Source organism: Populus nigra, chromosome 1 (genome assembly GCF_951802175.1).
Source record: "Populus nigra chromosome 1, ddPopNigr1.1, whole genome shotgun sequence".
NCBI classification, from domain to species: Eukaryota; Viridiplantae; Streptophyta; class Magnoliopsida; order Malpighiales; family Salicaceae; genus Populus; species Populus nigra.
In genome coordinates, this window is record NC_084852.1 from 11,970,405 (window position 1) to 12,040,817 (window position 70,413).

The window sequence follows — 70,413 nt, forward strand, 5'->3', positions numbered from 1 at the left end:
ATATTTGAAATATTTATTTTTTTTAGCATGGTTGAGTTTAATTTTTGACAACCAAGTCGAGGGTGAGTTTTTCGCAATTAAAAAGGATTAACATAAGGCATTTTCTTCATTAATTTTTGTATAATTATTTTTATTGTATTATTTATTTAATTGTTAAGATTTTCTAAGTTTTAAAAAGTTTAAGAACAGTTGAAGATGCAATTTAATAAATCAAACATAACTTTTAATTTGATTATTGGATTAATATAAGATTTTAACAAAAGATTTTAAGGTCTTATTTTCTATTGGATTAAAATTTCATGATGACCAAAGATCGGAAAGGCCTTCAAATAAGAAACGGAAGTTATTATGTGAAAATGTTTTTATTTGCCTTGTATTTGTGTTCTTTTTTCTATTTAGCTTAAAATTTTAAATTTAATTAATATTTTACTAGTTAAAAACCTAATGCTAAATGAATTTTATTAGTTAAATAAGTTTTAATTAGTAATCATATCATGTAGAACTAATATAAATAGAAATGTAAAATTTATTTTGAGAACATTTACATTAAAACTTTTATAAAATACCAAAGATTTTTCTCTAATTCTTCTACATATTAGGGCTGTAAATCTAAGACTTAAAAATCTTAATTTTTATTCACGTCAGTAGGGAAATATATCATCATTGTAATGAAATTTAATTCACTATTTTATATAACATACTTATATACAATATTAAATATTTTGTTTTTGAAGAAGTATATTTGAGAACCACCCCTCATGAGCTTTAGGGCGGTTCGTCGACTAGTATTGTTATAATCTCGTTTATAAATAATTATTATATGTATTTGTATACTTCCTATTTATTATACAAGAATATCGATGGATCTCATACCGTCTAAAATAATTACCCCAATTTTTTTATAGCTTCATAGCAATTTCTTTTATTTTCTTTTCTTTTATTCATAAATTTTTGAAAAACATAAAAAAACCTTACAAGAATTAATCTAGTGTGTGTGTGTGTGTGTGTGTGTATTAAAAGATATTCAATATGCATCTTAAATTGAACTTAAAATGGGTTTTTAATTGATATAAATAAAAATAATTATTATATCACTAAATTTCATAATTGTATTAAAAAAAGAGCTTAATTAAAAAATAATGAGAGTACAAATAATACAAAATTCAATTTTTATACTACCATACATTTTTGAAAAACATAAAAAAACCTTACAATTATTAATCTAGTATTCATTATATATATATATATATATAAAAGATATTCAATATGCATTTTTAATTGATATAAATAAAAATAATTAACAGCATGTGTTCTAGTCAAGACTTTTCTCATTTCCTCTCTTTCTTGAGCTTGTTATCAAATACCTAATCTTTACCTTGGAACAAACAGAGTTGCTCCCATTTTACTATTGCATACAGACAAATAGAATAGATAGAAGATTGTTATATGGACCTTTCTGTCAAGAGAGTTTTCCCGCAATTGAACAAAGGCACTCCAGGTACGTTATGTGAACTGATAAAATAGAAATCAAGAGAAAGACATTTCATAACATCGACAGCAAATGGCTACCATGTCTTAATGGGTGTTCAATTTCTGAAAAAAAACAAAATTAATAACAGAATAGCTAGATTTTTGAAAGCCTAGATTGGCAATAGGACTGCAATTATTTCAGTGCTAGAAAATCAGTGGCATACATCCCAAGTGTTGCTACAGGGAAGAAGAAAAACTCAATGAATCTCAATCTCTTCAGTAATCTCGATAGTTTTGTAAGAAATATGACTCCAAAAGCAGGGGATCAAAAATCACAAATTCTCATGTCAGACATTGAAGTTATGCAGGGAAGTGAATTTCAACAATCCTTATCTCATTAAGAGGGAAACCGGTTTTTAATGGAATGTGCTTTCAATATCTCCAATAGCAATCTTCACTTTCATCTCCTTGTCTACCAAAAATTCATTTACTGTATTGTACACTAACCCCGAGCCTCAACGATGCCAGATGCGACCTTGCTGCCTCTGTTCTTGCATTCGCCTGTATCATCATTTGAGCAACTCAAAATGCCGTTCAAATACAATATTATTTCATGTACTCAATTTACTTCTCACATTGGTGTCTCAGCTTTCTCATCACAGAATTTCACAAATTCAACAAAAATAAAAGGACAAGAATGTAAAATACCTCTGATAATCTTTAGAACGCTCAAGGAACTCTTTTCCTACATCTTTTCTTTCATAAGATGCCAACACCTTTCTGATATCAGATGGACTGTTGCGAGCAACATCTGTGTGCAACCAAAATGGGAATACATTTTATATAATATTAACAATAATAAAGAATTGTGATGATGATTGAAATAAGGTAATCGCCTGGGTATTTACTCCAGGCTCAGTGTATAGAGATCGATAGATAAGAAAGTTCTATAAAGGGAAGAACTGAAAGTATACTAGAGTCTCGGCGCTTCATAAAATAAACCAAATCCCATCAGTAACAGCAAGGGTTATAATATTTTGGCCTTCTTTAAGGCTGTGCCTCTTCAAGACAAATGTTTATAACTAGTGCGCAATGAAATCTAAGAACACAACTGTTTCAATTCCATGAGGACAGTCAAATGAACTGTTATATACTCATGCAAAAAGGAAATTCAACTTTACTTACACTCGAGAAAGGGAATGAGATCCAAAAGTGCTGTATCCAGTGGTACTTCACCCATTTCGTCGGTCTTAAATGGCTTAATTGGGACACAGTTTTCTGGCTGAAGGCTATTTTCAAATGCATGGCCACTCACATAGAGAATTTTACCTGGATCCCTATTAAGTTTTGAAAGATCCTGCAAACAATAACTAACATCAAATACAGCTTTTCCATTTCACAAAAACACAGTAAAAATAACGTTAGGTGAAATAGAAAATAGTGAAAAGCTTTAGAGGCATTGCCACCATTACCACATCACATTAAATGGTGCTAGCATTTTGAGAGGTAGCAGCACACAGCAATACGAATAGTATAATGCAAAATGGTAGAAATGGCTGATATGGTCTATGAGAATTATAAAGCTTCACTAAACCTTTCCAGACATGACAGTGCTACACTAGCTTTCCAAAACCCACAATGGTAGAGACTGTTTTGCAAAAAATTAAAGCTAATGAGTTGAACCCCAGTCCAAATATCAGGCCCTAACTTCAGAGTGTTTCAGCTCTTATCCTCAAATTCAAAGACCACTTAACGGCACCTCATATGTAGATATATATCAGTTTCATTTATGATTCCAGCCCACCTGTAAACTTTTGCCAAGGCCTAGAGCTTCACTTTTTTTCATCGCCTTTGTTTGAGGCTTCAGTTTATATCTAAATCTTATGAACCTAAGATAGAATTTCTAACTTCGATTTCCAATTTCATCCTTAGGGTGTGTTTTGGCATTGCAGTTCAAGAAATGCAGTTATAGGAGTAGTTAGCCAAAGATCCCCATTAATGCTTTGGCCAACAATAATTATAAACCCCATGAAATGTATTTGCATTCCAAATCACCATTTCAGGCACTCTTTATAACATCCACAGACTTAGCAGCTTCACATCTAGGACATGAGAGTTTAATCAGAAATGGAAACTAACATCCCTGATTTGGAATGCTTCGTGTATAGAATGAATATGCCCTTATTTTAGATTGTAGACATGAGACTTTCTGGTTTACAGAAAGGCAAGCAGCATAACAGTACCAATTTTAACCAAGTAAACAAATCCAAATTACAGACTTTTTGGTGAAGTTTAATCGTTACCATAACTCACAAATCAAGCAAACTTGAAATGAACGTGAAGAAAATCCTGTATGTAAAACCCTTACATGTGCCCAACCAAATCACGTTGATGAAGAATAATGCAGAACTAAGAAATACATGCCAAGGCGAATAGAATGCCAAAAGCCCCAAAACATACTGACAAACAAAATTTGAAATTCTGAGAAATGACTTCATAGGCTTGGTTACAGAATTTTATCAAACTGACTCAGTTTTGCAGATAAGCATCTTCAATTAATTTAACAGAACATTCTAAAGAACGGTTATCAACTCCACTATAACAAAATCAAACCTAGATGCTTAAATGTAATTCAGTAAGCAAAAACACACTGAGAACCATGCAATGTTTCCAGCTGGATAAACATTAGAAGGACCTCTAATGCCATCATCAGGGCACATGCAGAGGACAAATTTTAACTTCCAAACAGAGGGAGAAACAACCATGGAAACAATCTTGTACAAGCTGCAAATGTCAAAGTAAAAACAAGAATAATGGCAAAAACTGAAAAACAAACCATCACCCTTAAAGGAAAACTCTAAAAGGCACATAAAAGAAAAGAAACGGTGAAAATAAATGGCATGTTGAAAGCAATCAAATATAACAGATTACTCTATAATGCTTGCCATCCTGATACTTGGTAGCACTCCTTGATAGTCTATATCGTATAAAGTGGTTTGTATCCAACCTTTCAACAACAGGATCAACATACTGCAGAAGCCAGAAAAGGAAAATTCATAATGAGCGACTTCATGGATTATAAAGATTACCCAAAACTGGGAGACAGGGAAAGGGGAATTTTGTTACCATACTCAGCTGGTCAGAATACACAACAATTTCATAGAACCGTCCAACATGTTGCAAGAAGTCATCTACTCCAGGTCGTTTGAATGTTCGCCAGCCTCTATCACGCTTCACACGGAGGCACAGAGAATATTATCATTACAAATTCACCAGATACAAATGTTATGTGCATATACAAGTAAGAAGTCGACAGCAAGCACATATAATTTTATACACTAAACATACAGAGACAGAAAGGCTAAAGGAACATCTCATTCTAAATTGGTTACTTACCCGAATAGAAGTATCAAACGACTTGCATAATCATGCCAAAACTATCATACAAGATTTAAGTTATCATGCAAACTCTGGAGACATGTTTGACACTACATACTTCCAGTAGAGGCCTTACCTTCCAATCACTATAAATTATTGTCTCATTAAGATCTAAAACTAGCGTAAAAACATGCTGCTCCGCAGGATGCAAATCAGGAAGAAGCTTTTCTGCAGCTGGTTCAGTAAAACCCTGCATGAAGCAAACAGAGTTCATTGTTTATAAAGGAAATGAAATGAAGATGTAATGGAAATTATGAACTCATAACAATATTTGCACTCACTTTGACATGTTCTTCCAGCAGCCTCCTCATATCCAAGTAAAGTTCCACTGCTTTAGCAGGAACTGAAATATAATAGGCAGAAAATGATATTATTCTAATGCCAGCAATTATCAACAGAGAACATATCTGCCACGTAGCAGCAAAGGATCACTTAATTACAGTTGAACAGCCTGTAAACATGCAAACCTAACTACCAAAAAAACATCATCACTTCCATAGCTAGATTTGACGTGTATTTCAACATTCTAGAGGTGTGATATGTTTCTGCAATTGGCACGCGTTGATAACAGGAAGAAAAAAAAATCCAAGAATCAATCTTGAGATTTCAAACTATAAACTGGGGGGCAAAAATTAATAGCTTTGATGAAAAGCAATTTGGTATTAGGTGGGGCTATGAGCACACCAAATTTATAGAGAGAGAGAATGAGATGGAGAGAAAAGTGGAGTGTCATTAACACTTAGAGGGGTGCTTATAGCCCCATCCCTTGGCAGTCAACAGACAGTTGAGGATGGCAGAGAAAAGATCAAGCAAAGCATTACTGGCAACAGAATTCAGTAAAAACGCTTTTAATGGTAATACACTATGATTACCGATATAGATAGAAAATAATTCAGAGGACCACACCTGTCATTGCAGCGGAGTACAGCAAACCTTGATATTTCTGCGAAAGGGAATGATAAAGAAATCTCAATCATCTCTTTATGTCTCATTTGTTCAAGTATTTTATATAACAGCGGCACCCCAACATAAAATCAACTCAACTATGCCTAAAATCAATAACGCCGAACCTATCTCATAACACAGATGACATCAATTCAAAACAATCAAATTGAAAATAAAGTTACGAATCAGAGAGAGTTACCTCAACATTGGACGCATCATTAGCAGCAGTATAGTTCACTGATTCTCGCAACGCTTTCGTCTTTTCCTCCACTTCATCCAAGCTGTATGCTGAAAGCAAGGGAGAAAAATAGAAATGAAAATCCCAACTAGACTCCTCCTTTTTCCTCCGCATTTAAGTTTTAAGATTAAGCAAGAAACTGAACAAAACCGACAAATTAATATACATAGATATATAATAAAACAAACCGTAAGAAGCGTAGCCAGCAAAAGCAGTGGCTCCAGTGAGAGCGCCAACAATTCCGTACTTAAAGAAATTCCACGCCTTATTCTCCGAACTCCCAACAGCCTGCGCCGGTGCTTCCCCCGCCGCCGCAGATTGATCGGATATAATTGATTGAGAAGAGATGGTGGATTCCTTGTTTGAACAAAAGAATCGGCGATTAGGTTTATTGGTTCTGGATGCCATAGATAAAATGCGAGATCGAAGCATTGTTGAAGCCATTCTTTCTTCTTCTTTTGATTATTGTGTTTTTGGGTTTTCGGGGTTTAAATAGGGTTTTGGGTCTGCGTGGATTTTCCGAGAAGGAAAGATATACGGGGAGGCAGAGAGAGAGAGAGAGCCAAAAGCAGTGTTTGGTTGCTTGCTTTCAAGGCTTCGAAGTATGTAAGAAGGGGTGTGTTTGGAAGCCGATGCATTATGTAACTAGTCCTGTTTAAACAAATTTTCTTTCGGTTTAGGAAGAACAATTAGGGGTTTTACTTTTACCCGTGATTCTTCTTTGTACTCTTTTTATTTGTTTTAGTTAAGCCCTGCTTTTATTTTTTGGTTTGACCGGTTATATTTATGATATGCAACGTCTCTATTATTATTATTATTATTATTATTATTATAGATTATGTTTATTTTCTGGAAAGTGGTTTTTAGAAAATTATTTTCCAAACTTTCTTGTGTTTGTTTGCCATTAGAAAAGTTGGTCAACGAAAAAAACTTTCCAGTTAAAGGAAAATTTGGCTTAGTTTGCAGGAAAGTGTTTTCCTGAAAAATTTAGACGGAAAACACTTTCCGGAAGTTGTGAAAAAATTAGAAATGTCATATTATTTGCTGATTATATCAAATTTGATCTTCAAACTTTTGAGTGCTATATATATTTTGTTTTGAATATTTATTTTTCAATTTCATATCTTAAAATTTAATTTTTATATTAACTTTGGTCCTTATTTTTATAATTTTTATTTGCTTTTTCCTTATCATTTTTTTATTGAAATTTTTTATCTATCAAATTTGATACTCATTTTTTTTATTGTTAATTATTTTATTTGAAATAATTTATGAAATGTTAATTATTATTATTTTAATTTCTTCATCTTTTATTTTTTTTATTTTTTAGATTTGATCTCTATTATTTTGATTAATATTTATTTTATTTGAGATAATTTATGAAATTATTTTTTTTTTCAATTTCATTCTCATTCAACTTTTTAATTTGTAAGATTTGTTCCTTATTATTTTAATAAACGTGGAAAAAATAAAACATTAATAAGTTATTTTCCAACTCATTTTTTATGACATAACCAAACATTGAAAAATATTTTCCAACTTTTTTTTCATTACACTACCAAACATCAGAAAATAATTCATTATTCCGGAATTCACTTTTAAAAAAAAACAACTTTCCAGCAAACAAACGAGGCCTAATAATTAAAAGAACTTTAAACCCCAAAAGGAAAATAGTTTTGATTAATTGTGGATTATAATAGTGGAATTATATTTTTACCCTTTAAAAAAACTACTGTTCATTTTTCATTTTATCTTTGCTCGGGGTATCTCAGTCTTTCCATAATTTTTTGCACAATTCAATTACTTTGTGACACTTAAAAGCAAAATATATATATATATATATTGCCCTTGGAATTAAAAAGTCTTAGGTTTTTCTTTAAGGGCATGTTGGTATATTTATATTTGGTTTTTTTTTTTGTAATTAACGTTTGGTCCTAAAGGTGATTTGGTGATTTTTTAATTAAAAAATATTAAAAAAAAAAAGTCGATGGCACGTACATGGAACGCACCAGCGAGTACGCCACTCTACCGTCTTTAAATGGTGTGTGTTGTGGCTCAAGATAGGTAAAAACTAGTTTCCCTGGTGTTTTGTCGATTCACAGCGACAAGGGCTACCTCTTCTTACAGCAGATGAGACTTAATTCTTGACATTTTGGTGGTGATTGACTTTTTTTCTCTTATTTTGTTTATTTTCTTTTTCTTTCTCGATTTTTATGTATGCCCTCGCAACATTTCACAATAAACCTTCAAGTTTTTTTCCAATAGGATTTGGTCCCTGCTTTTTTAATTGCTATTTCTTTTATTTGAATTAGTTTAATGAATTGAATTTTTTTTCGATTTCATCCTCCACCAATTTTTTTCATTTTAAATTTGGTTCTCATTTTTTTATTGTTATTTAATTTATTTTTGATGGTTTTTGGAATTGATTTTTTTTTTTTACAATTTCATCCTCCTTCATTGTATTTACATATTAAATTTTATTCTCATTCTTTTGATTGCTATTTTTTAACTTTAAAATTTAATTTTTTTTATTTCATCCTTCAACCTTTAAATGAGCTTTTTGATTGACTTCATGTCTAAGATTTAACGGGTTATGAATTTGAAAAGTTAACTCAAGTTTAGGAGAATCGCTCGAGTTCATTTGTTGTTTTTTTTAAGCTCATGTATTTTATATTTTTTAAAATAAATTGCTTGATATTTATTTTAAAAAATATATCATCCAGTATATCACCATCTCCATTCATTTTATTATTTTTTAAGGTTAGAAAAAATAAATTAACCCACAAACATAGTGTAAGGTATTAAATCATTTGTTTTTTTTATTTTTTCTTAAACTCATGTTTTTTTTCGGTTTTATCCTTCGACACTTGATTTATTTGAGGATTGACCTCCTTTTTTTGTTTCTATATGATTTCTCACTAATTTTAAAAAATAGCATGGGTTATCTCGGGTCTTTTTATTTATTGTTCATTGTTATTTTTTTAATCATATTATTAGATTAACTCAACTTAATGCATCAAATTAAATCAAATTTTTCTTTCTTCTTTAAAAACACTAGTTTGAGCCTCTTTATAGCGTAAGACACTATTCTAGGTTTGCTTGAGTCATTTTTTTAATCTTTTTTTAATTAAATATTTTTGTTTTTATTTCACACCCTCAATATTTGGTTGATTTTAATTAGAGTTTTTAATTTGTTTTAATTTAAATTTCATGGTATTATCACGAGCTCATGTCCCATATCAAGAGTTTCACAGATTAAACATGGTTGGCTCTGATCGATCTAATATATTAACATCTCGATATATATATTTTTTAAATGTCATACGGTGTGTCATGATCTTAATATTTAAAAAATTAGTCATCCATTATACATCGGACTTCAGACTTCTGACTTCATAGTGTTTTTATATTTTTTATAAGGTTATAAAAAAAAAAAATCAAACTCGCAGCATAACACGAGTTAAAAATTAGACAGTACTAAATAAGTAGATCATGCAAGTCAGTCTATTAGAATCTCAACCATTTCTGAATATATATATTTGTTTTTGACCATGCTCTTCTTAAAATAATAACATGTGACTATGTTTATTTTAGGTGTGTAATACATATAAAATTTTGTAATTATATTTCAAAATAGAAAAATTATACTCTAGTCACAAAAATAGCAACAAAAGAATATCAGGAATGACAAATTAAATACTAAATATGATAAGGAAGTGATGAAGAGGGAGAGAGTTCTGGTCATTAATCATGTGAGTATTTTAAAAAAATAAACTTCTATTGCTTGCCACATGCTTTATATATAGAACTTATAGTCTTTTTAAATCAAATCATGTGCATGATTGACTAGATTAATTTTTAGACTAATAAATTGGAAACTTAATTATTTTATAAAGATAAAATTGACTAAATTAAAAATATAAAGATATATTAGAAACATATATCATGATATAAGGATAATAAGTCCTAATTAGATTCTTGAATCAAAAGTTATGGTTTAATGAAGCTATAGTGCTCATTTGCTCTTTCAAGCTTATTTTTTTGACTTACAAGCGCCAATAACTTTTTTTTCTAGTGAGGAACTTAATAGATACCAAGATACACTTAAAATAAATCCAAAACATGTGCATAACCGGCTCACCGAGATTATTTTTTCTTTTTAACTTTTAATGATTGATTTATTAAAAAATAATCTTTATAATTTGTTTTAATTTATTTTTGTATGGTTATTACAGTCTTGTGATTTTGGTCTTGAATTTGGCAAATTAATCCAGATTGACTTAATTATTTTGTTTTTTACTTTTGATAAGTTTATTTTGATCTCATGACCTGGGTCATAAGTTTAGCAGGTCAAATTTTCTTGTTAATTGTTTTTCAATTTCATTATTTAACATTGAGTTGATTGGAAATTAAACTTCATAATTAGTTTTGATTTGTTTTATATGAGTTGTAATGGTCTTATAATCCGGATAATGGATTTGGTAAATTAACCCAAGTTGATCCGGATCGATTCCATATGTTTTTATTGCAATATCATTATTTTTTTAAAATATAGTCTTGATTTTTTATGAAACAAATTATGTTTTTACTTGTTGTTTGTATTATTTTTGAACCCATCAAATTAATCAAATCATAACAAATTAACTCTATGATTCAGTTCTATATATTTTTAAATGTTCAGAAAAAAATTGATCATGCAATTGTAGTATAAATCAATGGTATAGTTATGAGTAGTAAACAAAAGTCAACCATTAGTCAGCACAATCAAACAAAAAAAGAAAAGGAAATTAATACCAAATGGCTCTTTTTTCTTTAATCTAGTTTCTCTCTGACCCGGGTCAAGCTTTCTAAACTATAACCCAAGTCATGCCTTGATTATTTTGATAACTTTATTTTTTGAAATTTATTTTATTATTTAATTAAATGTTTTAATTAATGTAATTTTTTGTTACCACACAATGGTTTTTTCATCCGCCATAATTTATTAAATCAAAATCAAAATAAATCATAATTAGAAAAAATATTCTAAAAATCTATAACAATTTAAACTAAAAAGGAAAGAATGTGTATTTTTAATCAAAAATATAATTTCCTTGTTTATGTTTTTTTGGTAAAATCATGTTAAATATCTATTAAAAAATAATAGGAACAGAAATTTTATTTTCATCAATTTCATGAGTTTTTTTTTTAACATATTAGGTATATAATAATTGAAAAAGAGATTATCGAAAATTTTCATAAAAACCTATGACATTATATAAGAACTATGCCAAATTTGAAAATAATAATTTAAATATCATTTAACTATTTTATTTATAATGCATTCCAATCAAATTAAAAAACAACGGAAAAAAAGACCATAGAAAAAGGCAAAGCTTCTAGGTCTAAAAGATTAAGCATGTGTTTTAGGCCCAACAAAGAAAAAGCCTAGCACACATACTAGCCTTCTTGTTTTTTTTTTAATTATTATTATTATGTTTAAAGATAAATAACATGTTATCCATCCTTTTATTTAAAAATAAAAAATAAAGCACACGATATTTCATCTACTAAATTGGTTTTCAGTCACTGAAGAGATAGTTAGAAAGTCAAGCCAAGGGTTTTTCAAACCCAAAGATCTATTTTCAATTTATTTTCATCTAAAATATCTAATAAACACCCTAAGAATCTTTATAAACCAATTACTTACCTCAAAAACCTTATTTTGGTTTCAAAATACAAAATTAAATTGAATAAAAAAATCTTTCTTAACTTTGATCTACTTTTTCTGGTGATATAAAAGTTTAAAACACCTTAATAACATACTTCTCTTTAAAAGAAATTTATCAACACCAAAATCAACATTTTTCATCGATGGAATATGGATAACCGACTACTCTCTCCCTTTTTCTCTATTTTCCATCAACTATTTCCATCTCCTCTCAAACTTCAGATACTAAAATATAAGATAAATAAAGCTTAGGATTGAAAAGTAAAATTCTTAAACTAAAATCTTAAAACTCAACAAGCATGTTTTGACAAATTTTAAACTAGATTGTTAAGAACACTTGTTAAAGTGCTTAGAATTTGATTTAGATGAAAAAATTTTGTTTTTAATGACTAATTATTTATCTTCAATGCTTTATTACTTCTTTTATTGCAATCTAAATCATTACAATTAGTCCTTCAAAATTTCAATAACACCACATTGATTAGTTACACTACTAAATAAGATCCACAAATTTTAAAACATATGACTCAAAATCCCTCTATAATATAATAGAACATAAGCTTTATAGTGGAATGGAAAAAATAAAAGAAAAAATCATAGCATAAACTTAAATAAAAGTATTAGGTGAAGAAAAGTCCAAATATATATAAAAAACCTTTCCTTCCGCCATTATTTATAGTGAATTTTAGAACCAAAACTAATGTAGAATATAATTTTGGTAATTATTAGAATTAATTTTATCTATCTTTTTTCTTAAGAGTTTTTATTGATTTCTTTTATTTACAACTTTCTTTATTTTCCTACACTTTAGATTTTTATAATCCCTCTTTCTCTCTAAACTCATGTATTTCTTTATTTGATGGTGTTTCTTAGAATAGATAACCCTTTCTGAGTGTTCAAAATTTAAAGTCCTCACTTCTCGTTCAATAAAAGTAGTTATTATCTCGTTACAAGTTTAATCTTAGATAGATTTAATTGGTAACATATATGTGCCACATATTCAAGATGAGGTTTTGATAATAACATGTCACATTAAAAAAACAACTAAAAGGCCTTAGTATTTTCCTATAGCATATGATTAGAAACATTGTGGATTTAGATAATGTATTGACTATTTTGACCTTTACTGCACTTAACAATTGCCTTGGCAACATGGGTAAATTCATCTTTTTTAGGGGATCTAAATGTCATTTATCAATTGATTGAGTAAAATTTAGTCGTTCATTGTTTTTTATGTACAATAAAATTAATTTGTTGCCCTTAAAAGCTAAAAAAATTGGCCTTTCATCCAGGGGTATTTTTGTCTTTTTCTATTTATTTGCATAGTAAAATGATGTTGAAACTTAATAGCTAAAAAATATTGACCTTGGAAAGAGAGGTTCTCTTGTCTTTACATATTTTTTATACAGTAAAATGACATATTTAACCTTTGACTTAAAAAAATCTAAGGCTAGGTAGGGAAGGCGTTTTTGGTCTTTTCAACATGGTTTTTTATATAATATTCATACGCCTTTAAGGCCTATTTAGTGATTTGCATTGTTAAAATATTAATAAATCAATTAAAAAAGCTGACACGTGCTACGCAACGTCTGTGCATCATCGTCCCAGCTCTGTTTTGGAGGCATGTGGGGAGTATTCTGGTGGTCAAAAACTACCAATTGTCATCTCATCTAACGCGTAAGGTGGTTGTGCAACTGCTAGAGTGGCGTGTTTGGTCAAGTTGACAGCGATTCGATGACGATAAACTTTTTTCTTCCTCCCCTTTTTCTCTCTCTCTCCTGGGACTTGGTATTTGTGTCGAGCCTTAAAAATTCAATTGTGTTCTCCATTTTTTATTTATTTTGAATTTAGTCCTTATTCTTTTGATTTCTATTTGTTTTGATTTTAGTACTTCTTGAAGTTTTTTTTCAATTTCATCCCTCAATATTTAATTTCATTTAATTTTTGTATCCAATCTGATTCTCATTCTTTTGATTGCTATTTTTTTTATCTTTTGCATTTTTTTATTTTGTCCTTTAGGATTTCTTTTTTCATTTTATTTTGTTTTCAATTTTGGTCCTCATTTTTTAATTGTTATTTTTTTAATCTTTTTCTTCACTTATTTTATTTTTCAATTTAATCCCTAATTAGTTTATTTCAATTACTTTTTGTGCAAGGTTTAGTCCTTATTGTTTTAATTTTTGTATCATTGAGAATTTTGTTTTGTAATTTCTTCATGTCTACCTATTACAGGTAATTTCAGTCTCATAACCCGCTCCACTAGTTTCCACTAGTTTGGTCTTTTTTAAAATCTTTTTTAATTTTTTTTTTCATTTTCAACATTTGACATTGACTTATTAGGTCTTAAATTTCATGATTTGTTTTGCTTTTCTTTTAGTGAGGTTATCCATGTCTCATATCTTACGTCGTAAGTTAGTCGAGTTAAACTTGGCTGACTCGTTTTTTTTTAAATTGATTTTTAAATTTTTTTTTTATCATTTGCCATTAAATTATTGACCCTTGAGTGTTGTCATTTTTTTTCACTTTCCTTTATTCGGGGTGGTCAAGTTAACAAGTGTTCGCTTGTGTTTTTTTTTTTTTTTCATTTTCTTATTTTACTTCAGTCTTTTTTTTCTAAGTCTTTTTTTTCTAAAAAAGATTAATTTTTAGATCCTGATGTCACATCGCATTTGGTAAGTTTGTAAAGCTAACCAAACTTGACTTGAGTCTTTTTCTTTGATGTATTTTTTTTTAAATTAATTTTTTTTACTTTTATCCTTTTTTATTTGATTATCAAACCTTGAGTGTTGTGATTTTTTTTATTTTTTTATTTTTTTTAAAAGGTTACTCTGATCTCATCTATCGAATCCCGTATTAATCAGTTGGTCTGAATTTACTTTATCATTGCCAGGACGTCTATATTTATTTTATAAAACTGAGCCACAGAGTAGCCCGGAGAAGCATAGAAACTAAGGACTCGTTTGGGAACGCGGCTGCGGCGGCGTTCCCAAAAAATTTGAATTTTTTTTTGCTAAAATTTAATATGGTTTGTATGTTTTGGATCGTTTTGATGTGCTGATGTCAAAAATGATTTTTAAAAAATAAAAAAAAATCATTGACATATATTTTAGCATGAAAAGTTATTTAAAAAACACCCGCAACCACACTGTCAAACACGCTCTAAAGATGTTATAACATATGAATGATAAAGAAAGAATGAAGACTTGGTGGGCTTAATCAACATAAAAAAGAACACGAAGCTTTGATCAAGATAATTCAAAGAGAAATATGCAAAACCCGTTTAAAGCCCAGTAGAAATCAAAACCCTAGAGAAGTCCAGAAATTAAAAGAAAAGGAGAGAGAGAGAGAGTAAAGAAACTGATGTTTTGATAGTGTGAACGTGATTAGACTACTGTGTCTTTGCTTCGTTGTCAATGGAGTTTGCATTTATTGTGAATGGTTTCAGCATCAGGAGGATTAGGACCTTTGATTGGCTGCACTCCACAATCCAAAGCCGACGACTTGGAGTGTGGAATATGAAAGTCTTTCTGGCCTGTCCCAGCTCCAGCTTACCGGCGACGCTAATTCTAGTGGGGCCTGACCCTCCCTTCCTCTCTCTCTCCATGGTTTCTTCATCTGCATGTGAATAATTGGACCGAGGAAATTTTAATTCGAGTTAGTTGATAGAGGAATCATTTTCTCTAGTGGAAAAACTGGTACCCCTGCGAAGCCCACAAACATGATTTTTTTTGCGGTCCATCCAATAACCATAAAACTGCTGGGTAGGGAGGAGAAGGCACCACGAACTAAAAATAAGAAGACTTTTCAAGGGTAAAAGGTGACCTGTTTTGTAGGACGTTGTCCTCTTAAGTACTATATTAGAAATTTATTCATTTCCTTGCAGTGCAAGCTTCTACCACGCCAACTGTGTCCTATATAACCTTGTACTATTTTACTTATCATTTCCTCGACAAATGCTAATCTTTGTTTAGTCTAGGCTACGTTTTAGAGCCATCCATTTCTTCTTGCCCCATGTCTCGCTCTCTCTTCTTCCTCTCTCTCCTCCTCTCTCTCCTCCTTCTAACAGCCGGGCACAGTGGCCACTACGACGACGCCGACGGTGACGCCTCAAAAATTAATCTCCGTTCGACATCCTTAATCCTGGTTAAGATATGGTGCTTGATATTGATCTTTATTGGCACTTTCATTGGAGCGGTGTCCCCCTACTTTTTGAAGTGGAACGAGGGGTTCTTGGTGTTAGGGACTCAGTTTGCTAGCGGTGTGTTTCTGGGGACTGCTTTGATGCACTTCTTGAGCGAAGCAAGTAAGAGCTTTGAGCATTTGACAGAAAAGGAGTACCCTTTTGCTTTCATGCTGGCCTGTGCTGGTTATTTGTTGACGATGCTTGCATATTCTATCATTTCTTATGTTTATAGCAAAGATGTGGCCAGCCAGGTTAATGTTGGCGATGTAGAGCTTCAAGGTATGTAAAATCCCTACAATATCTGCTTCTTTAATGTTTTATATATTCATCTACTTCGTGTTTCGTTGAGCAAATGGTTTTCTTGAAAAGTAAAATTTAAAAAAGTGAATTGGTTTTTTAATTTGATATTTAATAGTGTAGTAAAAAATAAATTGAAAAATATTTTTTAATATTTGGTTATATTATAAAAAACAAATTAAAAAATAATTTATTAATAATTTTTTTTAAAAGTTTATTTAATATATATATATAATATTTAATATAAATATTTAATCACTTACAATCAAATAAAAAAATAAAATCTAAAAAGTATAATAATAATTTTTTTTTTATTATATCCTATATTCATAATAGCTTATTTTATAAAATATAACTATATATATCATATCATATTATAAACAAATAACTTTTGTGAAATATTTTTTAAGTAAAACCTATTAATAATTTTTTTTAATTTTAAAAATTTAAAATAACTTTTTTCATTAACATGTGAAGTGCTTGCTTTTGCATTTTTCATTATGTGGAACTCATTTCTACAAAAAAAAATTATAAATTTATACAAAATAAAATCATATAATATTTAGATTTAATAAATTTCATATAAAAACTCCAATTAATATTTAAAAAATAATACATAAAATATATAAGAAATTATAATAAAGTCAACATCTACTCCAAATACATAACAAAGATAATACAAACTCAAAAAAGACACAATAAAAATAAACACATATAATTAACACTTAATTACTAGTTTCTTTGAGTGTTATAATCATTCCACATGGTTGATGCAATCTTTTTTTTTTTTGTTATCGACTCCCTATTCTCTTCCCTTTCCTCCCGTTGACTTAAGTTGATTGTTTGTCTAATTGGTTCACTTTCCGAACATATTTATTCCATAAGAAAGTCATAAGGATCAACTCCCATTATGTGATTATGAATAATACAACATGCAAGCACAACATCTACTTGTGTTTCATAGGACCAAAAAGATTTTTCATCAATTGATCTAAAACAACTCTTCAAAATACCAAACCCTCGCTCAATAGTGGTTCTCAATGAAGAGTGTCAGAAGATTAAATAGCTCATTTTCATTTTCTGATGAACGTTCTGTAAACTCATTCAGGTGATATCGAACTCCACAAAAAGGATAAACGATTCCTTTTCGAATACCATAACCAACATCACCAAGATAATATTTCCCTACAAATTAAAAAAAAACCTATTACTATCTTTATCTAATAAGACATTTTATATGTTTATTGTATATAATACATATTTTATTATATACCTTCTGGAATTTTTAGACCACTAGGTCTTGATAATGCATCACCTAAAACCCGTGAATCATGTGTGCTTCCTTCCCAGCCAGCTAAAACATATATAAACTTCAAATCAAAAGTTATAGCTGCTAAAATATTTTGTGTTGTTTCTTCTTTTCGACCTCGAAAATTTCCTTAAATCTCAACATGAACATTTATAGGAACATGGGTACCATCAATTGCTCCCACACAATCCTATATAAACATGAAAAAATAATTTATAACCTTTTCTTCTAGATGTAATTAATTAATGTATACAAATATTGGTATTGTTCTCATACCTTAAAATAAGGATAAAATCTTCGATTATTCATTATCTTAGCTGGAACTGTATCCTCTAGATCTTTAATAAGGTGTTTGTATAACTTAAGAACTGCTTTTAAAACAATTCTAAAGTAACGATGGATAGTTTCAACAGACCTATAGTATATACCACTAATAAAATGAAATCTTTGGTTTTGGCCCATAGTTTGTAAAAACACAATTACTTGCTCCCTAATAGACACATTTTAAGTTGATCATAATAGGTCACAACTTGTGAGAACATCACACAATCTATATAAGACAACATGTTTCATATGAATTTATTCAACGCAATGTCTATCACCTCAATTCAAAATGCTGTCAATATAGAATTCTCGTTGAGCAATTACATTTGTACGTAGTTCTTTTGGTATAAAAATTCTATTTCTTTCTTGTTCAATAATAGTTATCCCTATAGCCATCACAGTTACAGCTGCTCCCATACATGCTGCATGAATTATCTTACTATCCATAACATGAAAGTGAAGTTTTCTGTTAACAAAACCTAAAAATTTAGGGAAATAAATATTAAAAAAAACATATAAAATACTTACACAATCAATACAATAAATTATGCTGAAAGAAGCTGACAATCTATAATAGTTAGGGCAATGATATCTGATTCTCTAAACAAACAAGGTCTTAAAATATATTATTTAAGACCATAAAATTCAATTTCTCGATGATAAAACCGTTTTGAAAATTATACAATTCATATGTTCACAACGATTAATAAACATTGCCCAATGAAATCCATATAATTACCGGCATAGTGCCACAAATTTATCCATATGTGAAAAATATAATCAAACACTAATAATGAATTAATCAAAGCAAAATAAAACAAGCACATTTATAAATATAGCAAAATAAAGCAATAACTATGGCAAAAATCACACTTTTTAGGTGTTATCCATGTTTTTATGTTTAGGTTCTGTTATCTAATTCCCCTTATTAAACTTCCTTTAGGTCTCGGTCGGTTCCCCTCTAATAACATGTTCTCGGTTTCTCTCATTCTCTCACTCCCCTGTTCCCTCTCGGTTTTTCTCGCCATTTGTTCTCTCTTGCCATTCCCCTATTCTTTCTTCAATTCCTTAACTTCCTCTCTCTGTGCACAAAGAAGCAGGAAAAAGATCAAATATTCTAGGGGTAAGAGGGCTAGACCTCAAAGACCTGCTCCTCCTTCCCAGTTCTCCTCCCTCTCTCCCCAGGCTACTTGTACTGATAACACTGGGACTTGAAAAAAAAAAGGGAGCAAGGGTTAATTTTCAACACATTCACTGATCCCCCCCTTTACTTTGCCTCTCTCTCTTTGTGCTTCCACCCAGGCATAATCCCTTGGTTATGTTATGGAAACAAGAGTCTTCTTTTTAGAGGAGAGTGGATATGGTGGCTGGATCCGGGGATGGAAAAACAAGGTAGGGATTACTATTTGTTGAGGAAGTTTGGGGATTTTGCTTTGATTAATTCACAATAATCTTTAGGGTATGGATTTTGCTTTGATTTGGTTTGTTTGGCTACAAACGTGAGCTGCCGAATGTAAGTGATGAAGAAGAAAACTATGTCATGAAAAAATGTGCTTTTTATAGCTTGCTTGATGAATTTGGTTTGTTTTGAACTAGCTGAATGTGACGAGGTAAGATGAAGAAGAAAACTGTGTTATGGAAATGTTATAGAAAAAATATGACAGGTAGTAGATTTATCATGGTTTGTTTTAACAACATGGAAAAAAACATAGAGAAACACATTTTGGTTCGAAACAAACATAGTAAATTAAACAAGAAGATCAAATGATTTATGCCATAATTCTTATAGATCTAAACGAAGAAGATAAAAACATAAAGGAAATAATAGAGGAAAAAAAATACATGAAATAAGAACAATATGCTTCAATTGTTCCAAAGAAATGCTTCAATTGTTCTTGCTTCCAATTGTTTTCGAGAAGAGAAAGAGAGAGACCATAATTTGAGAAAATGTGTGTAATGAAAGAAAGGAAAGTGTTTTCCTTTCCTTATCAAAAGGAAAACACTTTCCTCTGCTAAAGTTACTTTCTTGTTTTGATCGGAATTAACTTTTCTTTGACTTAGTTTTTTGTATTGTTACCAAACATGGAAAAATAAGGAAAATGAATTTCAAAATTTTATTTTTCTGGAAACAAACAAGGCATTAGTCTAATTTTTTGACATGTTCTTGTGAAGACTGTCCACTGATATCAATTCCTTTATGTTTGTGTATGTGTTTTTTTTCTTTTTGAAGTTGTTATCATGCCTAGCTAGTAAATAAAGAATGAAATTTTTTTAAAAATAGAATTAGGGTTTTATACTTTAGGCGTTGATTTGCATTTTGAAAGATAAAAAGTTCACAGAGTTTGTGCTTATGATGATGTAAAGCCATGGTTGATGTATTTTGGTTTTCTTTGCAATGATGGTGGTGGAAAGTGATGAATTGTCTTCTACCTTCCTCTGTTGGTGGAGTTTTGATGAAACAATTTATATTAAAAAAGTACTTAATGTCCGTTGACGCGCCACTAATTTAGATTACTTTTTATTGCTGAAAGGAAAATAAAAACAAAAACAATGATCAAATGACCTTATGTTCCCCAACATGTCTAAAATCTGATGATGCGAACTTTGTCTCTTGGCTACGGTCTTAGAGAATGGAGAGTGATGTATTCTTTTCTTTCTCTTTATTTTTTTTATTACAGGGGGTGTTCTGCAGGGAAAAAGAAGCCACACCAGCAGTTTCCAGTCACATTTTCAGGTGGAAATTATACATGTGATATTTACAGCTTTAGTTGATGCTAACAATTTTCTGTGCTTGGTTATGCACAAAATCCTTTATTGGAATAATTACTTTTACTAATATTTTTCTTGATGGAATTGTGCCTTGAAAGATGCACAATGGTACAGATGCTGCCTCTGCAAAATCCACTCTCCCAACTGCCAGTTCATTTGGGGACACCATTTTGTTAATATTTGCATTGTGTTCCCACTCTGTCTTCGAGGGCATTGCAATAGGAGTTGAAAAGACAAAAGCCAATGCCTGGAGAGCTTTATGGACTATCTCTTTGCATAAGATATTTGCAGCAATTGCAATGGGCATATCTCTCCTTCGAACGATCCCAGATCACCCCTTTGTATCATGTGTTGCCTATGCTTTTGCATTTGCCATTTCAAGTCCTGTTGGCGTGGCCATTGGGATTATAATAGATACCACAACTCAGGGTCATGTGGCAGAATGGATCTTTGCTATAACAATGGGACTGGCATGTGGTGTGTTCATCTATGTATCAATCAACCATCTTTCAACCAAAGGCTACCATCCCCAGAGATCAGTTTTAGTTGATACGCCGCTTTACAAGTTCTTAGCCGTATCATTGGGGATCGGAGTAGTTGTTGTTGTGATGATATGGGGTGAAAAAAAAGGAAGGTAGATGCCTACTTGGATGTCTGCTGTTGACTTTTTGAAAGTCTGTTGTTGTCTTGTTGGAAGTATGTTGTCTTTTGCTCCACATGAGTGCAGAGCATGGGTGGTGGTAGAATACAAGCTCTATCACAAGCTATTACTAGAAAAAAATAAGTTTTGCCAGATTGGCAGGACACAATCTATAAGTACAGGCATCATTAAAGATTTTTGATGGTATGGATCTACCCTTCAATGTATAATGATATAGGTAATAAATTCATAATCCAATACATGGATTGAAAGGGTCAATATTATAGTGGAACATGAGTACACCATGTATTATTTGACATAAAAGTAGAGACAAAAATTCAAACTCTTAACGTCTCAAGAATGGAACCAACTATTTGAAATCTCTTATCGTAAAAAGAAAAATAACATCGACCTCAATGGGTGTCATGCAAGTATAATAATCAGATAGAGAGAAAGAAAAGTTAAAAACTAGTCAAATTTAAAGCATGGGGAATAAATACATTGTGATAATTTATTTATTCCAAGCGCTCTAAAGTTCGGTGTGAAGAACTTTTTCCAGGCAAATAGAAACAACGATCGGACCAGCCAAATCCCTAATAGCACAACCTGCATGCAAACTTTGTGAATTAGATCATAAAAATATATGCTAGAGTAGCATGTTTGGTTAGGCTGACAACGATGAATTTATTTCCTCGTCCCCCTTTTCTCTCTCTCCTGGGATTTGGTATTTGTGTCGAGTATTTAAAAATTCAATTGTGTCCTCCAGTTTGTATTTGTTTTGAATTTAGTCATTATTCTTTTGATTTTTATTTATCTTAATTTTAATGCTTCTTGAAGTTTTTTTTTTCAATTTTATACCTCAACATTTAATTTCATTTAATTTTTGTATCCAATCTGGTTCTTATTTTTTTTATTGCTATTTTTTTATCTTTTGAATTTTTTTATTTTGTCCTTTAGGATTTTATTTTATTTTATTTTATTTTGTTTCCAATTTTGGGCCTCATTTTTTTATTGTTTTTTTAATCTTTTTCTTTATTTATTTTATTTTTCAATTTAATCCCCAATTAGTTTCTTTCAATTGCTTTTTGTGCAAGATTTAGTCCTTATTATTTTAATTTTTGTATCATTGAAAATTTTACTTTGTAATGTCTTCGTGTCTACCTATTACAGGTAATTTCAATCTCATAACCCGGTCCACTAGTTTCGATGATTAAACCGGTTTAAGTTCGGTCTTTTTTTAAATTCTTTGTAATTTTTTTTCATTTTCATCATTTGATAATGACTTATCCTTGAATTTCATGATTTATTTTGCTTTCTTTTATTGAGGTTATCCTTGTTTCATATCTCAGGTCGCAAGTTGGTCGAGTTAAACTTGGCTGACTCGGTTTTTTTAAAATTAATTTTTTAAAATTTTTATCATTTGCTATTAAATTATTGACCCTTGAACGTTGTGATTTTTTCTGTTTTCCTCTATGTGAGGTAGTCAAGTTAACACGTGTTGGCTTGTGTTTTTTTTTTTTCATTTTCTTATTTTACTTCAGTCTTTTTTTCCTAAGTCTTTTTTTTTAGTTTAATTTTTAGACCCCAATCTTATATCGCATTTGGTAGGTTTGTAAAGTTAACCAAACTTGACTTGGATCTTTTTCTTTGATGTATGTTTTTTTTTAAATTGATTTTTTTAACTTTTATCTTCTCATATTTGATTATCAGACTTGAGCTTTTTTACAAAAAAAAAAATTCACTTTCATTCTTTTCTATTATTTTTTAAAAAAATTACCCTGTTAATCAGTTGGTCTGAATGTACTTTATCATTGTCAAGACGTCTGTATTTATTTTATAAAACTGAGCCACGGAGTAGCCCGGAGAAGCATAGAAACTAAAGATGTTATAACATATGGATGATAAAGAAAGAATGAAGACTTGGTGAGCTTAATCAACATAAAAAAGAACACGAAGCTTTGATCAAGATAATTCAAAGAGACATATGCAAAACCCGTTTAAAGCCCAGTAGAAATCAAAACCCTAGAGAAGTCCAGAAATTAAAAGAAAAGGAGAGAGAGAGAGAGTAAAGAAACTGATGTTTTGATAGTGTGAACGTGATTAGACTACTGTGTCTTTGCTTCGTTGTCAATGGAGTTTGCCTTTATTGTGAATGGTTTCAGCATCAGGAGGATTAGGACCTTTGATTGGCTGCACTCCACAATCCAAAGCCGACGACTTGGAGTGTGGAATATGAAAGTCTTTCTGGCCTGTGCCAGCTCCAGCTTACCGGCGACGCTAATTCAAGTGGGGCCTGACCCTCCCTTCCTCTCCTCTCTCTCTCCATGATTTCTTCATCTGCATGTGAATAATTGGACCGGGGAAATTTTAATTCTAGTTAGTTGGTGACAATACTTGACAGCACCATCTTAGACAACGAAATGAAGAACAAGTTAAAAAGCCTTGCATCTTAAGATCTATGCCTATTAAGTATTAACTAATATTTTAAAAGACGTGGGAAAGGACTGTTACTTTTTTCATGCCACATATTTTTTTTTTCTATATATATTTTTTTCTTTTTTTTCTCATATTTTTTTTCTTTTTTTGTGCTTTACATGTTTTTTTTCAAGATTGTCTTTTTTTTGTTTGTGTTTTTTTAAAAAAATTATCTTTATTAATTATTTTTTTAATATTAAACTGGTAAAATTTAGTTTTGTAGTTTTTTTCTTTAAAACATTATGAATTACTATAATATTTCCATACATGCCTTTTTTTATGAATTTGTTTTTCAAAATTTCAAAATGGTATTTGTCGATTTTGCTTTGTAGTTTTTTTAAAAAAAACATTGTGAATTGTTACAATGTTTTTTCACATGGTTTTTTTTTCTACAGTGTTTTTCCACATGTTTTTTTTCAAAATTATCTTTGTGGAATTTTTTTTAATATTGAGTTGGTTGAGAATTCAGCTTTAACTTTCCCCACATGTTTTTTTTCTATTTTTTTGCCCTTTTTTTTCATTTTTTGTGTTTTTTTTTCAAAATTATTTTTGTTGATTTTATTTTTTTAATATGAAGTTGGTTGAAAATTTAGTTTTGTGGTTTTTTTGAAAAACATTGTAGATTGCTATAGTGTTTCCCAATATGTTTTTTTTCTCTTTTTTTATGATTTTTTTCAGAATTGTCTTTATCGATTTTATTTTTTTTCATATTAAACTGGTTGAGAATTTAGCTTCGTAGTTTTTTTCTTTAAAATGTTCCCCTACATATTTTTTTTTGTTATGATTTTTTTCAAAATTATCTTTGTCAATTTTTTTTTTTAATATTGAGCTGATTGAGAATTACAACTGTATATTTCCTTATGAAACACTCTAGATTACTACAGTGTTTCCCTAAATGATTTTTTTTTATTTTTAATGATTTTTTTCAAAATTTTCTTTGTTCATTTTATCTTTTAAATATTAATCTGGTTACGAATTTAGCTTTGTAGTTTTTTCCTTGAAAACATTGTGAATTGCAATAGTTTTTCTCTATACAATTTATTTATTTATTTTTCCACAAACTAACGACAATGCATCGGCATGCCACAAGCCCGCAACATCGCGTGGGCATGGTATCTAGTGACAATATAAATTTTGTTTGATTTTCACTGTAACAAGAATTTCATGCTATCAAAATATATATATTAGTTTTTATGTTATTTTGATATGTTTTTAAATAAAAAATACTTTAAAAAACAACTATTATTATACTCGTAAACATCGTTTTTTACTATAACAAGGATTTCATGCTATCAAAATATATATCAGCCTCTTATGTTATTTTAATGTATTTTTAAATAAAAAATAATTATAATCATACTCGCAAATATTCTTTGAGTTGTTGTTGGTTTTTTTTTCCTTAAATGTTGTTTAAAAAGAAATTTAGTGTCTTTTCAGATAATGGCCATGTACAAAGAATACACATTCAATCTAAATCCAAGTCTGAATCAAGCTAGTAATTGCTAAAGGGTGGCTGTGTGCATCGTGAAATGCACGATATTGGTGGTTGTACTCACACAAACTTTACGTATTTGATAAATCTTTATGTTTATTTTTATTGTTTATGATATTATATTTTTTTCTATAAATATTTTTGTTTGAATTATTGTTCATGAAGTATATTAATTAAATATATATCAAATATAATTTTATTTTGTTGCCAAAGTAGATAGATATGTGACTCTTACTTAATAAGGCTAATGACATTCTTGAACTTGTTTTCATTAAAAAAGTACATATAATAATAATAATAATAATAATAATAATTTATAGTTAGATAATAATCATATAATCACAATAAATAATATATGTATTAAATTCAATGTTTCAGGAAAAAAAACTTTGATGAATTACTTCTTTATTAATTAATAAAATCTTTATCGTCCAAAATATTAATTTATAGAGGTTTTACTATAGTTAGAAATCTCTTCTCACTTAGTGGTACAGTAAACATGATATTTTAAAAAAAATTATTACTATTTATATTTTTTGTATTATATTTTTAACTATATTTGGAAGGTTTCAAAATTATGTTTGTCTTAAAAAATACTAAATTAATATTTTTTTTAATAATTTTAATGTATTAATGTCATAAATAAACAAAAAAAAATTATTTAAATATAATTTTTTTTTTAAAAAAAAAAAACACCCTGTACCAACCAAATGAAACATTTCATTCCTACAGACCACTTCGTCAAACATTACCCTTAACAGAGGAATCATCTTCTCTAGTGGAGAAACTGGTACCCCAGCGAAGCCCACAAACATGAATTTTTTTTGTGGTCCATCCAATAATCATAAAACTGCGGGGTAGAGAGGAGAAGGCACCAAGAACTAAAAATAAGAAAGGGGTTGAGTAAAAAATGGAGTTAGAAGACTTTTCAAGGGTAAAAGATGACCTGTTTTGTAGTACTATGTCCTCTTAAGTACTATACTAGAAATTTATTCATTTCTTTGCAGTACAAGCTTTCTACCACACCAACTGTGTCCTATATAAACTTATCATTTCCTCGACAAATGCTAATCTTTGTTTAGTCTAGGCTACGTTTTAGAGCTATCCATTATTTCTTGCCCCATGTCTCGCTCTCTCTTCTTCCTCTGTCTCTCCCTCTCTCTCCTCCTTCTAACAGCCGGGCACAGTGGCCACAACGACGACGCCGACGCCGACGGTGACACCACAAAAATTAATCTCCGTTCGACATCCTTAATCCTGGTTAAGATATGGTGCTTGATACTGATCTTTATTGGCACTTTCATTGGTGGGGTGTCCCCCTATTTTTTGAAGTGGAACGAGGGGTTCTTGGTGTTAGGGACTCAGTTTGCTAGCGGTGTGTTTCTGGGGACTGCTTTGATGCACTTCTTGAGCGATGCAAATGAGACCTTTGAGGATTTGACAAAAAAGAAGTACCCTTTTGCTTTCATGTTGGCCTGTGCTGGCTATTTGTTGACGATGCTTGCGGATTCTATCATTTCTTATGTTTATAGCAAAGGTGTGGTCAGCCAGGCTAATGGTGGCGATGTAGAGCTTCAAGGTATGTAAAATCCCTACAATATCTGCTTCTTTAATGTTTTTTATATTCATCTACTCCGTGTTTTGTTGAGCAAAATATTTTAGTCTAATTTCTTGACATGTTCGTGTGAAGACTGTCCACTGAAATCAATTCCTGTGTGTTTTTTATTTTTTGAAAGTGCTATCATGCATAGCTGGTAAATAAAGAATGAAATTAAAAAAAAAAATAGAATTAGGGTTTTGTACTTTAAAAAAAAAAATAGAATTAGGGTTTTGTACTTTAGGCGTTGATTTGCATTTTGAAAGATTAAAGTTCACAGAGTTTGTGCTTATGATGATGTAAAGCCATGGTTGATGTATTTTGGTTTTCTTTGCAATGATGGTGGTGGAAAGTGATGAATTTTCTTCCACCTTCCTCTGTTGGTGGAACATTGATCAAACACTTTGTATTAAAAAAGTACTTAATGTCGGTTGACGCGCCACTAATCTAGAATACTTTTTCTTGCTGAAAGGAAAAGGAAAATGAAAACGAAAACAATGATCAAATGACCATATATCCCCCAACATGTCCAAAATCTGGTGATGCGAACTTTGTCTCTTGGCTACGTTCTTAGAGAATGGAGAGTGATGCATTCGTTTCTTTCTCCTTCCTTTTGTTATTGCAGGGGGTGTTCTGCAGGGGAAAAAAAGCCACACCAGCAGTTTCCAGTCACATTTTCAGGTGGAAATTATACATGTGATATTTACAGCTTTAGTCGATGCTAACAATTTTCTGTGTTTAGTTATGCACAAACTCCTTTATTGGAATAATTACTGTTACTAATATTTTTCTTGATGGAATTGTGCCTTGAAAGATGCACAATGGTACAGATGCTGCCTCTGCAAAATCCACTCTCTCAACTGTCAGTTCATTTGGGGATAGCATTTTGTTAATATTTGCGTTGTGTTTCCACTCTGTCTTCGAGGGCATTGCAATAGGTGTTGCAAAGACAAAAGCCGATGCCTGGAAAGCTTTATGGACTATCACTTTGCATAAGATATTTGCAGCAATCGCAATGGGTATAGCTCTCCTTCGAATGATCCCAGATCGCCCCTTTGTATCATGTGTTGCCTATGCTTTTGCATTTGCCATTTCAAGTCCTGTTGGCGTGGCCATTGGGATTATAATAGATGCCACAACTCAGGGTCCTGTGGCAGACTGGATCTTCGCCATATCAATGGGACTGGCATGTGGGGTGTTCATCTACGTCTCAATTAACCATCTTTCAACCAAGGGTTACCTTCCCCAGAGATCAGTTTTAGTTGATACGCCGCTTTACAAGATCTTGGCCATATCGTTGGGGATCGGGGTGATTGCTGTTGTGATGATATGGGACTGAAAACAAAGGAGGGTACGTGCCTACTTGGATGTCTGCTGTTGTCCTGTTGGAAGTCTGCTGTTTTTTGCTCCACATGAGTGCAGAGCATGGGTGGTGGTAGAATACAAGCTCTGTCACAAGCTATTACTAGGAAAAACTATGTTTTGCCAGATTGGCAGGACACAATCTATAGGTACAAGCATCATTAAAGATTTTTGATGGTGTGGATCTACCCTTCAATGTATAATGATACAGGATTCATAATCCAATACAGGGATTGAAAGGGTCAATATTATAGTGGAACTTGCGTCCAACATGCATTATTTAACACAAAAGTAGAGACAAAAATGCAAACTCTAAACGTCTCAAGAACAGAACCAACTATTTGAAATCTCTTATCGTAAAAAGAAAAATAACATCGGCCTCAATGAGTGTCATGCAAGTATAATAATCAGATAGAGAGAAAGAAAAGTTAAAAACTAGTCAAATTTAAAGCAGGGGGAATAAATACATCATGATAATTTATCCCCAGCGCTCTAAAGGTCGGTGTGAAGAACTTTTTCCAGGCAAATAGAAACAACAACCGGACCAGCCAAATCCCCAAGAGCACAACCTGCATGCAAACTTTGTGAATTAGATCATAGGAATCATTTGATGCTATGTCATGGTACCCAGAAAGTAAAATGGATTGAGCAAGATTGCTTACCAATCCACTGACCCCTTGAAGGACGAAAAAGAGTGGCACCAACCCCAGCACCAATGGAAGCAAAAACTAGCGATGCACCGCACCTGATAGTGACTCCAGTAACCTTCTTCCCAAGAAGTTTAACTTGTTCAGATTTGTCAACATCATTGCTTTCTTCTTCAGGCTTTGTTAAATGAGAGAAGAATCGGTAAATTTCAATACCAACTTGGACAAGCCATGATGCTGCAACCCCTAAAAAGTGTCCTGCTTACACATAGAGAAGGGAAGCAAGATAATTATAAAAAGAAATGAAAACGAAAAGGAGGTCAGGTTGAAAGTGTGAATGTTTGCATAATGAATCTAACCTCTGAAAGTTGATCTGCAAACTCTGAAGAAGTAAACCATAGTGGGCATTCCTCTTTCAGCCTTGCGGATGGCTGATTTAGGAACATCTGAAATGTTGATAAACTCCATCAGTTGTTCAGAATATATAATAAAAATCATGGTAGCTAGGGAAGGGGAAGTTAAAATTACTATTCTAATATTCTTCATAAAGAAACCAGAAGCATCTCACTTCTTCAGTCGGTACTTAATTTCAGTAGCTTTACATTTGTTAGGTGAATGGGAAGAATATCACATTAGTCACATCATGGAGAGAAGATACCTTTCAAAAGTTTCCATGCCATCCGCTGTGAAATGTGATGGACAGCAAGTCTTTCTAAAATGCGTCTTGTAGTTACAACAGTAGTCTGAGATCACAGACAAAAAATAATAATAATAATAATAAGTAGTAGAAAACCTAGTCTTTGAACACTTTGAAAATGGTAAGACAAGCAACTAAAACAGCTGAACTTCTACAGTCCATTCACATATCAGTCCGAGGCAAAATATATTTCAAAGCTAGTTTTTTTTGGTTGTTCCTTGGGAGGTCTAGTTTCGACAGTGTAAGAGTATGCATGGGCAATGGATGGCAATGCCTGGTGTCGCTCCACCCAATCCGTTGTGCAAGGCATATTGACATTGCTGTCAAAGACTCCATACATTATTTTCTAAAGGCGGCTACCAAATAATATTTGTATAGCATTATCAATATGATAGACTGTATGTTAAAGGGGAGTATAGTGAAAAAAACATGATAATTATAAGGAAATAACTTAGATCCCTCCAGAGCACCAGTCTTGTTAAATCTAGTAATGCAGGCTTACTGAAGAATGATAATTGGGCGAAAAAATTAAGCCAGGAACGAAAACAACTAAAATCCACAATCCCTTCGTTTACTTGCAAGAGCAGTAAACAACTCAAATATTGAAGAAGCACTATTAGAATGCTGTCCACAGTTGACAAGTTTTTTTTTTTTATCATTATCAAGTCACAACACAGATGTAAGAGCATTTAGAATAATTGAGCAGGAACAGGAAAAGCCCCTGTTCGCTATAGCTAATCAAGAAGATGGTAAAGACTAGGAAAGCATCCATAATTATGCCTAAAATGACATAGGCCCCATATGGGATTCAAGTGGCCACCCACCCAGCCACTGCAGTACCACGGTGAATTTGGTCCTTTTGCAAAAGCACAATAACATGGTAATTAATACAAGGTGGAGCTACAAGTTCAAAATGACTACCATTATGTTCTCATAAAACAAGCATTATAATAATAAGCAATTCATTTCAGGGTAGAGCAACAAGCTCAATCCTTAAAGTAGCAAAAGCAAAATATCAAACATCTGCATATGAGTTCATGAATGTGGATAACTGTGGACACTTCACTTAGATGGCCACCGCATTCAGAAAACTATTATCATTTCAAGGTCAGATTTCTAAACTCAGTCCATCCAACTAAGCTCAGTGCTAAATTAGTTGGGAACTTCGTTCAATTTTGCAATGGTCATTTCAGATAAGAATATTTTGATTTACGATAACTCATAAAAGGACACAGTGTGTTTAACTCCTATATGAAGTATAAGCTGGCTGCTCCACAGACTGGAACTTGATGCAGTCACTAAGCGTAGGACAAGAAAATGTTAAAAAACATGCTATTAGGAAACATCTTTCTTTATAGTAATCATGTCCTTCAACAAGGTTAATACCATACAGTTTTATGATCTACTACCCAGGAACTTGCGCAACAATTTAATTCACTAATGACTCGAATAAACAGTGCTTTTATTTAGTGATACTAAAGCAAGAAATTAGAATTTGGTATTGAAACCACTAACGCTGATAAGCATGCTTATAGTCCCAGATTTACAATGAGATAACTCTAAATAAAGGAGTTGCAAGACTTAGTGATGGGAAATTTGCAGCACAAAACCTACTAAAATAGATAGACTGGGAAGACCAGCAAAAGTATACAACTCACCTCACGAATAATTTGCTTCACTGATTTTTGGAAGGGAACAACCAAGTCTACACGTTGCACTTCATGAGCATCCTGAAGGAAGTCATCATCATCCTCTTCTGTATTAGTACTAGGCTCCAGAAGAGGTAAATAGAACATCAAAAATGACCTCAAGGATGTCATAGCAAGTTGCTTCCATTCAAAAGCTGAAAACAGAGGTTTCAACTCAATATAATACTCCTTGGTAGTGTATTTCAGAGAGCCTTTCTGAAAAATATCTGCAGATGCTCTTCGTATACTAGAAATATAGTCACCAGACAATGCTGCACCAGCATCACAGTAAGCAACTGGTATCATGGGTTGACTGTCATGGCCATTAAGAAGGTCAATGTGAGGTAAAAGCAAACCCAATGACATAAACATACTTTTACAAGTAATATAAGAAAAAAAAAATAGCTGGTTTCAAATAAGAAACATAAGAGAATAATATCAAATCATCACTGGTAGAACTCCCTACTATAGCTTTAAAACAATCTCTTGACAACAAAAGCAAGTGTGCACTTCCAAGTTCCAACCTCCAATTTCCTCCACCTAACTTATATTCCCTTTTCTTCTACATGAAAATGATGCAACCCTGTGTTGGTATAAGTATGAACTGCTGAGAAATTTATGTTATATGCTAAAATTTTAAAACACAACCAGTTTCATTGATTCAAGAAAGAAAGAAATGGACGATGGCAGACGCATTAACTTGAGCAGTAAACTATATTCATGGAACAAGTGTCCCGCTCACTCCAGAACATCAATTTATAAGCTTGTTCATGGCTCCAAAAAATTCCACAATTTAGGACAATTTTAAGAGGATGATAAGTGCCGGATCAATCAATAAAAATGGAGTAGCTCATTCTGAAACAATGTTGTTCATCTTAGAGTGTGAGGATATATGTGTTAAAAACCGTAAAAGATTCAAATCCTACTCTCCAACTATTAAAAATATCGTCATCAAACCACAATTCTGCTACAGCTGGGTGAGGAAGCGAAGGGATGCATAAAGCAAAAGAAGGCAGTAAAATCACGTGATGTGATGGAAACCCCCAATACATGAAATTGAATCCACGTGAAAGCAAACGAGTGAGAACAAAAATCAGGAGTGATGTATAGAAGAAATATAGAAAAGAAGCAAAGAGATTAGAGAATACCCGAACAGGAACCTAGAAGCAAAAGGGGCGGCGGAGGCGGCGATGGAGGCGGCGGCAGCGGAGGCCGAGAAGTGGGTTGGATAAGAAGAAGGGTTTTTCCTTGACAACAGATCTAACACTATTGCTATGCCCGCCATTGTGAACAAACTAGGAGGAGGATGTTTGGTTTTTTTTTTTTTTCTATTTAATATTAATAATGTAAACTTGATAATTAAGCAGCAGCGCAAGTGAGAGATTTAATTAATTTTATGGGGGAGAAAGTGAAGGATCATAAAAACTGAAAAGATTGTGTCTTTCCGTTTCCTGGGATGAATGCAAAAGAGAAGAGAAAGTATGTGTGTGTGTGTGTGTTGACTGGCTACTGATTTATTGGCGAGGAGAGGGAGGAAGGGAAAGAGGGACACTGCTTCTGCTTGGCCAGTGGACAACCAAAAACAACAACAACAACACGGTATTAATTTTAGAAAGTTTTGCTAAAAATTTATTTAATTTTATTTAAAATAAGTGTTTTAATATTTTTCAACAATTTTAATGTTTTAATATGAAAAATAAAATTTAAAAAGTAAATAAATAAATTAGTTTAATATATTTTTAACAAAAAACAATCATTATCACAATACAAATAAATATATATTTAATATTTATTTGTTATAAATAAAGCTATTTTTTATTTAATATTAATATTAATTCACTTTCGCTATTTCATTGATTTTATTAAGAAAATGTTGCAGAAATGATGTTTCCACTCTGAACTTAATAATTACTTTAATAAAAAAAATATGTATTTATGTGATGTAAGTTTAAGAAATTAAAGATCATTTAATAATTAATATAAATAAAAATATATTTTTAAAATATTTTAATGTCATGAATTCCTAGACAACTTAGTTGTTTTATAATTCTTGTTTTAAATATTTATTAGCATAAGTAATTAAAAAAGTAGAATAGTTTAGTATAGTTGATAAATCAAGTTTTTATATGATATTTTTATATAAAAAATATTAGATCAAGAAAGATTTACGGGTATAAAATTTCAGAAAAACAAGCACATCCAAGTAAATGCGCGTGAGGTCTAGCCCTAACTAGACCCAACATCTCGGGTTTGGTAGTGTGTCTAGTCCTACGACACAGCGTTTGGCAATGTGCCAAGCCTTGAGAAAGCTAAGTCTGACGCCAGCCATACCTAGACGTGATTGGGCTTAGTAGTGTGCAAAACCTCAGGCACGCCAGGTTTGGTGTCACCCACACCTAGACGAGATTGGGTTCGGTAGTGTGCCGAGCTCTGAGAAAGCTGGGTCTTGTGCAAACCATACCTATACGCGATTGAGCTTGGTGGTACGCAAAGCCCTGGGCATGATAATGTGCCAAGCCTCAGACACACCTAAGAGAATAACCATCCTCCTTCGGCACACCCATGAGGATGTCCATCCTCCCTTGGCACGGCTATGAGAATGTTCATCCTCTTTTCGCACGCTAAAGCAAATGACCACACCTTCCTTTGCACACCTAATGGAATGTTCATCCTCCCTTGGCACGTCTAAGGGAATGACCATCTTTCCTGGGACACACCCAAGAGAATGACCATCTTCTCCTGGGCACGCCTAAGGGAATGTTTATCCTCTCTTGGCAACGCCCAAGGGAATGACCATATCCTTTATTGGCACGTCTACGAGAATGACCATCCTTCCTTAAGCATGCTTACAAGAATGACCATCCTTTTGTGGGTACGCCCAAGTAAATGATCATCCTCCATTGGACACGCTTAAGAGAATGTCCATCCTCTCGTGGCACACTCAAGGAAATGACCATCCTCTCATGCGCACGCCCACGAGAATGACCATCCTCTCATGGCACGCTTAAGGGAATACCCATCCTTCTTTGGTCATGCCCAAGGTAATGGCCATCCTTCCTTAAGCATGCCCAAGGGAATGTCCATCCTTCATTAGTCATGTATAAGGTAATCATCATCCTCTCTTAGGCACACATAAGGGAATACTCATCCTCTTTTAGCACACCTAAGAGAATGACCTGTTGCGATGTCGCGGTCGCACAAATTAATTACCCTAGCTTAAAACACACAAAATAGTATAGAGCAAGCAAGGGGTCGATCCCATGAGGAAGTTTCAAGTCAGATTTTTATGTTGTACGTTATGTAATTGGGGGGATTTGGTTTGTGATTATCTAAACTATGGCAGCAATTAAACTAGCAAAAAAAATCAATTAAAACCGAAACTTATCAAGAAAACAAACCTTGGTCGCAAGCACACATCCACCAACGGAAATTAGAACTGATCCTTGAAACGAAAATTGCAGTTTATGTTCTGAAATTTTATCTTTTCTTAACGTTGATTAATTAACGGATCTGCCGTATAACTAATCATAACCAATAAACAATCAAAGTGTCCGCACTAATGATTCCATTTAATGGTAGCTTTAAGAACTAGATAATTTCATCAAGATTAACATACAAGCTGTTCGCAGCTTGTGTCACTTTGTTCTAATGTTCTTCCTACGTTCAATAATGTAGTTCCGCCACAATTATCAAGCTTAGTTGCTTCACAAGTTCATATATCACAACTCCGGTTTTGATATTAAACTAGCAATAGATTGCTCACAACAATAACTTAGAGTCCGCTCTAGCAATCATCAACAACAATCATAGAAAATATGCATAGGAAAACAATCATACTCATTCATAACATAAACTGAAAATAGAAGGAAGAATAAATCTCATGGTTCTTGAAATCCGAAGGTTTGTTGTGTCCTTGCAACCAAGAAAAGAGCTTAGCCTTGCATAACTATTGAACAACTACTTCTAAAGAATGAAAAGAGCATGATTTTTTTGGGTTTGTAGAGGAGAGAATTTGTGTTTATTCTATGCTGGCTGCTGCCTCCTTCTGCTCTCCCTCTTTTCTGCTGGCTGCTGCCCCTTCTCTCTTTCTTTTTATATGCTAAGAAACCCTAGTCTCTATTTTACAAAATAGTCCTTCCTTAAATTGACAGTTTACATTTAAGTACTTCAATAACTATTTTTCCTAAAAAGGAGAAATAGTCTTGCATGAAATCTTCAAACTTTGACTTAGAGGAGCTAAATTGATGATATAAAAACTTGGATGTCGGTTTTAGATGCTTCGGAATGTAATTTGGACTCGTTTCTTCACAAAACCTGTTTGCTGGCAGAATTCAGTTGTCATCTTTGGAAGATCATATCTCCTTCATATGACATCTTTTTTGGCTAAAAGTTTGCGTGTGGATTGGTCTTTGAATTTGAAATCCAAGAAAATTGAGTTTGCATCAATTGGACTTCTGTAGCTCAAGATATTAAATTTAGAATGACCAAAGGTCAACATTGGCAGAATGCGAGATTTGACTTTGCAGGATGTGATTTCCATGATCTTTCTCCTTTTATTTTTCTTGCATTACATTTCCAGAAAGGTATAGATGTTAGCTTTTTAGTGCCACTAGAATCACTTCATTTCGATCTCTAGAACTCACGCTCTGCACAAAACATCGACTGAACGTCAAATCTACCAATTACCTCCAATTTACTCCTTTTTGCATCTTTCATCCAAAAATGCCTTCAAAACATAAAACAAAGAATATCAAGGCATTTTATATATAAAACATGAACAAAACATTAGGTAGATGTGGGTGAAATTATCGAATAATATGGTTACATCATGACCATCTTTCATGGGCACGCCTACGAGAATGACCATCTTACCTAGAGCACTCTTAAGAGAATGACCATATCCTTCATTGACACGCCCAAGAGAATGATCATCCTATCTGGAGCATGCCTAAAGGGATGACTCTCCTCTTTTGGGTCTAACCTAGGAAAGAGCTCAGCTACATTTGATGTCTTAAGCCCTAATTTTTCTACACCTTTTACGTGTATAAAAGTTCTCCAAGGACCCACCATATTTCTATAAAACATTATATATATATATATAAGAGATATTTATACTTTATAAAATGCTATCAGGGTAAAATTCCACTCCAAACCTTCCTCTTCACAAAAGGTAAGACTCATTGGGCTATAAATACATAAGGTGACCTTCAAAACAAAAGTTCACAATCTTTATTCTTTACTGCATATATATTTTCAAAGCATCTCTTTTTAAAATATTATTGTATTTTATCTCTCTAAAAATATATTTATTAAGCATTGAAGAGTCTCTACCTTCACCAAATGAGACTTTTTGCAAGTACTAGTTACAAGCCACATTGGCCTACCAAACACCAAGTATATGCTATTAAACACCTTAGCTAGTGAGAATGGATAAAATTATTAGGACCAATTGATTAACTGGTTATTCAACCAGGGAACCCTATTCCTAGGCTATTTGGTTTTTTTGGGACTTTATCAATAGCGTTGTCTATAGAAACTGATCAAAGAGCCATTGATTTCTTTTTAAAGCTTGTTTTTTACATTTTCATACTATTCCATGCCACACAACCAATACCTTCTTGGGCTAGGACGCGGGATATGTCTTCTCGTTACTGCGGACTCCTGCTCAAGCAAAGCCTCAACAACTTTCCAATCAGGTTCGACTCTTCATTGAGGTAATGCTAGTCACTCAAGGTGAGACAAGTAAATTTGGGTTATGCTTTGCCAACTTCACAAATGCAGTCAGAGCTTTGAGATTTTAAAAGGCTTTCAATAAGTACGAGTGGAATGTTGATTTAAACCATAAAACATGTGAAGTATTTTTTTTTATAATCATCCAAGAAAAGGGAAAAGTCTCTCTCACGCCGAACACTTTACTCAAATAAAAATTTACCATAGCCAATGAGAATAAGAATTAAGTTTCTTATATATAAATGACTTATTCAAAATTACTACTTTTATTTTCTCTAGGTGATGCCTAAGACCCTTTCAATAATACACCTTGAAATGGATGAGCTTGGTCTCTTTAGTGTTATATGCACTACTCTCTATGAGATTAACTTAGTCTCCTCAGTTATTTACATCAATCTTTAAAGGATAGATGTAATCTTCTCAATGTTATATGCATCAATCTCCAAAGTATAGATGTGATTGGTCTCCTTATTACAAATAACAATATCATGTAATCACTACTCTTAGTGGGGTGAGGCTCTTATGCCCCCATAAAAAAAATCATGATAGTCACTCTTTAGGGGATGACTTTTAAGCCCTATGACAATATTGGAAAAGCTATAGGCTCCCGCTCACCAAGAACCAATAATCACTTAGAAGTTTCTAAGTATGAGTTCACTCTCATTGGATTCCACATAACCACTTAAGAATTTATATAGATGATGGGTTCGGGTATTCACGGTCCGGTCCTGTTTTAACCAAAAAATTCAACCAAACCAAAAAATAGTATTCTTTGTTAATATAACCTGGACTGAACCAAGAATCGGTTCAAACTGAACCAGTTTTGTTCGGTTCGAGTCGGTTTTTTAGCATTACAAACCAGAAAGACCAAAATGTTTTTGCTGTTGTTGTTGCAAATCGATGAAATAAACCAGAGAGCAGGAGTGATTGTAGGAGAAGTCAACCCCAAAATAAACCAGAGTGATGAAATAAAGTAAGATTTAATGTGTAAATGCAATTACTTGCCAATCTTTCTTGAAAACAAATTATGTACACAGGCAACGCTTTTGGACGCAACATTCCCCCACTATTTTTCAAAAATAAAATATTCTTAATTAATCGACAATAAGAGAATGAGAGAGAAGAGCACAGAGGAGAAGGAGCGGGACGGAGGGAGGGAGGGGTGGAGCGGCTGGAAAAGGGGAAGGGGAAGGGTAGGGTTAAGGCATTTTGGTTTAAGTTGTTTCTATTTATACCTTTTTTTAGATTCTATTAAACCGGTTTGGTTTGGTCCTGTTCAATTGGTTTAAGCTTTTTTAATCCGGAATCGGACCGGACCAGGTGGTTTTTTTATTTTTTAATTGGTTTATTCAGTTTTTTCTATCAGTTTAGTTTTTTCAGTTTAATGGTTGGTTGGTTTTTTTGAACACCCCTAATGATGGGTATGGTATCCTTAATCTCTTAGAAATTTTATAAGTATATATTCTTGTTATTTTATATATGAAAGAATTTTTTTAGTCCATATACATATTTCTCTATATTTTTTACAGCTTACCCCCTTTTTTATACGAGCAAAGCTCACTACTCTACCTAATCTGAGAGATTAATTAAAGTCTTTGTATATTATTATATCGCAAAGGCTGATGGCTATTGATGAACCAAGTTTTTATCAGTATATCTTAAAAAAAACACTAGATCAAGAAAGATTTACAAGTATAAATTTTAAGGAAAACAAGCATGCTCCAGTGTAGGTGAGCTGGGCTTAATAATGTATCAAGCCTCGAGAATGTTGGGTCTGACGCTAGCCAGACCTAGACATGATTGGGTTAAGCGGTGTGCCAAGCCCCGGGCATACTGGGTCTGGCACTAGTTAGAACCAGACTCGACTGCCAAGCCCAAGGCACGCCCAAAGGAATGCACATCCTCTCTTGGCATGCCCAATGAAATATGCATCCTTCATTGACACGCCTAAGGAAATAACCACATCTTTCGTTGGCAAACCCAAGAAAATGCCCATTCTTTCTTGGCACACCTAAGAGATTGACCATCCTTTCTGAGCACGACCACGAGAATGCCCATCCTCTCTTTTCCTTGGGCACGCCCAAGGAAATGACTATCTTACCTAGGGCACTTCCAAGGGAATAATCATATCCTTCCTTGGCACGCCGAAAGGGAATGACCATCCTACCTGGAGTACGCCCAATGGGATGACCCTTCTTCCTTGGATCTAGTCTAGGAGAAGACTTTAGCCTCCATAGATTCAACTACATTTGACGTTTGGAACCCTAATCTCCCTACACCTTTTAGGTATATAAAAGTCCTCCAATAACCCACCATATTTCTATGAAATATTAATATAGATGTAAGAGATATTTATACCTCATTAAATGTTATCATGGTAAAATTACACTCCAGACTTTTCTTTTCACAAAATGACAAGAATCATGAACTATGAATACACGATAAGATCTACAATCTTCATTATCTACTGCATATATATTTTCAAAGCCTCTCTCTATAGAATATTCTTGTATTTTATCTCTCTAAAAATATACTTATTTAAACATCGAAGAGTCTTCATCTTCATCAAAAAAATTTTTTTGCAAGTACTAGTTACAAACTACCTTGGCCTACCAAGCATAAAGTATATGCTATCAAACCCATTGACTAAGAAGAATAAATGAAATTGTTATGACCAATTCATTAACTACTTCTCTAACTCAGAAATCTTATTCCTCAGCTACTTGGAATTTTTAGATTTTATCAATACTATTTTTCTAAAATTTTTATCAAATAATTTCTTATAAAAAAACTATAAGGGTGCATTTTTCCAACATGAATTCGAGGGGAACATGGAACTTCTCCTAGTCGTGTGTAAAACAAAGACCTCATCGTATATTTTGATCAGTTTGTAAATTATATTTATAGAATAATTGGTTTTCTTAAAATTAAATTGTCTTTTTATTATTTATATTATATTATGATAATAAAATTACGGTAAAGCTAAATGTTTTATAGACTAATAGTTTTTTAATTGTGTATTTACTCTATACTATATTATAAATAAAAACTGCTCTCTATAGCCACCCCGAACCCAATGAAAAAAAAGCATTTCTCACAGGACAATTTTTTTTAAAAAAAACTAGATACCTTAAGAAAATCACTATAATTACAATTATATAATAACTTTAATATTTTTTTAAAAAACAAATATACTCTTAAAAAACCTCTAAAGACAGAAGATCAAACGGGATCCATGTGGATATGCATGCCAAACCCCTAGAAATCTTTCAAACACTCGTGAAAAATGGCTTCTTCTTCTGCTCTCTCTTCTCGTCTTTCGTGATCATCTTCTTAATCTTTTCTCTCCCCTCTCCCTTCCAGTACTGCGCTCTGGAAAGCCCACAAAACCCTCAACCTTTCACTTCTCTCTCGAACCCTTCCAAAACCCACCTTCACAAAATCCTCCTCTTCAATTATTACCAAATCCTATCACCACTCATTTTCCCAGCCCAGACTGAGATGCCCATTTCATAGTTTTGATGATCCTCTTACTTAACTCGGTCAAAGCCATATCTTGGTGGCTTTTGCTGCTTTCAGGATTAGATTTCAGTTTCGACAACTGGGTTACTCATCTGCTGTCAGATCTTCGTACCATAGATTTCTCTCACTTCTGCGCTGCATTCTCTACTACTAACTTTTTCTTTGGTAGACTTCTTTGAGTTTTGACCTCGAACTTCTTGGTGGGTTCTAGGTTTCCATTAATTTGGATAGCTGCTACCCTTAATCTGCTTTGACTTTTGACGAAGAATTGATTTTGAAGAAACCAAGTTAGTTTGTTTTTGATATTCTGTCCCCTTTTGTAGTATATGTTGATTTTCCCTAGCTTTGTAATCTGATTTTAGTTCCTTAAACTGTATTTTTGTACTTGTGTGAGATACCCACTTTTTTTTTGTTTGAGGTGTATCACTTTTGGGTAGATAATTCATGGACTTCAGGGCAATAATTCACCTTTAGTTTGAAAGCTTGCAGTGATTGTGGCCATAATTCAAGTGGGTTTTCGACCCTTTTCCATCTCCACCGGGCAAATTCATCTTCCAGCTGTGTAATCAGGGTTGATTATACTCTTCTCTTGGTGCTGTCTGTCAAAATGACCGGAAGTGGTCACTGTTTTGTGGAGTGGAAAGAGCAGTTTATTTCGCAGGAGCGTGGAAATCGTGTGGTTCACTATTTCCTGAAGGATTCTGCCGGAGAATCTATCATTGCCGTTGTGGGAACTGAGCGGAGTGTTAGGCATATGTTCTATGTGGTTGCTGAGGAGTTTGTGCAGGTTTACGGTGCTGAAAATTCCATTCATGCTGGTTTCAAGTGGAGGTCAAGAAGGGAGGTTGTGGATTGGCTTACATCAATGCTATCAAAGCAGCATGTACAGGGTGATGGATCCAGTATGTATTTTTATTTTTCTGCATTTTTTTTTTGTTTTCTCCATGTGTTTGGTGTTACATGTATCCTGTCATTGATATATTATAGGATAACTTGCTATAATAGATTTCCAATGTGATACTGTGTATGAAACGTTATGTACTTGGTCCAATTACCTTTGGTCTTGTTTGAGTAATGCTTTATGTATTTGCTCAATGTGTTTTGTGTCACATGTAAGCTGTCATTGATATATTATATGATAACTTGCTATTATTGATCTTCAATGCAATACTATGTATGAAATTGTATATTTAAGCCATTGATCAATGGTCAATTACTTTTGGTCTAGTATGAGTAATGCTTAATGTATCATGGTTTGGTTGTTATTTTATATCCTTGTTCCTCCTTTCTTTTTAAAATTATCTTCCTTACTGGTCATGTATAAGGTTATTAACTTTCTTCTTCTTTAATGTTTATAGATTAGAACCTCATTTCTGATAATTTGCAATTGAAATCTTTCTGAACTAGCCTTAGGTGCATTATTTATTAATTGTCTCCTACAGGAGGCTGGTCGGCAGGCTATCTTTTACAACCTTCAGATTTATTCAATTTGTTGATATTTTTATTAACTGGAATGTATGATAAGCCCTATCAAATGCCAGCCTGGAGGCATGAAGGCTGCTGAACACAAAGCACCAGTGTCTTCAGGTTGCATTTGGAACAAGCATCATATGGATTTGATTTATTGCAAGATTCTGGCAGTATTTTCTGGAACAATTATGCACAGCATCATGGAAACTAGTTCTTTATTTTATCTGGTACAATTATTTTACACTTTCTCAGCAAGATTTAATATGTGCACTTTTAATAACAGAAACACTACAAGGTGTAGAATCAGTAAATGGGCTTGGTGGTCAACATATGCAGGTAAGATGCTGAATATACTTTTTCTTGGCACATATCTGTATCATTCTAATATTAATGCTTTGATGTATCTCTATATGTGAATTGCAGGGCTGTCTTTCGAAAAATCCCAGTGGACATGATTCAGACATCGTGTGGTCAGGCATTGCATGGACATGTGGGAAACAACTGAAGCATTATCCTGCATTCTGCAGGAATGCCACTACAATAGCAGTAAGCATTCATTGTCAATTAAAATGGGAAAGGAGGAGTTGAGTTGTTTTACATGCATGGGCTAGGCTCATTTGTCTCCCTGATGAAACTTCCTTATCTGTACTAGAAACTTGGCTTTTCAATTTCACTAGTTCAATGTAGAGGCATAATTCCAAGTGTAAATGATCAATTGATTGAAACTGTTGCTGGAATATTTTGTCTAACACTGGAAACACTTTCGAACATGACCTTGCAAGCTGATCGAGAAAATGGCCTCTGGATGGAAATCTGAAGCAGACGACTATTGAAAAACAATGAAGTCTCTAGGTCTTTTTTATTTTTTCAGAAATAACTTGAAAGTAGGAAGAGGACTGGTTTTAGATTGTAATTATGAGATGTGATTCTAAGATGTGTACGATTCACTTGTTGAAGTGTTTTTCTAAATTTGATTGATTCGGAAGGTGAGATGCGTTATAAACTATATGATCGCAAATGGAAATTCTATTTCCCCAGTATGTTAATAGCTTGATGTGCCTTATCCACTTCACAGATTATTTTTATTTTCTTTTTACCTTCTCTGCTGAGATGTGTGTCTGACCTGCTATCTTTTCTTTAGAAGGCATGCAAATATTTTCCAGTTACTATTTGAATTTCATTGGCTATCCTGAGTTTTACCTCATTTTTCCATTTGCAGATCCAATCGTTTGTCTTTGTCATGGCTAAAGGACAGAATCATTATCTTGCTTACTTGGAAGATATGTATGAAGACAAGAGGGGACAGAAAAAAGTAAAAGTGAGGTGGTTTCACCACAGTGAGGAAGTCAAGGGTGTAGTTCCTCTAAGAAATGCTCACCCACAAGAAGTTTTTATCACACCTTATTCACAAGTCATAAGTGCAGAGTGTGTTGATGGTCCTGCCATAGTCTTAACTCGTGAACATTATGAGGAATGTTTTGCTGCTTTTCCTGATGCTTTATCAACGAGAATACATTTGTGTTTTAGGCAATTTAGAAGCAAAAAAGTAAAGCCCTTTGATTTGAGTAAATTGCGTGGCTATTTTGATCAACCTATTCTCTCTTGTTTGAATTCCAAAGCCTTTCTAGGGGCTGAGCGCATAGCCTGTGGACTAACTGAAGAAGATGAAGTATTGAATCCAAGCGAGAACATAAAGCTGGGAGCCAAGAGGACCAGAAGCAGCAGTGTGTCTGAAGCATTTGTGACAGATCATTTAGGAGTTGGAGTTTCTGGTAGTCAGATTATGGCTTTTGACTCGTCATACCTGAACTTAAGATATGGTTTGTCAGGCAAAACATTGCTTCCCCTCAAGTGCGTAGAGTCCCACCAATGGTATAGCCATCTATTTAAGGTTGATCAAAAGATTGAGCTGTTGTGCCAAGATAGTGGTATACGGGGTTGCTGGTTCAGGTGTACAGTCTTGCAGGTGTCTCGAAAACAGATAAAAATACAATATGATGATGTGCAGGATGAAGATGAGTATGGCAATCTTGAGGTACGCTTAGGCATCATTAAGCACTCTCTTTAGATTTATTCACCTGACTTGAATTCTATATAGAAAACTAGATAATGGTGTGGTAGCATTGGAGTTTATTGTAATTAAAGATGAACTATTTCTGTTCCTGGTTGGATTGATGCCTGGAAATTCTCAAAGAAGTTAACGTCCAGGTCAATTCAGATTGTTAGAGAAATTGTTAGGGATACCTTGTTCATAAGCTTTGATGCGATTTTTTAATCATTACTGAGTGGTCGTTTCAGATGCATTCATGCTTCATTGTAAAAAGTTCCATTCATGATTCTCAAATAATAGGTGCAGTCCAACAGATTATCTCTAACAATGGATATGTCCCTGCAACATGTGTTACGTGTATCCTGTATTTTTCTTTTGACAAGGAGGTTGAATTACTCTCTCAATTGTAGGAATGGGTCCCAGCTTTCAAATTGGCTGTGGCTGATAAACTTGGCATGAGGCGCTTAGGCCGCCCAACAATGCGACCAGCCCCTCCTCCGAATGAACAAACAGACCCTGCTCTCGAAGTTGGGTCTGCAGTGGATGCATGGTGGAGCGATGGGTGGTGGGAAGGTGTAGTAACTAAAATCGATAACAATGGTGGTGATGTTCTGCAAATTTACTTTCCAGGTTTGCTTTTTAAGAATTTAATGTGAAGCACTTACTATTTGTACCCATCCTTTTATATTATCTTTTCTGTAATTTTCCCCTTGTCTTCCTGTTAGCTGTATGATAAACTGTTGTGGTATCAGGTGAAAACTTATTTTTGGACATGCACAAAAAGGATGTACGGATTTCCAGAGATTGGGTGGGCAATCAGTGGATTGATATTCAGGCAAAACCTGACATACTCTCAGCCATATCGGCTACAACTAGCCCTGAAACAAAAACATCCATTTCCTTGATGATTAACAAGGACCTGGCATCTGATCTTGTTGCTATGTCTTGTGTCGAAGTTCCTACCAGTGCTAAACCTAATACTATTGAAGAGAGAAAACCTGAGTTTGCTCTGTTAAGTGATTCTGATAGCCATCTTGAAGCCACGGAATGTGTTGACCATGTGATGCCTCCAACAACAGGTTCCATAGGCAACAAGGATGGTTGTGAAGACATCAATATCAGTCATGGTAAAGGTGAAGTTGCAGGTGATGATGAAGTTCAGGGCAATGGTCAGGTTGAAGTAGTTGGTGATGTTAATGACTGTGCTGACAAGATAGACGTGGAAGTCTCGGAGACTTCTGAGAAGAATAGTAAAGCTACAGAACTCATGGAAGTGATGGCATAAGATGTTTAAAAAGAGCTTTGACTGCATCATCTCTAAATTGTCATGGTGCTGCTGGTTATAGCTAACGTGGAATTGTGGATGGTTCTCATTTGGTGGTCAGGATGCTTGTAAATAATAACAGGAGAATCGCTGCTTCTCAACCCTTCTTACCTCCACGTCCACGTCCATAGATGTACAGGAACTAAGATTTGTAAGATTTCCGTTGTCAGTGGTTGTATAATTGGGATTGGAGTTAAGATTACTTTGGTCAGAAGCCCTCTAATTGATTCGGCTCCCTTGGTGGTTCATGCTTTTGTGATTCTCGCTTGTAAGTTGCATCATCTACCAAACCTTTGGCTCTTGTAATATCAAAATAATTAGTTGTTTCTAGTTCTGTTTTCCCCTGAAAATTTGCCAAATGTTTCAATCATTGCTCAACTTTTAATATGAGCATTTTGCTTGATTTCAAGTTGGAAAATGAAGGTGGGTTTTGAAACGAAGAACACCTATCGCACTGGCTGTAACTAGACAGTCGTGGGTGATTATAGCCATTTGCATAAATATATTTTTAAAGAATAAAATTGGTAAAGAATAATGAATTGGTAGGCGTAACTATAGTCTAAGCCATTGTTCTCCACCTATGAATCCTATGTCCAAGTAAGGTCTTGCATCCTCGTACTTGAGCGGCTTTAACCACGGCACTCGACCTCCTGCATTTGTTCCTCTTCCACTGCACTCGTATTCTCCAAAAACCACAGTCCTGCATGTTTGTGAAATTCGTTCAAGTTGTGTGTTGAATTCCTGGAATCTTTAAAAAGAACGATTGCAAAAAACTTAAACTTGAGAGTTTATATATATACTTTTGCCTGTATGGATAGTTCCAGTCACTCCATCCTGAAGGATCTATAATATCGTTAAGATAACAGTATGAATATATCGTCCTTGAATAGTTTCCCCAAGCTCTTCCTAGCAGAATTTTGCCAGTTCCATTGATGACGCAGCCTACGAAAGAGAAACCCGTGTCCTCATTAGGTGAATCCCTGTGGTGAGCTGCAATTGCTCCAGATTTTTTAGCCGTTGATTGAAGGACACAATCCTGTTTCAAAACAATAAATCTCGTTTACCACAACCTTCAAGAACAGGAAGGGAACTTGTATAAATGGCTCTCTAGGTCATATAACCTGAAACAGTGATTTTGCTCTGCCGAATATGAAGTCAATACTTCCTTGGATGTGACACTTGTAGAAGTAATGCGTTCCAGTCTCATCTAAGAGAGTGTCTTGAGCACCCAAGACTCTAACTTTATAGAAAAATGCTTTTTTGCTAGAAACTCTCATTGCTACTGCTTGCATTCCCTGTCCTCCGGGCTCTGCTACTACTGTATTCTGTTATCAACCCCATATCAAATTCATCAACCCCATATCAAATTAATTACCCCTCATACAATCAAAGTGCATAAAAAAGAGAGAAGGAAAGCTGCAAAATGAAATGCCAAGGCTGCAGGGTAGGCGGATGGACGTTAATTAATTAATTAATTACCTCAAAGGTGATACCGGTTGCGCAGAAATAATCAGATTCTATGGTGACTGATGCTGATCTATATGTTCCAAGAGCAGTGCCATTGCTATCTGCATCTGAAGCCTTGTTGTTCCAAGAAATAATAGTGTCACAAACACGATTTTGGTCTCCGATCATTGAGATATACGGCTTGGTTCTAGGCACCAGTACCTTCTCCCTGCATATTTCACTTGATCAAAATCTAATCATCTATCAACTGCTGGAGATTTTAAAGCCAAATCAGGTTAAGATATGCATATGCATGCAAGTGTAAGCAGTAACTACCCCCTAAATAACTAATAAACAACCCACGTTGCCCTGCCACGATCGTGTGTCCAGTCCACTTAACACCCCCACAAAAAAATAGCACTAACTGCAAAAAGAGTGGAGCATGTTTCAAAACTCTATATTTCCGGTTCCACTTAGGAAAAAAAGAAGTTCTGCAAACCTGTAAATCCCTGGAAGAATGTAAATTTTAACTCTTTGAGTGTTATATTGAGGCACCAGGTCGATTGCACCTTGAACTGTTAATGAATCTGCTCCGCCATTCTTGTCAACTACAATTACTCGGCTTCCATTAAAATCATATTTAGAACTCACTCTTGCTCCACGCTTATTCATCTTCATATCATCCCAACTAATAGCTATACGTTTCGCATTCGCGCTGCTTTGTGCTAAGCCCACCTGTAAACAACCTAAAAAACACAGCAAAACCACAAGAAAACCTCCACCAACGTTACCAGACTTTCCCATGAATAATTCTTGTTGTTTTAATTCCCTGATCTCCTCGACGTACGTGCATGCGCTAACTAAAACAAGCTGGCTGTTTAAGACTGAATCTTGTTGGTTTCGGTGAAGGTTGTGAGAACAGGTGAGCCTAATAAATAAGGGAGCGTGGTGGTAGAGTCCTACTGTTCCTAAGGAACTCAAAATTAAGTAGGACATTACTAAGCTAATAAAGAGTGTTGCATGCTACTTTAAAGAAAGAAAAAACTCCAGTGCTCGTGTGTGTGTGTGTGTATACATATACATATATATATATATATATATATATATATATAGAGAGAGAGAGAGAGAACAAGAACAAGTGCAAAGATTGAATTAGAGATTATATTTAGAATTCAAGACAGAAAGGTCAGTCATGAAAGTTTTGCTAAACCCAGAGAAATAGATTTTGCTTTCTTAAATGGGCTTAGAACTGGTTCATAAATAAGATGATGGGAGGTTAAAAAAAAAGGGCGGTTATGCTGGCTTTCTTTAGCTGAAACTGAAATGAATGTTGCCTTGGATTATATATACTTATGGCTCTCAACCTCTGTCTTCTGATGAGCGTTGAGAGAATTGGTTGTTGGTACTGTGCGTTTTGCACAAGTTTGTCGTTTCAGAAATTAAGAACGAAAACATTCAATTATTATACAGTTAAATTACTTTCCATTTCATAATCAATTATTTATTTATTTATTTGAAGTTTGGAGATAACTGAATTTATTTTAATGAATGTACTAAGTTGATGTGGAAATGCTTCTTCGAAATTATAAAGTAAGAGGTTGTTTAATAATGTGATTGTGGTTGTTTTTTAAATAATTTTTCGTGCTGAAATATATATTAATTTTTTTATTTTTAAAAAATTATTTTTAATATTAACAATTAAAACGATTCAAAACATATAAATTATATTAAATTTCTTTTATTATTTTTTGTACCTCGTAAACTCTTGTCCTCGATTTCTAATATAAGGCCCCAACCCTAAGCAAAGCCTACAGGAAAGAACAAAGATCATGTGCAGTGTGGGCTTTTAGTCCAGCCCAAAAAAAGAAAAAAATTAATTATATATATGAAAATTGGAAAATAATTGGATAATCCACCAAAGCAGCTAGCAGCTAGCAGCTAGGAAAAGGTTCGCACATCCAAAAATAAAAACCAGAAGAAGAAGAAGAGGTTGAAGAAGAAGTAATGGCTGTAGTAAATTCAATCACTGCAACATTAACATCAATCCCTTCTCTTACAATCTCGACTCCTCTTTCATTTCCTTGTAAAACAACAAAGCTCTCTTCCTTTTCTCTTAACAACAATGCCTTCAAGACGAACACCACCCTTATACCCTCCCTTTCAACAAGTAGGGTTTTTGCCGCTCCTGAAGCTTTGGATTCTCAAACCACTCTAGACCCACTTCCAGATACCCTCGATGCACCTTATTCTGATACCTTCCAGGTCTCTATATGTCTCTCTCTCTCTCTCGTAAAGTTATCATTTGTTTTTCTTTCAATTATGACAAGTTTTTCAATTTTCTGTTCGGTTTCCCGTAGTGAGAAATTACTTAGTCTTACTCAATTCACTTGCTAATCTTGAATCTTGTAGGTTGAAGGTTCTGAGACACCTAGTTCTCAGTCAGTCAGTGTTGCTGCAGATGCAGACAAGGTAATATATTTACATATTTCTATCTGCCTTATCATTTTACCTTTCTTACATTATATAGAGGAAATTAAAGAATTAGCATTGCAAAATTATGAAGCTTGTATCTGTTGGGGAATTCTTCCATTTACTCTATGAGTAATTTTGTGGTGCTGTATTAATATTTGGGGTAGCCAAGATAATAGAACACTTAGATATTTGATTTGATTTTCTATTTATTTCGATCTTCAATTCAATGAATCAAAGGTAATTTTGGTGGCTCCTTTTCATGATTCTATGTTTTCGTAATCTTATTCGTTGCTTGTTTCCATGGTGAAAACTTTTTACTCGCAACACATATTATTCTGTGCTAAGTAAGAAGGAATGTCTCCATCTGGCTGCTCATGGATGCTTAGATGATATGGAGTTTCTCTTGGCTGGTGTACATGCTGTAGGGAATATTATGTGTACTAAATAGTGAATACTAAACTTTGGTTATTTCTGGGGGTTAATTTTATAGACTGTTGTTTTCAAAAGACTTGAGCTTTGCTTCAAATGGAAGCCTTTCTTTGATATGCATGCTTCCGAGTAAGAATTCTTGTTCAAATATCTATGTCTGGGGTCAGTTGAAGACTGAATGACCCTCATTGTTTATGGTCTATTATTTTTCCGTCCTGCACTATGTAATCACTCTATAAAACTTCATGCATATAGTTAAGTGCGGAGTTTTCATTTTGTCTCTATGTTGCTTGTGTTTTTAGATGGCACCGAAGCAGAAAATTAGAATCAAACTAAGATCTTTTTGGGTCAAATTGATCGAGGACTCCTGCAAGCAGATAATGGATGCTGCAAGGACCACCAATGCAAAGACCATGGGTCCTGTGCCATTACCAACCAAGAAGCGTGTATACTGTGTTCTTAAATCCCCCCATGTGCACAAGGATGCAAGGTTCCATTTCGAGATCCGAACCCACCAACGTCTTATAGATATTCTGTACCCAACTGCACAAACAATCGATTCGTTGATGCAACTAGACATTCCTGCTGGAGTTGATGTAGAGGTCAAGCTCTGAAGTTAGTGATCCTTCAGTCAGGTAAACTTCATGACATTTTTTTAGTTTCTCCAAATCATTTGCTTAGCTATGACTTGGCTTTTCTCCTTAAACCAGCATCGCAGAATCCCAAGGTTTTTTTATTACTCTCTCTCTCTCCTTTTTCTCCTCTTTTATTATTCTTATTGCATTATGTATGCAATGCTATCTCATATGATGCATTTGACAACTTATTCTCACCCCCTCAGTGTTTCTTGGATCTCTTACATGTTACTAGTATGAATGGCGCACTGTTTATTGTAGCAGAAGAAAGACTATTAGTGGCAAGAGTGAAGTAACAACTGTGATGATTTTCATGTATTTATTTCAGGGTCTTTAGCTTAAAAATATTTTCATAATTAGATGCTTGGATGAAAAATTTCTGACGTTCTTATTCTCCATGCTTTGCACTTAACTATGCTAGCTTCCCAGCTATGAAACTTGAACCCCATACTGGCAGCTTCTATTGTAAATCCCATCTTTTGTGCTTTGTTTTATGCTGATACATTCTTTGTGGGGGCAGTGCTTGAAACTGGAAAATGGCTGATGACCTCCCTGCAATCATCTGCATTGCTTTGTAATTGTTGTTTTCATTTCAACTTCTCCATCACCATTCCTCTCCAAATAGCTAGTCTAACATAATATTCTCATTGGTATTGTAGCTATGGTAACCTTAACATTTTGTTCTGGGGTGTATCTCACAGCATATTTACTTTCTTTTGATTCCCTCTTCTTGTTTTAACTCTTAACAGTTCTTGATGCTTATGAAATGGATGTTGTTATTCTAGGTGCTGGATTTCTTCCTAGAAGACCAAGCTAAGAAAAGTTGCTGTTTCATTCAAGGCTATTGAAGGTGATTGCATGAGCAAGATTGTTAAGATGGCATACCCATCCAACAACGGCTTCTTTTACCCCTTTCTTTTTTGCTTGGATGATTTTGTAAGCAATACTATCATGTATGAAAATTCATCATTGCTGATCAGATTTTAGCAGTGAAACATAGGTGTATAGAGCTTTCTGTCTGTTTCTTATGTTCTGATTTACGTTTTCATTTAGCAAACTTTACAGCCAATGAATGAATCAACCTCAATTAATTTTCCTTTCTGATCTAAGCTCGTATTGTCCCTTTGTACTGTGCATGCGTGCATTTCAGTCAATAGTTGTCTTCAATCTGCAAAGCATGCTGGGAATCGCCTCTTTTAGCAAACAATTTGTTTTTTCCGGCAAATTATTTCATTTACTATAGGGTAAATTATTTGAGCATCTCAAAGGTTTAAGTAAAATCGAATTTTAGTCTGAATTCTTAAAGCCTTTACATAATAGTGCCTGGACTTCCATGTTGTGGTAAATCTTTAGCCCCGCCATAGGTATTCTATCTTTTGAATTAAAACTATGTTCCACGCTACAGGCCTAGCGCTATAGATTTTAGAAACTTGAAAACTAAAGGCTATTTAAATTACAAGCTCAGGAACATGAAAACAACCTGCCCTTCACTTTTCTGTAGTGAATGATCCCCCACGAGTTAAATGGCTCGATGTATAATTTTGCTCTGAAGTAGATCAACAATATGGGCCGCCCTTTCTTCCGAGAACTGATAGCCTCATAGGAGGAGCACCTTGGTTTCTTCAACATGTCGGGTGTGTAAAAGGAGCACCTTAGAGCGACTCTTTTCTACCTGTTCATCATTCCTACTATGGAATCAGATCCAAACGAGGCAAGAACTTGACCAATTTAACATGTTCATCATTCCTACTATGGACCAGGCAAGAACTTGACCAATTTAACATGATCATCATTACTACTATGGAATCAGATCCAAACCAGGCAAGAACTTGACCAATTTAACATGATCATCATTACAGGTGTGTTATACGGATTGACATGAGCCAATATTAAAATGAAGTGCTAGCTGTTTTTGTTTTCTTTTTGTTTTTGTTTTTCTTTTTACTCCCTCCCTCCCTTCAATCAAATCATTCGATTTTAATTAAATTTATTTCAGAATACTGTGCTGTGGTACATGTTATAGTTGACTAAGCCATTTATCATGTGATTTGCGGCGGGTTATGTTGTTTTTTTTTTGAAAAAAAAAAGATATACAAGTTGTTTCAATATATTTTTTAACATAAAAAATTTAAAATATAAACTGAAAAATTTATCCAAGTATCTAGATAAATAAATTAATAATTATTTATGTAAATAAATAAAAAATCATTAAAAATAACTAAAAAAAAAATTAGAAAGATTAAGAGATGATTGGAAATTAAGATATTTAATCATACAAAATGAAACATTCATCTTATTATGTTCACTGAACTTATTTATTTAAATTAATAAAAGATACATCTACACCCTAAAAAACTCATGACTTAAAATATAAACACTGATAAAACTGGTTGAATAAACTCACGCCTTAAAAAATTACACAAGGTTGAATACATCAACAATATTATTTAAAAATAAATATTTTTTATTTTGAAAAATAAACTTCATTTGAATAAAACCAAAAAAAAATTAAATGAATTAGAATAATATCTAGAAAAATAAAAAAACAAACAAAACAAATCTAAATCAATTTATATTAAAAAATAGCATGCAAAACCCATGACTTGGAGTCATGAGACTGGAACAACCCCATAGAAAAAAAATTAAAGATGCTCACAAAACTAATATTAAAAAAAATACATAATGATAAGATCGTACGAAGCTTAATCCCCAACAAATCAAATGTCAAAAAATAAAATCATAAAAAAAAATCAATTATAGAAAAGCATCCAAAAAAAGAAGGGTGAAAATACAATTCATTACATGGCAAATAAAAATTTGATTTGACCTGCGCTTTGTAGTGGACCGTGATTTTTTTTTAAGAAAAAAGCTTGAGTACAAAGAAAATGTAAATCAATAAGTCTATCCAAACATCTAATAATCATTTATGTAAATTAATAATAACTAAAATAGAGAGTGGAAAAATTGAGAGATGAACGTATATCAAAATATTTAATCTTGCAAAATGAGACATTTACCCACTTGTGTTAATTGAACTTGTTTATTAAAATCAATAAAAGATAATAGAAATAAAAACACATATGAAACCAGGTGAATAAAATAAAATAAAAAAAGACAATGCAAAACAAAATAAATAGCAATTAAAATAATTATGATTAAGTTCGACATAAAAATTAAATCAAATGTTTAAGGAAAGATGAAATAAAAATAAATGTTTAGGGATGGAATTGAAAAAAATAAATTAATTAAGAAAATGAATAAAAAAATAGCAGTTGAAAGAATTATTAGGGATAAAATTGAAAAAAAAAACAAATCAATCCAGAAAATGACTCAAAACAAAACAAATAGCAATTAAAAGAATATGACTAAATTTGATAAAAAAAAATTAAAGAAATCAAATGACCAGAGATGAAATCAAAAATAAAATCTAATTAGAAATAATCAATATAATTAAAAAAATTGCAATTAAGAGAAGAGGAATTGAATCTTAAGCAAAAGGAAATTGAATGGATGGTTTTAATTTTTGTATGGCTAGCACGCAACCCGAAAAAAAAAAGGAAAAGAAAGAAAAAAGAAAAGCAAATAGGCATTAAACCCGACTGAACCATGATGCACGTGTTATCCAGAGAGAAAGAGGACATCAAAATAAATCAAATGATACGATAAAAGCACAATTAATAGCACCGAAGTAAGCTGCACGAGCCGCCTAAAGGCAGCGAAGCTATTTACGTGTTGACGCGTGCGGGACACACGTCAACAACTTTATTGTCTTTTTTACACAAAATAAAAAATTATTTTAATGTACTAATATTAAAAAAATTGTTTTAATGTACTAATATTAAAAAAATTGTTTTAAAAAAAATTTATTTAAATATATTTTCAAATAAAAAATACTTTTAAAAAAACTAAATCTCTTAATAAAGATGCGTCCAAGTGACATTATTTGATTGCAACTGTATAATATAGAATCCAATTGAGTCAATTAAAAACAGAGATGCTAAATAGACGAATTGGGAATAATATAAGGACTAAATTATGCTTTTAATTTAACCTTAAAATATTCGAAGCCACTTTGTTTTTGGAAAACTTTCACGCTACAGAAAGAATATCAACTGCACATTCTATAAGATATTCCTTTCCGTCATTGCCAACAAAAATATTAATAATAAATAAACCTTTGTCACTATTATATTGATAAAGGACAACTCATTTTTTTGTAATTTTAAAGTACAACAAAATAAATAAACTGTTTTTTTAAAAAAAAATCTAAAATTCAAGGTTTTATGTTTTTATTTTTCAATATGATTTTTTAATTACAATAAAGTTTAAAAAAGATAATTTGATATTTTAATAAATAAAAATATAATTTTAAAAAATATATAATGGCGCGTGCAACAATGTGTGGGAGGCACTCACAATCTTTTGGCAACATGTGAAGTGTTTTCTAGCGACCAAATATTTCCTTTCATTGTATTATTAGAATCGTTACAATATTTTTTTTTTGTTAGGGTGGCGATGACGTCAATGGTGGAATGATTTGTTGTCAATAATGTTTTCTTTCTTTTTCTTATTTTTCTCTTGAAATTCGTGTTGGATATTCAAAATTTTAAAGTTGTACTCTTATTTATTGAGATTTCAACTTTATTTTTTATTCTTTTTATTTTTATTTTTGATCATTTTGTAAAATTTCAATTTGTTTTCAATTTCATCCTTCAATTCTAATTTGTGATATGTTATTTTATTCAATTTGGTCCTTGTTATTTTGATTATTTTTTGGGTCCTTTTGTTAAATTGTTATTTCTTTTTAATCTCACCATTCAATTAAAAATTCTTAGTTGTCCTCTAATTTATTTTTAATTTTAATTTTGATCATAATTTTTTAATTGCTATTTTTTGTTTTAGATCCTTTTATATAATTGAATTTTTTTTTCCAATTTTATTTTACAACATTTGATTTGTTTGGAATTGAACTTCAGAATTTTTTAAGATAGGGTGCTTCTAATTTAATAATTCGGGTCGCCGGTTGACATTGTTTTTTTTTTAAATAGACTATGTGATTTTTTTCGTTTTTTTATTGGGTTATCTCAATCTCATGATCTAGATCTTGAGATTGACGAGTTAGCAAGGGTTGGCTCGGTCCTTTCTGCAGGGTCACTTTTTTGTTCCAAAAAAAAATAATTGTTTTCGGTTATGAACTTCAAAATTTAGTTCTTTTGAAATTAATTTTCATTATTTTTTTCATTTTGAATTTTATTGTATTATTTTATTAGCATGATTTGAGTTACAAGGTTTGATTGTATTATCTGGTGTTGATTTTTTATGAGTTCCTTTTTGTTTGTTAATTTTTATTTTTTAATTTTATTCTTCTACAATTAATTTGTTCGGAATTAATTTTTATAAAAAAATTTATTATTTATTTTTCATTTCATTCGCGTTACTTCTAGACATCATTTCTTGAGAGAGAAATCCTAAGCTGGCTTTTTCTTGGTTGTGATGGTAACGTGTCACCAGCTACGTGCTATCCAAGATGGTCAAGCTGCATTTCTGTTGGCTGGTAAACGATGTTTATATCAGCCCTAGTTGGCAACTTGCTTCAATTATGAAGACGAAACTGTGGAGAATTCAAAACAGTGTAGTTGAAGTTTCCATCCATTTCGAAAATTAAACTCTTTTATACCTGCGGAATCAGATCCAAACCAGGCAAGAACTTGTCCAATCTAACATGATCATCATCACAGGTGTGCTGTTATATGGATTGATTGACATGAGCCAATCAATATTAAAATGAGGTGCTAGCCGTTCTCCCTCCCTCCCTTCAATCAAATCATTCGATTTTGATTGGATTTATTTCAGGGTTCTGTGCTGTGGTGCATGTTATGGCTGAGTGATGACTCCTGCTACTTAAATCGACTGAATTATTATGGGTTTAATTTAACCTTAAAACATTCGAAGCTTCTTCTGTTCTTGGAAGACTCTCACGCCAGAGAAAGAATATCAACTGCATATTCCATAAGATATTCCTTTTCTTCATTGCCACAAGAAAAGACCTTTCACTGGTTTGTGGGCGATCCTAGATCACCATGTCCATGTTTTGTAGCTGGGCAAAGGACATACTTATCCCCTAACTATTATCTTAATCCGAACGATCATATATCTTGATGAACAACTGTATCTTAGTTTTTGTATTATTATTAACAACTCTTTATGATATTATTTACACATATAATTATTGATTTGTTTTATTATAAACATGCTTTGTGATGTTTTCATTCCGCAAATGAAATATTTTCTTGCGTTAAAAAACACTAGAAGGGATTGCAGATTTTATTGTTGTTTGCCTCAAAAAGCGTAGCAAGAGCAACCGGACTAGTCATACAAGGAAACTCCATTGGAGTTCTTCTGGGTTCGAGAAGAAAACAAGAAGAAGGTAATCATAGATGCTGCTAAGTACACACACGCGCACACACGTGTGTGTGGATAAAATCATGGGAGCTCCAGTAGAAAAAGAAAACAATGGAAAGGTACATGGATGCGTAGATGCTGGGCTAGCTAGTCTTCCATTCAGCAGCGCAGTGAGTAGTCGGTGAAGAAAAGCTAAAGTGCATTCATGATTCTCGGGCCCCTACCACTTCTATTACCACTCCTGGGTGTCTTCTATTCTGCCTATTGTTTTTCAGAGAAAATATTCATTCATATATATATATATATATATAATGGAGAAACAATTTGTGCCCTCCCAATCTACTACCGAGGAGAATAACACTATAATTTATGCGTCAAGTTGATATTAATTTTATTTAAAGAACAAATTCTATTGTCATAATAACATTTAGAATATTTATGCAGAATACACGCAAATTTGATCAAATATTTATTTAATAAAAAAATATTTATGTAAGGTACGCGTTAATGATATGGTTAGTCTAAGTTTGTGTGAATTCTGAAGTTATTGATTATATATAAATCTCTAGTGACCTAAAAGAACTTGAACTCGTGATTATTAGAGAACAAATTCAAAATCTGACCAGTTAAACTATCCCTAGAGGTTTATTCAGTTCTATTTTTACAAATTGTTTTAGACAAGGATTTGCTCGTTAGAAATTGATTGTAAAACCATTTTCATTTATTTTCTGGATGGAAAAGTGACATATAATTAAGCCATAGCTAGATTAGTGTATAAAGAAAACCATGCTCATTGTAATTCTTTGATGAGCTCTCTCATACATAAAATTCTCAGTACTACACTTTTCTCTGAAGTCTATGCTTCGTGATTATTTTATTTCAAGGTCCAAGTTTTATCTCTCTACATTTCACTTTTCTATATCAAAGTTATTTAGAGTCTCTTTTATATTGGTTTCTTTAATTACTGCTTTTCTTAGAATAAATTAATTTATTGTTCGTTCTTAATTTTTATCAACTCCTGCTCGTCGTGAACATTCTTTATCTTTGCTACTCGTTTGAACTCTCTTGATTCCAATTATTACGAAAACTATTTCATGATTAATAAATGCACCAAATATGAGATTATTATTATTATTATTATTGGAAAAAAAACAATCAAAACCCATTTAGTTATACAAAGCTAGCCGGTAAGGTTTGTGAAGCCTAATTCATAACCTAACTTTTTTTTCTTTTTTTTTTTATAGCTTTGCAAACTTTTCTAATTCTTTTTCCTCATTGTTTGCTATCTCTATGCCAACATTATCTCATTTCTGTAAAATAGTCCCTGAACTTTATGTTTTTTTTTATTAACAAGATCCTTGAACGTAAAGGGAGGAGATAGAAGGCATGAGAGAGAGAGAGAGAGAGAGAGCACCCTTTCAATGTTAGTTTTGCCTTCTTCCGATTATAGACTTTTCGTATTATATTTTTTTGTTAAATAAATTTAATTAATTGTGGTTTTTATTATTGATCAAAATCAAACATATTCATATAATATATTTAAGGTCAAACATAAAATTCACCTATGGAGTTAAATAATTCAAACCACATTTAATATTGATTCATTTAATTTCATTCACTCTTGAAATTTAAATTAATTAATATATTAAAATAAAACTTATATATTTACCCATGGCTAGGCAAGAGTTCTAAGCTAATTATTATACAATACGTATATTCCTATTTGTTACTATGAGCCTCCTCTAGTTTCACTGGGACGGGCACTGTTCATTGGATGATTTTTATTTCTTTTTGCCATTGAACTTTATTTTTATCAATTTCATCATTGCATGTGATATTTGTGGTATTTTGGGTGTTGAGGTTTTATTTTCTTTGCACGTTCTTGGAAATTTAAGGCGTTTGGAAAGATTTTAGAGATGACTTGTATAGGACACTATTTAATAAAATAAAATTTCAATTCATAGTATAAAATAAACTGAAAAGAAAACGGCCAAACCAAAAACAAAAACACAATGGGTTTTTTTTCTTCTTATGTTAAAAAAAATCATTTTTATCCTAATAGTCTTTATTTAGACTTCTTTCTGTGACTTCTAGCTTATATTCTAAACTTTTTTTTTATTAGTTTTTAGTCCTTAAAATTTAAGAAAGGAGAGAAAAAGTTATTGAAAATTAAGAAGGAGAGATAAAATGGTTAGTTGACTATATTTGAACAATAAAAAATACTAATTTTGATGTTAATGGAATCTTCTTAATAAGAAGAATGTTGTTGTGATGTTTTTAAACTTTCATTTCTCAAAAAAACATATAAGGGTTATGGAATAATTTTTTAATTTGGTTTAATTTTATATTTTTTGAACGATTAAGGAGTGTTTTAAGAGTGAAAATTGATTCATTGAGATATTCATGGTGTTTGTTTGGTGTTTTCAAGTCAAAATAAGTTTTTTTAAAAAATAAGTTTTTGGATCCAAAAACTTGGAACTTGAATTTTCAATCACATCTCCAATAACTAAAACTTGAACCCGAAAATATCATGTAATTTGTTTTATTTATTTATTTATAACGAAAAGATAGATAATGTATAGTTAGACCTTAAACAAAAAAAAAAAAGAAGAAAAAAGGTCATGTATGTAGGCCCAATCTTTGAGGGCTAGGTGCCTCGCCTTTTTGTATAGTCTTTATTTTTTTGCTCTAATTTTTCTTTTTGGCTTTTCATTGAAATACATTATAAATAAAATACTTAATATGATATTGAAATGAGTTGTTGGAAAAGCCACAACATTCTTTTTTTAGATGGCAAGTGTGGTTGATAATGGCTAGTTTGTCACCTTTGATACTTTCTTTCCTTCTTATTTTTTCTCTCATCTCCTCAATTTTTATATTGACTATACTAATTTTTAAAGTTGTCCTCTAATTTATAGGGATTTTCATTTCGGTATTTCTTCTTTTGATTTCTAATTTTTGTTTTTGGTTTTTGTGTAATTTTTTTTTAATTTCATCATTGAATTCTAATTTATGATATGTTGTTTTCAATTTAGTCTTCATTTTTTTTATGATTGTTTCTTGTTGGGTTCTTTTGTTAAATTTATTGTTCTTTTTATTTTCACCATTCAATAATTTTTTTTTACTTTTTATATCAATTTTGATCCTTACTTTTTAGGTCTTTTCACTAAATCATTTCTTTTAACTTCATCATTCAATTAAAAATAAAATTTATTTTGTATTTCAATTTTAATCCTCATTCTTTTAATATATATATATATATTGGTTCTAAATCCTTTTATATAGTTGAAATTTTTTTTTCAATTTCATGCTTTGATATTTGATTGATTAAGAATTAAGCTTCATATTATTTTCATATAGGGTGCTTCAAGTCTAATAACTCAGGACATGTGTTAAAAAGTTAATGCAAATTGACATCATTTGTTTTTTTTACAAGGATATCTTGATCTTATAATCTGAACTGCAAGTTTGGTAAGATAATCTTGACTCGACTCAGATTACTAAGATTACAAGTTTGTAACTTTGATTGACTATATCTAATTTTTAAGGGTTTTTTTTTTATCCCTTATATTCTTTCTTATTTAATGGGTTAAATATTGAACTACATTGTTTGTCTTAATTTTTTTTTCAAGTTACAGTGATTATTATCTTTGTCAATTTATTGTTGATTCTATTTTTTTATTATCTAAGTTAAATAAAAACCAACTTATTTAATTTATTAAAGTCTATAATTTAAATCATAATTTCTTTTTCCTTAAAACATGTTTACAATACTTGCATATATTTTTTTTAAAATAATTTGGACCCATCACGTATTGAGAGTACAAACCTTATATAAAATGAAGATAGTGTTTGAAAATATGGTAGCGATAGTTTTTTAAACTGCTTTTCGCTCGTAAAAATATCAAAATAATATTTTTTATATTTTAAAATTAATTTTTAACATAAATATATTAAAAGAACTTGAAAAATAAAAATATATTTTAGTATAAAAAATTAATTTTTTTTTTCAAAAAACACATGTTGTTGAAAGTTCTCCTTGATGCATTCTAAATCACCACGTAACTTCTAGAAGATACAAATGGAAACTATAACCATTTTTTTTTTTCCAGTTTTACAGCCACGTCTTTGACTTTTGGAGAGAATTGGGCACATTCATGTCGGCATGAATGAATGTATGAATGAATGTAGAAAGCACAGATAATATGCACACTTGGCAGCCACATGAGTCATCGTATATTGTAAAATAAAATATTAAAACCAAAGGACAAGTTAACTGTCCATGACGTAATCAATTACATACCACGGGGCCAAGGGAAGGATGGCTTGGAAGAAAAGCCTGATTTTAATTGTTGTGGCGGTTATATTTTTTATTTAAAAATAAATTAAAATAATATTTTTAACACTAACACATAAATAACAAACAAATAAATAACATAAAAATTTTCAAAAATAATTTTAAAATAAAAAAATAATCGTACCTAATTAACGGGGAACAAAAGGGCCCAGTCACAGACAGTAATAATAAATTGTGGTGTCACTTCCCAGGAAAATCAATCTGTACATGTGAATCTGACACAGCCACGTCATCACTAACGTCACCACTTCTGTCCTTTCTTGTTGTGACTGACTGACTTGTCAAACCAGTTTCGTAGACGAGTTTAGATCCTCCATTACTATAGGAATAAAATCATTAAACATTATCCACAATTTCCCTCCTAATTATACTCTTAAATTAATCATGCACAAATTGATGTTTGAGTATGGACGGATCTCAGAGAAGACATTTTTGTGCTCCTTACCGGTTTAACATGATGTATGATCTAATTGATTAAAATTAAACTATATCAATAAATATACAAAAACACAAATATAATTTCAGGTGTTTTCCCATTAAATATGTCAATAAATCAATAAATATGTCATTTGATTTTATATGTTTTTCTCATTTATTTATTTTTCCTCTTAAATTCCCACATATGTTTTTATATCACATGGAGAGCTCTCAGATAAAAACTCTTATTTACGAGCAATGTTGGAACTTTAAAAACTATAAGAATAATATTGGACAATTTTAAATTATAGGGATAAAAATGAGAATATACAGAGATAAAAACAAAGTTTATTCATCTTTTTTAATCCACATATAAAAAATAGAGGCATCATCGTACATACAAAACAAAAAAATATTATGGTAAATCAAGATTTTTTTATTTAAATTTTAATATTTAATAATTTACTGGAACTCAACTAACCTGGTTAAGCCGAGTTAATCGATTAAGAAGTGAAATTCCTCAGCCAATAATATACTCTATGCATCATATTTTTCAAGATTTTATTTTAAGAAACCAAATATTTAACGACTTTAACCAACATATTTGATTATAATCCAAGACGAAATGTATGTCTGTGCGCTGCCACAGGTTTATAAAACAAATATATTTAATAGTATTATAATTATAAACCGGCACTAAATATATAATAGAAACTAAAGATATGATAGAGCCACTATTTCATGATGAAAAAAAATTATGTTGGTGATCAAAACTTAAAGATTGAACAAAATGATTTTTAGCTTTTCTGTTAATAAAAAGAAAAAAAAATTACAAAGCTAAATTCTCTACCAACTTAATATTAAAAAAAAACCAACAAAGATAATTTTGGAAGTAAAAAAACCCATGAGGAAAAACGTTGTAGCAATTGATAATGTTTTGTAAGGAAAATCACAGTGCTTTCCCGAATAAAATAAAATAAAAAACCATTTAGAAAAATACTATAGCAATTCATAGTGTTTTGTAAGAAAAACTACAACGCTTTCTCCATATGATTTAGCTTTATTGTAATTATAATTCTTAACCAACTTAATATTAAAAACAAATGGACAAAAATAATTTTGAAAAAAATAATAAAAAAATCATATGGAAAAACACTGAAATAATTCACAGTGTTTTTTAAAAAAATTATAAAGCTAAATTCTTAATCAGCTCAATATGTGAGGAAAGTTACAATGCTTTCCTCACATATTGTAATTGTAATATTTAACTAGCTCAATATTAAAAAATAAAATAAAAAAGATAATCTCGGAGAAAATCATAAAAAAATATGTGGAGAAACATTATAGCAACCAACAATGTTTTTAAGAAAAAAATTATAAAACTAAATTTTCAATCAGTTCAATATAAAAAGAATCGATAAATATAATTTTAAAAAAATAAAAAAATAAAATAGAAAAACTATGTGGGAAAACACCGTAGCAATCCACAATATTTTTTTTAAAAAAATTACAAAGCGAAATTTTTAACTAACTCAATATTTAAAAATTTAAAATGTAAAATCAATAAAGATAATTTTTTTAAAAAAAATTAAATGGAAAAAAAAAGTAATTTAAAAAAAAATTAAAAAAAAACAAAAAAAAAAGAAAAATCATTATAAATTACTATTATAATCTACAGTGTTTTATACGTGAAGAAAGTAATTTTTCCACGGCATTTAGATATGGTTAATATAATATTTGTAGCATGTGATGGGCACCTTTTTCTTGGTTTTACAGGTAAATGTTTAGAGTAATTATTGTGTGTGAGAATCAATGGAGAAATTTCTTACTTGTAAACCAAGCCTTGAGTGGTGGACAAGGCTGCTTTTGCCTCCAGTAAATACTCCAACTTTGTCCATCCAAAATTCCAAACGGCAAAATCCTATATGCTACACTGCGCACTTTACCGAAGATATCATTTTTCTTGTTCCTTTCTTTATACATAAAAATAAAATAAAAATAATGCCCTTTTGATTTCCATTCCCATGAAAGCTCTGGTCATAGCTCCTCTTCCTCTCTCTATATAAGACTTTTTCCCCTCCTCTCGCTCTCCTCAAACCTCTATTATTTCAACAGCACGATCCCTCTTCTTCGATCTATCTTTCTGTCACAAACTTCATTACCATTTTACCATAACAACATACCAATGGCTGCTTGTATTGACACCCCACGGACAGACACCTCTCAGCTTTCTCGCAATCCTAACAGGTCTCAATCGGATGATCATGCCTACAACTACGCGAAGCTTTGCAGGCCTCCTCATGTTTCTTGCACACCCTTTTCCAGGAATCACACAAAAACCATCAACAAGCCTGCTGTCGTTGATGATTTTGACGAACAGAATAGCTTATGGCTTAAAATGAAAGAAGAAGCAAGGTTTGATGTTGAACAAGAACCAATACTATCTAGCTACTACTTCACCTCCATTTTGTGTCACAAGTCATTAGAAAGAGCGTTGGCTAATCTTCTATCAATAAAGCTGAGTAATTCCAGTCTTCCTAGCACCACTCTTTTTGACCTTTTTGCTGGGGTCCTTGAAGAGAGCCCTGAAATCATTAGAGCTGTGGAGGAGGATTTGAGAGCTGTAAAAGAGAGAGACCCTGCATGCATGAGCTATGTTCACTCTTTCTTGAATTTCAAAGGCTTTCTAGCATGCCAAGCACACAGAGTGGCACACAAGTTATGGTCACAAGGTAGACAAATTCTAGCTCTATTGATACAAAATAGAGCATCTGAGGTTTTCGCAGTTGATATCCATCCCGGGGCAAAGATTGGTCAAGGAATATTATTTGATCATGCCACAGGAGTGATTGTTGGAGAGACCGCTGTGATCGGAAACAATGTGTCAATTTTGCATAATGTGACCTTAGGAGGCACAGGGAAGGCATGTGGAGATAGGCATCCAAAGATTGGGAATGGGGTGTTGATTGGGGCTGGAACTTGTATTCTGGGAAATATTAAGATTGGTGATGGGGCCAAGATTGGGGCTGGCTCAGTTGTGTTACATGAAGTGCCACCTAGAACTACTGCTGTTGGGAATCCAGCTAGGCTGATTGGAGGGAAGGCGAATCCAATTAAGCTTGATAAGATTCCTAGTTTCACCATGGATCATACCTCACATATTTCTGAGTGGTCTGATTATGTTATTTAGATGACTTTTCTTGTTTACATGTTTCGAGATTTTGGAGTTTTTGTTTGTTTGTTTGTGTTGGGAGTGAGAATTGAAGTTCTCCAGCTATCAGCAAACAGAGTAGGCTCTGTCCTGATTTTATTCAGTGATATATTGTATATGTATTGCCTTGTGACATGTTATTCAAGAGCACATCTTCTCGAAGTATAAATCTAATCAATCTATGTTTCTGCTGCTTCTAGCTAATTCTCTTCCAATTGTATTGATTTACACGCTCAAGTCTTTTTTTTTCTTCTTTTGCTTCTTGTTCTGTTTTGTTGTCTGTTTCTGAAAAAACTTTCCCAAATTTGTTGACTGCAATATTAGAAGGTAGTATCAATAGACTAGTTCTTCAACGCTTTGTATTTGGAGGAAGGTCTGGTCTAGTTACAAGCTGCAGCGTCGAAATGAAGAAGGTGGACATTGTTATATATGCTCCGGGCTAATGATCCATTACTTCGGATGAGATTTGCTACGTCCATTAATTGATCTATGCACTAGTTTGGGAAAGTTAATACAAAAGCTGGTGTGTGCGTTTGGTGCTGTGTTGCAGGGTGGTTTTTGCTCGCCAAATGTACTTTTAAAACACAGTTACAAACGGTGAAAACTTGTACATGATTATTTATGCCTGAGGCCATGATCATTGCTGCAGCCTCAGGTAGTGAAGGGCGTGTAAATAGCAGAAGCTCAAGCTGTCAGAAATCAAGATGGTCGGTCTGACGTCTGTGTAGAGAGCTAAAGACTTCGGTCTCCATTGCATTCAACTGGAAACCCAATCTAGAGCCCATGACAAAGCTTCAAGATCAGCAGATTGGAGCCTCGTGCATGTGTGGGTGATCTGATTCATGAATTGTCTCCAGTCATCACAGTTGTTTCATTAAAATGTGTATGCTCGTGGAGGTGGAGATCCAGTAGAATTCTCAAAACTTCATAACAAAACAACAACACACCCATGTAATAATTTCCTGGATGGATCACGCTTCAATCATGATAAGCAAACACCAGCCTCAAGAAAGAGCGCAGGTGTTGAATTTGGTGACTTTCTGAGACGTTCAATGATTTTCAGGTTATGTGAATCAATCACTCGAACAAGTTTTGCTAACTGGGGTCAAATCTAGTCCACCTGTTGATGGATAAAGTAGGTCAAATCTGTGATGGCAGGCCAACCTACTGATCTTCTCGTTGGCCAGCTTCCATCTTTTGTTTCCCACTCCAGGTAGTCAACAGAAACATCGACGTATCACATTTGAACATGCATAACAATTTCCAAATCCATATTCCTCCTTTGAGAAGATGGACTCCAACAGACTGCACTCTGTTATACTGTGATACTGCCTCCTCTTCTTTCTCAAGCCAGTTATTATGGTATGGCATTGCAAGGAAAGTTTTGATTTAGAGCTTTTGTGCCATAATTTATGGCACAAAAGCTCTAAATCAAAACTTTCCTTGCAATGCCATATTCAGAAGCTCTGGAGGGGTAAAAGTGCGGTCCTCGCCTAGACCAGTTGTTGCTGCCATACAGCGGGCACCTCCCTTGTCTTCCTAGATCAAATCGACGGAGACGAAAACAACACAAAAAAAATAAAATCAAGTATAAGCTATATAGAATTTTACTGGATAGGTTTACTACACAAAAACTTCTATTACTTGTATTTCTTTTCAAAGTATTATGCCTATCAAAGAGTTTATTTAAATAAATCGAAAAATCAACTTGGATAAACTAGAAAACCACAAAATAAAGGAAAAGCAATTAAAGTCATAAATAAACAAGGAAAAATAAAATTATTTAACATAATATTTAATTTACCACACTAAATAGAAAAAAAAAATAAAAATAACTAAGAAAAAATAATTTATCCTAAAACCTCTTGTATTAGTCTTTCTGGGTTGAAAAAACTTGTCCTTCAAGTTTAAAATGCTCTTGCTTGGATCTGGTGGATGCTCAATAAAAAATTACTTAAGATATAAACTCCAATAGTTTCTTGTTAAATTTTGCACAAGAAATGTCAATTGACAATTTTTTTTTTAATTGGATTATAAAATTCTCAAACTTGCTTCTTTAGCATGTTTTAATTTATGTAACTCTTGAAAAAAATCTATATTTTTAATAGTAGAAAGTTTGTAACAAAAAGGATTAATATAATCTAAATCAATAATTTTTATTTGTTTGTTGATGTTTTCATTATACTAAACCTTAAATTTATTGATGAGAATATTATTAATGATATTATCGTATCTTTACTATAATTAAATATATTATCATTGTTAATATAATTATTATTGTAATAAATATCATAAATTAATTGATAGGAAATACTAATCTATATCTATTTCATTATAAAAAAGATACACAATACTAATTTCGATTAAAATAATTAAATTAAGAGATTTCAGAGATGTGTTTAGGATTGATTTTCAACCTTCCTTATATAAAAATTAATATTATTTTAATATATTTTAAAATAAATATATTTTAAAAAATAAATATTAACAATTTTGTTTTTATAATTTTTTTGTAGTACTGTAAAGTCGTACTATCAATATACTATAGACTTTGCTTTCATGTACTACCATCGCCCCCCAATCTCGCGCCCCTTTGATAATTAACTAAGATCTTTATTTATTTATTTATTATTTATTTATGAATTCAAAGCATCTAATGATAGGGAAGATAATAATAACAACATGGGTGGAGTCGCTTCAACAATGCCGCGAAGTTGGCTTCCTTTCCACGCCTTCTTCCACGGTGGAAACTGATGAGTCATCACAACTGATGAGTCATCACAACTGATGAGTCATAATTTTCTACTTTTTTTTCTTCTCCATCCCTGTTAATTAATGAAATAATTCTTCAACTTATTTATTTATGTAATTTTATTATCATTAGCTGACAAATTAATTTATTATTTGTCCCTTCATTCCTCCTATTAATAATTTCTAATTTTTTTAAAGAAAGAACCTTCTCATCATCTTCTACATGTTTATGTAATTTTATTTTTATCATTAACTGCAAATATTATTTTAAAAGAGATCCTTCTCATCATTAACTGACGAATTACTGTTTCAATATATCATGTTTTGCAATAATTTTTTTCGTTCACATCAGAGTTTTACGCACTTATCTAAATCTATAAAATACATTTTCTAAAAAGTAAAGTGTTTTTGAATTCAAATAATAAAAAAAAACCTTTTTATCCTTATTATTCAACAATTAATCTCTAGAAATTATTGAGCTAATACATTTCTTCCAGTCATATTGGTATCGGGGAGCCAAATATAGCTGAGCTTAATGCTATTACCAAGTAGCTGTTTGATATTGTGGCTGCGGGTGAACTTCACCCGCAGCCACAATTTTTATCGTTTGGTTATGCTCCTATCATAATTTTTCAATCATGGGTCCCATCATTTATTGTGGCACAACCGCAGGTTACAAGAAGCAATAAAGAGTTGCTTCTTGTAATGGAAAAATAGATGAACAGTGGAGATGCTTATTAACGAAATACAATGCTTTTGTTGCTAAGGACTTGAACCAGCACTTCGAAGTCCGAAATACTTGGTATTTTTTTAATTATTATGAGTAAGATTTATTTCTATTTATTACTTATATCATTATTTTATAAAATAATTATATCCAAAAAATAGAAATAATTCTACATCATAAATTAATAACAAATTTTTTATCATATGTGTCATATTTAGCATAAACAGTAATATTTAATATAAACATGATTTTATTTATAATGCCATGTAAACATGATTTTTTATTAAAAAAAATTAATGCAAAAGTTACATAACTTGTTATTATAGTTATAACCCAACAGTAAAGTTACAGGTTTGATGAATTAACTCAAATTAATTTAAAATATAAAGTTTTGATTTAATTTTTTTAAAATTAAATTAAGTTTTATTCTAATTTTAATTGATTCATAAATTAACCTGTTTAATTGATTAATTTTAAATAAATTAATTTTCATCTAGTTAGATATAAAACTCAGGTCGACTAGGTTTATCAAAGCTAAAAATACATTGAACCGGATCCGACCCAGCAAAATATATGTTTTATTTTTAATTGTGTTTTATTCTAAAAACTAGTGTTAAACATTATTCAATGACAACATAAATTAGACGAAGATCGCTTGATAACGCTGCATTTATAGAATTTGATCGCAATCTTAATTTTGTTCCTGATTATATTTTACCTGATGTTGTTGCGCTCTTAAGAAATTTGTGAAAACTGTAGTCCTTATCAAATATATTTCATACGTGATGGAATTGTGGATAGTTTAATAAAACAATAAAAAATATTTTATATAAAATATTATTTATTTCATGATGTAATAGCAATAGTTAAATCTACAATATTTAAATTAAAAACTATCAATATAAATATATATTTTTTAGAATTATTTTATAACTTTAATTTCAAAAGCATTCTTAACCAAACACATTAAATTATTTTTTGTTTAATTTCAATTTCAACCACAGTTTTAACTAAACACCTATTTTTTCAAACCAACCTCTCAATTAAAAGTACTTTTTATAAAATAATTTTTTTCAAATCATAATCATAACAGTAACCGCAATACCAAATACACTGTAAAGCTTTGAAGATCCCAGTCTCCGAAATGGGTGTTAATAGTTCAGCCGTGTGTGTGTGTGTGTGTGTGTGTGTGTGTGTGTGTGTGTGTGTGTGTGTGTGTGTGTGTGTGTGGGTGGGTGGGTGTAGAATCAGACTCCATTAATGCTTTAGCTTGCGCTAATTTGATTGCAGGGCATCTAGGCTTAGCTGCAATTAATTAATACTTGTTCAACGATATAATAATAACCTTGCAGCTCCAGAAAACAGAGTAAATAGTTTATTCCAGACAAACCCTTCTGATCTGTCTAGGATCATTCGGATCGAATAATTTATATCAAACTTGTTGAAATAGAACGAGATAACATCCAACTACAGGACAAATATGATTGTCAAACAAAAATTACTCATGTCACAAATGGAGTAATGCGAAAATGAAGTAGAACGAGATACTATCCAACTACAGGACAAGTATGATTATCAAATAAAGACTCCTGTCCTGAGCGGCTGACGCTAAGGTTAGCCTCACAACTTCAACTGAAACTAGATCATATATAGAAGAGAAGCAAATTTACAAACCAAAACATGATAATGGAGCAGCCTCAAAGTCCCTCCTCCTTGGTCCTTCTCCCATCACTCCTCTTTATCTTCATGGTATTAAGGATGCTCAAAAAGTCGAAAACCAAAGACTTAACTCCAAATCTACCACCAGGTCCACGGAAGCTGCCAGTGATAGGAAATTTGCACCAGTTATTTGGTTCTCTACCCCATCACCGCCTGCGAGACCTGGCCAAGAAACACGGACCTATCATGCACCTTCAACTCGGCCAAGTTCAGACCATTGTTATTTCTTCTCCAGAAACTGCTGAACAAGTGATGAAAGTCCATGATATCAACTTTGCTCATAGGCCCCATCTCCTTGTAGGACAAATCATCTTTTATAACTGCACAGACATAGCGACTGCAGCATATGGAGACTACTGGAGGCAGTTGCGGAAAGTTTCCATCTTGGAGCTATTAAGTCCTAAACGTGTGCAATCATTTAGATCTATCAGGGAGGAAGAGGTATCCAGTCTTATTGGAAGTATTTCTTC

The 70,413-nt window shown here is 32.3% G+C and overlaps 9 protein-coding genes across 12 annotated transcripts in view; 6 read left to right on the forward strand and 3 right to left on the reverse strand.

Annotated features, from left to right (window-relative positions):
- Positions 1-1,541: 1,541 nt before the first annotated feature.
- Positions 1,542-6,679, reverse strand: LOC133683742 (mitochondrial import inner membrane translocase subunit TIM50). Its single transcript, XM_062106795.1, has 10 exons — positions 6,280-6,679; positions 6,053-6,141; positions 5,815-5,851; positions 5,190-5,251; positions 4,985-5,098; positions 4,597-4,701; positions 4,402-4,500; positions 2,656-2,827; positions 2,179-2,281; positions 1,542-2,031 (listed from the first exon to the last, which is right to left on the reverse strand). The coding sequence occupies exons 1-10, from the start codon at positions 6,533-6,535 to the stop codon at positions 1,986-1,988; spliced, it is 1,083 nt and encodes a 360-aa protein (XP_061962779.1). The 5' UTR covers positions 6,536-6,679; the 3' UTR covers positions 1,542-1,985.
- Positions 6,680-15,454: 8,775 nt separating this feature from the next.
- On the forward strand, positions 15,455-21,615 carry LOC133700284 (zinc transporter 11-like). Its single transcript, XM_062123816.1, has 3 exons — positions 15,455-16,263; positions 20,593-20,648; positions 20,782-21,615. Exons 1-3 carry the CDS (start codon positions 15,813-15,815, stop codon positions 21,319-21,321), a joined length of 1,047 nt encoding a protein of 348 aa, XP_061979800.1. The 5' UTR covers positions 15,455-15,812; the 3' UTR covers positions 21,322-21,615.
- Positions 21,616-26,305: 4,690 nt separating this feature from the next.
- On the forward strand, positions 26,306-28,508 carry LOC133694748 (zinc transporter 11-like). Its single transcript, XM_062116436.1, has 3 exons — positions 26,306-26,869; positions 27,513-27,568; positions 27,702-28,508. Exons 1-3 carry the CDS (start codon positions 26,413-26,415, stop codon positions 28,224-28,226), a joined length of 1,038 nt encoding a protein of 345 aa, XP_061972420.1. The 5' UTR covers positions 26,306-26,412; the 3' UTR covers positions 28,227-28,508.
- A 54-nt stretch (positions 28,509-28,562) lies between these two features.
- Positions 28,563-32,863, reverse strand: LOC133694756 (uncharacterized). Its single transcript, XM_062116443.1, has 6 exons — positions 32,430-32,863; positions 31,252-31,594; positions 29,555-29,639; positions 29,256-29,342; positions 28,912-29,154; positions 28,563-28,818 (listed from the first exon to the last, which is right to left on the reverse strand). Exons 1-6 carry the CDS (start codon positions 32,564-32,566, stop codon positions 28,742-28,744), a joined length of 972 nt encoding a protein of 323 aa, XP_061972427.1. The 5' UTR covers positions 32,567-32,863; the 3' UTR covers positions 28,563-28,741.
- Positions 32,864-40,214: 7,351 nt separating this feature from the next.
- LOC133703418 (uncharacterized) lies at positions 40,215-45,707 on the forward strand. Of its 4 annotated transcripts, none has more exons than XM_062127910.1 (7): positions 40,215-40,820; positions 41,008-41,435; positions 42,287-42,339; positions 42,427-42,549; positions 43,223-44,038; positions 44,464-44,683; positions 44,806-45,707. In XM_062127910.1, the coding sequence occupies exons 2-7, from the start codon at positions 41,141-41,143 to the stop codon at positions 45,336-45,338; spliced, it is 2,040 nt and encodes a 679-aa protein (XP_061983894.1). In that variant the 5' UTR covers positions 40,215-40,820; positions 41,008-41,140; the 3' UTR covers positions 45,339-45,707. The 4 variants fall into 4 exon arrangements, with proteins under 4 accessions (XP_061983894.1, XP_061983902.1, XP_061983910.1 ...); XM_062127918.1 differs by having other exon boundaries at positions 41,023-41,435; XM_062127926.1 differs by having other exon boundaries at positions 40,215-40,733.
- Positions 45,708-45,929: 222 nt separating this feature from the next.
- Positions 45,930-47,627, reverse strand: LOC133667828 (pectinesterase QRT1). Its single transcript, XM_062087532.1, has 5 exons — positions 47,323-47,627; positions 46,857-47,052; positions 46,499-46,702; positions 46,178-46,413; positions 45,930-46,077 (listed from the first exon to the last, which is right to left on the reverse strand). Exons 1-5 carry the CDS (start codon positions 47,625-47,627, stop codon positions 45,930-45,932), a joined length of 1,089 nt encoding a protein of 362 aa, XP_061943516.1.
- A 1,118-nt stretch (positions 47,628-48,745) lies between these two features.
- Positions 48,746-51,461, forward strand: LOC133690829 (small ribosomal subunit protein uS10c-like). The gene is made up of 4 exons (XM_062111100.1): positions 48,746-49,085; positions 49,233-49,292; positions 50,027-50,359; positions 51,145-51,461. The coding sequence occupies exons 1-3, from the start codon at positions 48,828-48,830 to the stop codon at positions 50,336-50,338; spliced, it is 630 nt and encodes a 209-aa protein (XP_061967084.1). The 5' UTR covers positions 48,746-48,827; the 3' UTR covers positions 50,339-50,359; positions 51,145-51,461.
- Positions 51,462-63,530: 12,069 nt separating this feature from the next.
- On the forward strand, positions 63,531-64,950 carry LOC133683492 (serine acetyltransferase 1, chloroplastic-like). The gene has a single exon (XM_062106781.1). The coding sequence runs from the start codon at positions 63,721-63,723 to the stop codon at positions 64,723-64,725; it is 1,005 nt and encodes a 334-aa protein (XP_061962765.1). The 5' UTR covers positions 63,531-63,720; the 3' UTR covers positions 64,726-64,950.
- Positions 64,951-69,752: 4,802 nt separating this feature from the next.
- LOC133701437 (cytochrome P450 71D11-like) overlaps positions 69,753-70,413 on the forward strand; it is a 1,876-nt gene continuing 1,215 nt past the window's right edge. Inside the window, exon 1 of the mRNA XM_062125357.1 lies at positions 69,753-70,413. This exon is cut by the window's right edge and continues 403 nt beyond it. Within this exon, the coding sequence (XP_061981341.1) occupies positions 69,905-70,413 (509 nt within the window). The 5' untranslated portion in view covers positions 69,753-69,904.

Coding starts and splice junctions, on each gene's coding strand:
- LOC133694756 (XM_062116443.1), bottom strand. CDS start 32,566: ATGGCGGGCATAGCAATAGTGTTAGATCTGTTGTCAAGGAAAAACCCT. Junction 29,640..31,251: donor TGAAGCAAATTATTCGTGAG/GTGAGTTGTATA, acceptor CTGTGATCTCAG/ACTACTGTTGTAACTACAAG. Junction 29,343..29,554: donor GGCATGGAAACTTTTGAAAG/GTATCTTCTCTC, acceptor TCAACATTTCAG/ATGTTCCTAAATCAGCCATC.
- LOC133690829 (XM_062111100.1), top strand. CDS start 48,828: ATGGCTGTAGTAAATTCAATCACTGCAACATTAACATCAATCCCTTCT. Junction 49,086..49,232: donor CTTATTCTGATACCTTCCAG/GTCTCTATATGT, acceptor TGAATCTTGTAG/GTTGAAGGTTCTGAGACACC. Junction 49,293..50,026: donor TTGCTGCAGATGCAGACAAG/GTAATATATTTA, acceptor TTGTGTTTTTAG/ATGGCACCGAAGCAGAAAAT.
- LOC133703418 (XM_062127910.1), top strand. CDS start 41,141: ATGACCGGAAGTGGTCACTGTTTTGTGGAGTGGAAAGAGCAGTTTATT. Junction 42,550..43,222: donor GGAATGCCACTACAATAGCA/GTAAGCATTCAT, acceptor TTCCATTTGCAG/ATCCAATCGTTTGTCTTTGT. Junction 44,039..44,463: donor ATGAGTATGGCAATCTTGAG/GTACGCTTAGGC, acceptor TCTCAATTGTAG/GAATGGGTCCCAGCTTTCAA.
- LOC133683492 (XM_062106781.1), top strand. CDS start 63,721: ATGGCTGCTTGTATTGACACCCCACGGACAGACACCTCTCAGCTTTCT.
- LOC133683742 (XM_062106795.1), bottom strand. CDS start 6,535: ATGGCTTCAACAATGCTTCGATCTCGCATTTTATCTATGGCATCCAGA. Junction 4,702..4,984: donor TAATTTATAGTGATTGGAAG/GTAAGGCCTCTA, acceptor CTCCGTGTGAAG/CGTGATAGAGGCTGGCGAAC. Junction 2,282..2,655: donor TCTCATTCCCTTTCTCGAGT/GTAAGTAAAGTT, acceptor GGTTGCACACAG/ATGTTGCTCGCAACAGTCCA.
- LOC133667828 (XM_062087532.1), bottom strand. CDS start 47,627: ATGGGAAAGTCTGGTAACGTTGGTGGAGGTTTTCTTGTGGTTTTGCTG. Junction 46,414..46,498: donor GAGCAAAATCACTGTTTCAG/GTTATATGACCT, acceptor GTTTTGAAACAG/GATTGTGTCCTTCAATCAAC. Junction 46,078..46,177: donor AACTATCCATACAGGCAAAA/GTATATATATAA, acceptor ACAAACATGCAG/GACTGTGGTTTTTGGAGAAT.
- LOC133694748 (XM_062116436.1), top strand. CDS start 26,413: ATGTCTCGCTCTCTCTTCTTCCTCTGTCTCTCCCTCTCTCTCCTCCTT. Junction 26,870..27,512: donor TGGCGATGTAGAGCTTCAAG/GTATGTAAAATC, acceptor TTGTTATTGCAG/GGGGTGTTCTGCAGGGGAAA. Junction 27,569..27,701: donor GTTTCCAGTCACATTTTCAG/GTGGAAATTATA, acceptor GTGCCTTGAAAG/ATGCACAATGGTACAGATGC.
- LOC133700284 (XM_062123816.1), top strand. CDS start 15,813: ATGTCTCGCTCTCTCTTCTTCCTCTCTCTCCTCCTCTCTCTCCTCCTT. Junction 16,264..20,592: donor TGGCGATGTAGAGCTTCAAG/GTATGTAAAATC, acceptor TTTTTATTACAG/GGGGTGTTCTGCAGGGAAAA. Junction 20,649..20,781: donor GTTTCCAGTCACATTTTCAG/GTGGAAATTATA, acceptor GTGCCTTGAAAG/ATGCACAATGGTACAGATGC.